The 71,807-nt window shown below is 43.4% G+C and overlaps 5 protein-coding genes across 5 annotated transcripts in view; 2 read left to right on the plus strand and 3 right to left on the minus strand.

Annotated features, from left to right (window-relative positions):
- Positions 1–6,066: 6,066 nt before the first annotated feature.
- LOC124047703 (zinc finger protein 239-like) lies at positions 6,067–6,468 on the minus strand. The gene has a single exon (XM_046368008.1). It carries the CDS (start codon positions 6,466–6,468, stop codon positions 6,067–6,069), a length of 402 nt encoding a protein of 133 aa, XP_046223964.1.
- Positions 6,469–21,162: 14,694 nt separating this feature from the next.
- Positions 21,163–38,988, minus strand: LOC124049120 (short-chain specific acyl-CoA dehydrogenase, mitochondrial-like). Its single transcript, XM_046370476.1, has 10 exons — positions 38,850–38,988; positions 33,835–33,995; positions 25,136–25,285; positions 24,953–25,064; positions 24,487–24,638; positions 24,173–24,343; positions 23,938–24,075; positions 23,077–23,172; positions 22,939–22,995; positions 21,163–22,795 (listed from the first exon to the last, which is right to left on the minus strand). Exons 1-10 carry the CDS (start codon positions 38,875–38,877, stop codon positions 22,643–22,645), a joined length of 1,218 nt encoding a protein of 405 aa, XP_046226432.1. The 5' UTR covers positions 38,878–38,988; the 3' UTR covers positions 21,163–22,642.
- A 1,480-nt stretch (positions 38,989–40,468) lies between these two features.
- On the minus strand, positions 40,469–43,716 carry LOC124047926 (beta-crystallin B1-like). The gene is made up of 6 exons (XM_046368272.1): positions 43,573–43,716; positions 42,762–42,903; positions 42,084–42,202; positions 41,706–41,838; positions 41,326–41,468; positions 40,469–40,866 (listed from the first exon to the last, which is right to left on the minus strand). Exons 2-6 carry the CDS (start codon positions 42,882–42,884, stop codon positions 40,689–40,691), a joined length of 696 nt encoding a protein of 231 aa, XP_046224228.1. The 5' UTR covers positions 42,885–42,903; positions 43,573–43,716; the 3' UTR covers positions 40,469–40,688.
- Positions 43,717–55,929: 12,213 nt separating this feature from the next.
- LOC124047927 (beta-crystallin A4-like) lies at positions 55,930–59,235 on the plus strand. The gene is made up of 6 exons (XM_046368273.1): positions 55,930–56,043; positions 57,248–57,291; positions 57,907–58,025; positions 58,233–58,374; positions 58,488–58,630; positions 59,019–59,235. The coding sequence occupies exons 2-6, from the start codon at positions 57,253–57,255 to the stop codon at positions 59,164–59,166; spliced, it is 591 nt and encodes a 196-aa protein (XP_046224229.1). The 5' UTR covers positions 55,930–56,043; positions 57,248–57,252; the 3' UTR covers positions 59,167–59,235.
- Positions 59,236–71,275: 12,040 nt separating this feature from the next.
- The window catches only part of LOC124049121 (beta-adrenergic receptor kinase 2-like), an 87,296-nt gene continuing 86,764 nt past the window's right edge, over positions 71,276–71,807 (plus strand). The window contains exon 1 of the mRNA XM_046370477.1: positions 71,276–71,807. This exon is cut by the window's right edge and continues 1,385 nt beyond it. The gene's annotated coding sequence lies outside the window, so the exon portion shown is untranslated.

The following is a 71,807-nucleotide window of genomic DNA, read 5'->3' on the forward strand; positions in this document are numbered from 1 at the left end:
TTAAAAATACAAATGATATATACACACACTCGAGGGGGGGGGGGTGTACCAGTACTGAGTCGATGTGCAGGTTTGAGATAATTAAGGTAGATATGTACATACAGGTAGAAATAAAATGACTAGGCAACAGGATAGATAATAAACAGTAGCAGCGATGAGTCAAATGTAGCCATTAAGTCAAACTCAATGTCTGAACACCCGAATGTCTGCAGGTTGTCGCTTCTCCCTTGAACTTGATTAGGAACTCCCCTCACCTGGTTGTCTAGGTGTTAATTGGACACAAATGGAAAGGAAATAATAAAAAACACTAGATCCTCCAGGAATGAGTTTGCCACCCCCTGGTATAGGGGCTAGGGGGTATGAGCTAGGAGGGTAGGGGCTGAGGGTGGATTTGGGATCGGTGTGCCTCTACTGAAGCCTGTCTGTGCCTGCAGTCCTCTTCAGGTCAGAGGTCAGGGTGGTGTCGTTTCCGGTCGCCATCTTGGGAGAACCTCTTCCCACACTCAGAACAAACATATGGTTTATCTCCAGTGTGACTCCTCACATGTATGATCAGAACACTCCGTCAGAAGCAGCGTTTCCCACAGCAGGGACACTCATGAGGTCTCTCTCCTGTGTGAACCATCTGATGTCTCTTCACACTGTTAGAGCGAGAGAAAGTCTTCCCACAGACAGGGCAGGAGTAGCTGGCCCTCGCCCCAGCGTGCCACTGGAGGTGGATCCGGAGTGTGGTGGACTGGACAAAACTCTTCCCACACTCTGAGCAGCTGTATGGTTTTTCTCCTGTGTGAGATCTCTGGTGCACCTTAAATGTGCTTGGCTTGCTGAAAGTCATTCCACAGTCACTGCAAAGGTAAGACCTCTCTTTTACAGTTTTTCGCTGATGTCTTTTCTGGTGGATGTCAAATTGTCTTTTGTCTGAGAACGCCTTTCCACAGTCAGAGCAATAGTGAGGTAGCTCTCCAACATGTACCTGCAGGTGACTATTTAACATTGCCTGTGTAGAGAACTTCTCCTCACACATAGAGCAGTGGTAACGTGTCTTTTCCTTGTGTTTACGCTGGTGTCTTTTTAGATTTTCTGGACGAGTGAAGCTCTTACCACAATCAGAGCAGTGATTAGACTTTTCTTTATGTGTATGCTGGTGTCTTCTCAAGTGATAGGCTCTGGTAAAAACTTTACCACAGTCTGAGCATTGGTGAAGAATCTTTCCAGCATGTTTCTGCTGGTGTCTTTCAAACGCGTGTAACGACTGGAATAGTTTCCCCACAGTCGGTGCAGAGGTGAGGCTTTTCCCCGGCATGCACTTTCATGTGACTTCTTAGTTGTGCTGCTTTAGAGAAACACTCATCACAGTTAGTGCAATGGTATGATTTGTCAGTCATATGGCTTCGCTGGTGTTTTTTCAAATGTTCCAGTCCGGTGAAACTTTTACCACAATTAGAGCATTTGTGAGATTTTTCATTACTATGTGTTTTCTTGTGTCTTTTAAAATTATTGACACAGGTAAAACAATTATCACAGTCTAAGCAGTGGTAGGGCTTGTCTCTGGTTTTAGAACTGTTGTCACAGGCATCATCGTCACCATCATCATAATCATCAACACCACCATAATAATTATCAGAGATTGGGGCAATTTTCTTCCTTTCTCCAACGTTCTCTGACACAGTTTTTTTTTTTACCTTTATTTTACTAGTCCAATGCTCTAACCACTAGGCTACACTGCCACCCCAGTTGCCTGTCTATATGTAAACTGTCCTTGCAGTCAAACATTGTCTCTGTAGAAGTGTTGTTTTCTGTATCCATTAAAAGCTTTTGATGATTTGGCCCACAGTGAAGGATAGCTAAGAGTCCCGATGCTGCTGTGTTGTCCTGGAATCGTGATATAACCGACAACTCTTCACTGCAACCAGTCAATTTTACATTCGGAGCGTGAAAGAAAATAATCGTTATTCAGTAACTCAACAAGAAAAATGATTAACGACAGTACAAAGTAAACTCTAGTCTTCGCAAACGTGCTTGTTAGCTACCGAAGTATGCAGACGTCAACAGTGTGACGTCATCATACGCTTATCACGTGGTTTATGTTATAATAACCTGAGCCGCAGTGGACAGGTCAATGGGCAAAAGAGGTGCCGGGGAGCGCCATTCTCGTTGCATCCTCTAGAAACATACTCAAATGGAACAGTGATGTGCAGCGCTCCTTCATGTTGTCTACAAGGCAGCATGTTGCATCGTCTAGAAACATACTCAAATGGAACAGTGATGTGCAGTGCTCCTTCATGTTGTCTACAAGGCAGCATGTTGCATCTCAAATGGAACAGTGATGTGCTAGAAACATACTCAAATGGAACAGTGATGTGCAGCGCTCCTTCATGTTGTCTATGTAACAGTATAATTTTGAACCGTCCCTCGCCCATACCCGGGCGCGAACCAGGGACCCTCTGCACACATCGACAACAGTCACCCTCGAAGCATCGTTACCCATCGCTCCACAAAAGCCGCGGCCCTTGCAGAGCAAGGGGAACTACTACTTCAAGGTCTCAGAGCAAGTGACGTAACCGATTAAAATGCTATTTAGCGCACACCGCTAACTAAGCTAGCTGTTTCACATCCGTTACATCTACAAGGCAGCATGTTGCATCGTCTAGAAACACTCAAATGGAACAGTGATGTGCAGCGCTCGGTCATGTTGTCTACAAGGCAGCATGTTCCATCATCTAGAAACACTCAAATGGAACAGTGATGTGCAGTGCTCCTTCATGTTGTCTACAAGGCAGCATGTTGCATCGTCTAGAAACATACTCAAATGGAACAGTGGTGTGCAGCGCTCCTTCATGTTGTCTACAAGGCAGCATGTTGCATCGTCTAGAAACATACTCAAATGGAACAGTGATGTGCAGCGCTCCTTCATGTTGTCTGCAAGGCAGCATGTTGCATCGTCTAGAAACATACTCAAATGGAACAGTGATGTGCAGCGCTCCTTCATGTTGTCTGCAAGGCAGCATGTTGCATCGTCTAGAAACATACTCAAATGGAACAGTGATGTGCAGCGCTCCTTCATGTTGTCTGCAAGGCAGCATGTTGCATCATCTAGAAACATACTCAAATGGAACAGTGATGTGCAGCGCTCCTTCATGTTGTCTACAAGGCAGCATGTTGCATCGTCTAGAAACATACTCAAATGGAACAGTGATGTGCAGCGCTCCTTCATGTTGTCTACAAGGCAGCATGTTGCATCGTCTAGAAACATACTCAAATGGAACAGTGATGTGCAGCGCTCCTTCATGTTGTCTGCAAGGCAGCATGTTGCATCGTCTAGAAACATACTCAAATGGAACAGTGATGTGCAGCGCTCCTTCATGTTGTCTGCAAGGCAGCATGTTGCATCGTCTAGAAACATACTCAAATGGAACAGTGATGTGCAGCGCTCCTTCATGTTGTCTGCAAGGCAGCATGTTGCATCGTCTAGAAACATACTCAAATGGAACAGTGATGTGCAGCGCTCCTTCATGTTGTCTGCAAGGCAGCATGTTGCATCGTCTAGAAACATACTCAAATGGAACAGTGATGTGCAGCGCTCCTTCATGTTGTCTACAAGGCAGCATGTTGCATCGTCTAGAAACATACTCAAATGGAACAGTGATGTGCAGCGCTCCTTCATGTTGTCTACAAGGCAGCATGTTGCATCGTCTAGAAACATACTCAAATGGAACAGTGATGTGCAGCGCTCCTTCATGTTGTCTACAAGGCAGCATGTTGCATCGTCTAGAAATATACTCAAATGGAACAGTGATGTGCAGCGCTCCTTCATGTTGTCTACAAGGCAGCATGTTGCATCGTCTAGAAACATACTCAAATGGAACAGTGATGTGCAGCGCTCCTTCATGTTGTCTACAAGGCAGCATGTTTCATCGTCTAGAAACATACTCAAATGGAACAGTGATGTGCAGCGCTCCTTCATGTTGTCTACTAGGCAGCATGTTGCATCGTCTAGAAACATACAACATATTTTTTCCATAAAATATATGTTTGAATTGTCAAACTAGTTTTCATTGGGAAGGCAGATAAGGCGTTTGTATCAAAAGCAATCACCTTTGTATGTGAAAACAGAATCCACCTCTTAACTCCAAGTTCTTAATCTAGCTCAGGCCACGTCACTTTTGTTTTGAGCCAACTGCGCAGTGAGCTTTGAACAGGGCACCACCCCGGTGGCAGCCCGGTTCCAAAAAGTATGCTATCACTTTTCACCAGGTGCAACCTCCGGGGTAATCTGGGCCAGATAGTCGAATCCCTCAGTAGTGTCTGATTTCGGTCCACAATTATGTGTATTCCAGTATGAGGACATTCATACATTGATCGCCGCCCCTTCCCCCCCTCGAGCGTCCCATTGGTTCCTGCATGTGGCTTGTGTTGAAGTGACACTTTTGATATTCTCCATTTCTCCATTTCTCCATTTGTCTATGCGATTGAAATGTGGGTCAAAATGGAATTCGAAGTATTACCCGAGTTTTTCGTTTAGGCTATGACCTCATTGTAGTATAATTAATGATTAATGTGCAACGTTTTATCTTAAAATGTATGTGTAATCTGTTGATGCGTTGGATGCCAGATGTAACAGATATAACAGCCACCTAACCCCTCTATTTGTTTTAATCTGTGAGGAGATGATGTAATGAACAAAACAGACACAGAAACCCCAAACGTAACATTAACAGAACTGCGGGAAGGCAGTGCTCAGTAGGCAGGTGCGGGGGACACTTTCTACCGGTGTCTTAGCTAGCTAGCAAGGTCGTCCTTTTTTTATCCTATAAGGTGTATTGCCGCCGCCTACTAAATTAGCTGTGTAGCCCCCGACTCCCACATGTGTACCGGAGTCCTAATTTAAAAATGGACCAATAGAAGTACAAAGAGGAGTTCCTACAGATACAGGAATGGACACATGCAGGAACGCTCTGAATTGCAGGAGAAGGTGATCACAGCCTTCTCCATAATCTAGCCTACTGAGATAAATTACTGGAGTAGCCTTAACTGTTAATCCTTTGTTATGGGTCTGTTTAATGCACCATGCAAACTGTACAACATGGATAGAAATATTGAATTATGAAGAAAGGTGTGAATGATAAAATAAGAAAATAACATAAAGCACTTTGAGGTCCAAATGAAAAGATTCCACACACAGAGACAGACAGAGAAATTGAATAAGGGCCTCAGAGGGAAATGTTTGTCTCTGGTCTCTGCTGGGAGACTGCAGCTGACTGAATAAACGATACAGATTTCACACATACATAATAATAAACACAAACATACAATATAAATACATACATTGGAGAGACTGTGTGTAATCGTAGCCTCTGCTAACTCAGCACACCCCAACTATCACCTTCTGGTTTACAATGAAATAAACAAGGACTGATGAATGTATTACTGGTTGTTAAACTTGAATCAAAGTGACTGAAAAACACAAACTAATAACACAGTGGTCCACAAACATTTATTACCCTGTGGCCTAAACGTTTGTCAAATGTTATTTGGAAAGCAGCAAATGTCAGTCTAAAAGAAAGGGAGAACTACAGGACTGTTCTCTGAACACAGTACAGCACATCTCAAATAGTAATGTACAATTAAAGGAGGAAATGGAAAAGCAAACAAAACAAACAACCTGACATAAAATGGTTGACATTTGAGCTGTTCTTTGAAACAGATATTTACTAGAGGGCTGGGGCTAGCTAAGGAGTAGGAGCTAGAGGTTAGGAGCTAAATGTAAGAGCTCGGGGTAGAGGGTATAGGGCAGGGATGTCAACTCAATATCTGGTGGGTCGAGTGTCTGCCGATTGTCGCTCCTCCCTTGAACTTGATTAGGAACTCCCCTCACCTGGTTGTCTAGGTGTTAATTGGACACAAATGTAAAGGAAATAATAAAAACCACTAGACCCTCCAGGAATGAGTTTGACACCCCCTGGTATAGGGGCTAGGAGGTAGGAGCTAGGAGGGTAGTGGCTGAGGGTGGATTTGGGACTGGTGTGCCTCTCCTGAAGCCTGCCTGTGCCTGCTGTCCTCTTCAGGTCAGAGGTCAGGGTGGTGTCTTATCTGGTGTCGTTTCCGGTCGCCATCTTGGGAGAACCTCTTCCCACACTCAGAACAAATGTATGGTTTCTCTCCAGTGTGAATCCTCATATGTATGATCAAAGCACTCCGTCGGAAGCAGCGTTTCCCACAGCAGGGACACTCATGAGGTCTCTCTCCTGTGTGAACCATCTGATGTCTCTTCACACTGTTAGAGCGAGAGAAAGTCTTCCCACAGACAGGGCAGGAGTAGCTGGCCCTCGCCCCAGCGTGCCACTGGAGGTGGATCCGGAGTGTGGTGGACTGGACAAAACTCTTCCCACACTCTGAGCAGCTGTATGGTTTTTCTCCTGTGTGAGATCTCTGGTGCACCTTAAATGTGCTTGGCTTGCTGAAAGTCATTCCACAGTCACTGCAAAGGTAAGACCTCTCTTTTACAGTTTTTCGCTGATGTCTTTTCTGGTGGATGTCAAATTGTCTTTTGTCTGAGAACGCCTTTCCACAGTCAGAGCAATGGTGAGGTAGCTCTCCAACATGTACCTGCAGGTGACTATTTAACATTGCCTGTGTAGAGAACTTCTCCTCACACATAGAGCAGTGGTAACGTGTCTTTTCCTTGTGTTTCCGCTGGTGTCTTTTTAGATGTTCCAATCGAGTGAAGCTCTTACCACAATCAGAGCAGTGATTAGACTTCTCTTTATGTGTATGCTGGTGTCTTCTCAAGTGATAGGCTCTGGTAAAAACCTTACCACAGTCTGAGCATTGGTGAAGAATCTTTCCAGCATGTTTCTGCTGGTGTCTTTCAAACGCGTGTAACGACTGGAATAGTTTCCCACAGTCGGTGCAGAGGTGAGGCTTTTCCCCGGCATGCACTTTCATGTGACTTCTTAGTTGTGCTGCTTTAGAGAAACACTCATCACAGTTAGTGCAATGGTATGATTTGTCAGTCATATGGCTTCGCTGGTGTTTTTTCAAATGCTCCGGTCGAGTGAAGCTTTTACCACAATCAGAGCATTGGTGAAATGTTTCTTTGATATGTGTTTGCTTGTGTCTTTTTAAATGATAGACTCGGGTAAACCTCTTACCACAGTCTAAGCAGTGGTAGGGCTTGTCTCTGGTTTTAGAACTGTTGTCACAGGCATCATCATCACCATCTTTATCACTACTGTCACCATCATCATAATGATCATTACCATTATTATCATCATCATTGTTATAATCATAATCGCCATCAACACCATCATCATCACCACCATCATCATCAGACATTGTGGCCATTTCCTTCCCTTTCTCCAACGTTCTCTGACGCAATTGTCTATCTGTATGTAAACTGATGTCCTTGCTGTCAAACATTGTGTCCTTTAGTGCCACCCCCTCTACCTCAGGTGTCACACAGATTATTTTGCGATCTGTCTCTTTAAGAGAGAAAAGTTCAAGACATGACATGTCTTCTTCATCAGAGTCATTTGAATCAGTTTCAGTAACCTGATGCACTTCTCCTTCCCTCTTTCTTGTTTTGGGTGACTTTTTATCACTCTGCTTCGATTTGCACATTTTCTGTATGTGTCCTCTTTTGTTCCATTGTCTACAGTCTTTGTCTTTTAACCAGCAATCGACAGGGTCATGTGACATTTTACCACACCGAAAGCATGCCTGTGATTTCTCTTGACGTCGGGTGTTCAACTTGTTCACTGTGCAGTCCACTGTATTTTTCCTCTGTAACTCTCCTGCATCTTTTGCGGCAGTTTCCATTGATATGGCTATGTCCAGTGCGCGCGCCAATGTCAGATCTATTTCTGATAAGAGCCGTTCCTGTGTGCTCTCGTTGTGTAACCCGAATACCAGCCTGTCTCTGAGCGCATCCGACAATCCCTGTCCGAACTGACAATACTGCGAGAGCTGGCGGAGCTCCGCAATGTACTCCGGTATTGACTCTGTCTTTTGCTGATTCCGTTTGTGAAATCGGAAACGTTCGGCTATGACCAGCGGCTTTGGATTTAGATGGGTCTGTAACGCGTTTACAATCTCTATGAAAGTCTTCTCTTCTGGCTTTGTCGGTGCTGTAAGGGTACATAGCAAGTTATATGTTTTAGCTCCCATTACACCCAGAAGTACCCCCACTTTCCTTTCAGCTTCTACATCGTTAGCAAAGCAATACTGCTCAAGTCTCTCGATATATGTAGCCCAATCCTCTATGGTGCTATCGAAATTGTCCATTTGCAGCAGCAGGTCCATTTTTGGGGTAGAGCTATTAACGTGATATCCTCAATATCAAGCAAATAAAGTATGTTTTAGTCTATTTTTCTCCCCGATGTTGGTGTTCAGTACACGGTAGGAATTGTACTTCAAGCAGAGATAACGTTTACATGACTTCTTTCTTCTTATGAGTTTCCGGTAGACGAAGACGCTGTGTTGCGTATTGCTGCCTTTCACAGGTCGGAGTGTGAATTGCACATTTTGTCACAAAAAAAGGTGAGTTACATAAACTTCATCTTGTACGATCTTTTGGCTCATTCGACAGTGCAGACGATTTTAAAGGCGAGTCGAGACGGACTAATCTACAAATCACCTTGAATCATAAATAACTACTCAATTATATTTGTAGATCAGTCAGTCGTTCACAATGTACCCATGATACATAGTGGTGTTGGTGCTCCTGAACATGGCCTATGACCTAATTGTTCAAATTCAAGCACAGAATGCGCAGTACTTGAAGAAGTATCACTGCTCTAGTAGCAACATACATTAGTGCCTAGGATAAATGCTATATAATGGTATCACATTATTTAATATATAACACATTGTCTATGGAGGTGCCTTTTATTCTGTATCCATTGGACGCTTTTGATTTGGGAGGATTTATCCTTCAGTTAAGTAAAGATACAGTAGGAGAGTCCTAGCCCAAAAATCCACGAAAGGAGCCTAACGTTACTCCTTAAAGTCCAAGGGCCTACATGTTCTGTTCAAAGGCAAAATGGATTGGAAGCCAAAACATGTGACCAGACATCTCAATTGCTGTATGGTTCTGGAAACATAAATCCCCCTACTTTCATTTCACATCAGAATTATTCCATAAATGCAAAATACAGACTTACTTACAGACTTACTGTACACCTGTTGAGGGGAGGATGATGCATACTCATGACTGGAAAGGAGCAAATTGAATAGAATCAAACAATGCGTTTGATGTACTGGATACCATTCCACTGATTCCTCTCCAGCCATTACCACGAGCCTGTCCTCCCCAATTTAAGGTACCACCAACCTCCTGCGCTGTACTCTGGTTTAACCGGTTTTGGCACAATTGCAACCAGCAGTATTTTTCAGTGATAACACTTGTGGTGTCTGTCTTCTGTTTACGCACAGGTGTTAGGAGACACATATAGCCAATTAGCACAGGTAGTCAACTCTGTCTTCCGTCTGTTTTCCGTAAACACTCGCTGTAACATGGAGATATGGCCATGTGGGAACGTGGTGTTTTTAAATTTAACCTTTTGTTTTTACAAAATAATTCCTTGCTGATATGATATAAGGTAATTTATACTTCCAAACCCGTACCGCAATTAATGCGTGTTAATATTCAAACCGAGATTCGTGGCTCTTAACAAAACTCTCCCATACAGAAGCCTTCATCCAATGTTTCTTATCTGTAATGTAATGGAACTGAGAGTCATGATCAAGCTGGGCTAGGAGAATCCCAGCGAGCTAGTTAGCTGTGCCGCTACTGCTGTGTTGCCTTTTAACTGGTGATTAAATCTAAACTTTTCTCAATTAGTCGATCTAAGATTCGGACCGGGAAAGGAAAAGTTGTAGTTAGTTTACAAAAAAAATATTGTTATCAAAAATAGCTACGGGAACAATCTACACTTTAAAAACATGCTAGCTAGCTACGTAGGTAAGATGTAAACAGAGCGACGTCATCAGCTTCTTCTTCTTGTGCATTTTCGGCAGCCTATACGCTTTTGAGCAATATGACCAAAATCAGAGGGCCCGCCTAGTCGACCAATTAGACGAGGGAGTGTGATGCCGGCTCGGAAAGCCTGCCTACCCGACCAAGCAGAATGAATGTTGATCTTTTGTTGCACACATATCCAGATGATGCTGCGTACCAATTTGTGCGAAAACACTGTAGGTGTGATCGAGGCGTTTATGGTCGTGGGAAATGCTGCATTTTCTTAACATCACATCTGAGCAGCATGGTGATGAAGAAGATTTCTGTCCATACTGAGGTCCATCTGGAAGAGGACAGAAGAGGACCTCTAAGAAGGTGTTGTGGGTCAATGTGCAGGCCATCATAAAGATATCACAGACCTCACTTATCATCTTCAAAATGAGCAGTGCATGACGGACCTGTCTTCACATCTGCAAAGCCTATTGCTGGATATGAAGGCTCATGTTCCACAGCATAAATACATTTGCCTTTGGTTTAAATGTTTCACACCGGACATCTAAAAACTGGTAGGACAGAGTGAGTGGAACATTCTACCAATTGAGTACATTTTGAATAGGGCAACTTTTATTTAAACTAATTTTAACATTCTATCATAAAGAGGTAAACTTAATTTTTAAAAATTGTCATATCAAGATGTTAAGTAAATAAATGACCATAGTGAGTGCCCAAGTGCCAAATAACGTAACAGGATTGAAGTTTATCTTAAATCAGCCAATTTAACTGTGTACATTTTACTTGAGGATTACTTGTGGATTTTGGGGGAAAAAAATCTAATCAAAGTGTGCATTTTTGTCGACATGCAATCTTAAAAACAATACAGATATTGGAGTAAATAATCGAGATATATATATAGATAGATCTACATTTTTAAGTCCTCAATTTTCTTCTTCCAACAGGGGTGGGGAGACATTTTTTCCAGTTTCAACGTTAAGTTCCTGCAATTCTACACATTTTTCCATGACTTATGCCATGTTAATGTGATATCTGGTGAGCGTGACAAACAAAATCAGTAGGGCCCTCTGGAGGTCCGGTTGGTAATTCAGATAGCTGGCTAGACTAACTAGACTAACTAGACTAAATGACCAATCTTCATTGTTTTACTGACATGGGATAATTGAGTGACTTTCAATGAGTGACATATAACAAGAGGAACATTTCTGATGCACAAATAAGTTTTGAAACTGCCCCTTTTGTATTCTACTATTCTAACTCAACCGTAATTTGACACGCATACTTAGTAACAAAATGTTTAAAATATCAAACGAACTGCAATATGCTGTCTTCAATCAACTCAGTGTGCAGTTCAATTGAAGTGCATATGAAGTTCGACTAGTTATACTGCAGTAGGACTGTAGCATGCAGTTTATATTGGAATGTATTTGCATTATAACTATGCAACTGTGCAAATTATAACTGCGCTACTGTTTTTTTGTTTTTTGAAAATATTTGCGGTCCGGACCTTGGTGTCCTCATATGTAGGGTTAAGACAAGTAACTATGAGTAAGGGCAAACATCATGATAAAGCCTGCAAGCGGAGTTTGAAAATTGAAAAAGACATCCGATTTGCATTTAGAAATGTTGGTTTTATTATGGATAATAAATAACCAAATCATTGATGGATCACTAGACAAAACAAATGCATATGTATCTCGTCTGCCCCTGCAAGCCGGTTGGCATACGGTCATCACACTCCCTCATCTGATTGGTCGTTGCCTGCAAACTGTAAGCTAGCATACATGTTCAACATTCATCTGATTGGTCAAGTAGGCAGACCTTCTTACTTTGGCTAACTAGTGACCTTTTCGGTGATCAGAAGCCTGTCACGTGGTTTCTGTGCATAATGTAGGCTACTGGGATAAATAACTGTATTTGTAGTTCGTATCCTGCTTTGCTAAATCATATTTTTTGTTTTCCATCTATTGAATGCACCATGAATACTGTACACAATGATGAATGGATAGTAATATAGTTACGAAAAAAAATCTGAATGTGGTTCCTCTGTAGGTTTCTTCCTAGGTTCCTGACTTTCTAGGGAGTTTTTCCAAGCAACGGTGCTTCAACATCTGCATAGAGGGGTTGGTTGTTTAGCAACAAAACAGATGTGTGCGCAACTATGGGGCAAAACAAATGGAGTTTGCTTAGATTGTTGACAACATGTAAGCTATATTTCATCTCCAATGTTGATTGAAAACAAATACATTTGCACAATGAGCACTTGTCTCTCAAATACATAATTACAATTGTTGGTTAGCTAGCTAGCAGATTTTAGCCATAATATGGGAAATAGTAAAAACCACAAGACCCTCCAGGAATTACTTTGCGACCCCCTGGTATAGGGGCTAGGGGGTATGAGCTAGTAGGGTAGGAGCTGAGGGTGGATTTGGGTGCTTGTGTGCTTGTACTGTAGCCTGCCTGTGCCTGCTGTCCTCTTCAGGTCGGAGGTCAGGGTGGTGTCTTATTTGGTGTCGTTTCCGGTCACCGTCTTGGGAGAACCTCTTCCCGCACTCAGAACAAACATATGGTTTCTCTCCAGTGTGACTCCTCATATGTATAATCAGAGCACTCCGTCGGAAGCAGCGTTTCCCACAGCAGTGGCACTCATGAGGTCTGTGTCCTGTGTGAACCATCTGGTGTCTCCTCACACTGTCAGCTCGAGAGAAAGTCTTCCCACAGACAGGGCAGGAGTAGCTGGCTCTCGCCCCAGCGTGCCACTGGAGGTGGATCCGGAGTGTGGTGGACTGGACAAAACTCTTCCCACACTCTGAGCAGCTGTATGGTTTTTCTCCTGTGTGAGATCTCTGGTGCACCTTAAATGTGCTTGGCTTGCTGAAAGTCATTCCACAGTCACTGCAAAGGTAAGACCTCTTTTTTACAGTTTTTCGCTGATGTCTTTTCTGGTGGATGTCAAATTGTCTTTTGTCTGAGAACGCCTTTCCACAGTCAGAGCAATGGTGAGGTAGCTCTCCAACATGTACCTGCAGGTGACTATTTAACATTGCCTGTGTAGAGAACTTCTCCTCACACATAGAGCAGTGGTAACGTGTCTTTTCCTTGTGTTTCCGCTGGTGTCTTTTTAGATTTTCCGGACGAGTGAAGCTCTTACCACAATCAGAGCAGTGATTAGACTTCTCTTTATGTGTATGCTGGTGTCTTCTCAAGTGATAGGCTCTGGTAAAACCTTTACCACAGTCTGAGCATTGGTGAAGAATCTTTCCAGCATGTTTCTGCTGGTGTCTTTCAAACGCATGTAACGACTGGAATAGTTTCCCACAGTCGGTGCAGAGGTGAGGCTTTTCCCCGGCATGCACTTTCATGTGACTTCTTAGTTGTGCTGCTTTAGAGAAACACTCATCACAGTTAGTGCAATGGTATGATTTGTCAGTCATATGGCGTCGCTGGTGTTTTTTCAAATGCTCCGGTCGAGTGAAGCTTTTACCACAATCAGAGCATTGGTGAAATTTTTCTTTGCTATGTGTTTGCTTGTGTCTTTTTAAATGATAGACTCGGGTATAACTCTTACCACAGTCTAAGCAGTGGTAGGGCTTGTCTCTGGTTTTAGAACTGTTGTCACAGGCATCATCATCACCATCTTTATCACTACTGTCACCAGCATCATAATTATCATTACCATTATTATCGTCATAATAATCATCACCATTATCATCGTTATAATCATAATCGTCATCAACACCATCATAATCATCACCACCACCATCATCAGAAATTGTGGCCATTTCCTTCCCTTTCTCCAACGTTCTCTGACGCAATTGTCTATCTGTATGTAAACTGATGTCCTTGCTGTCAAACATTGTGTCCTTTATTGCCACCCCCTCTACCTCAGGTGTCACACAGATTATTTTGCGATCTGTCTCTTTAAGAGAGAAAAGTTCAAGACATGACATGTCTTCTTCATCAGAGTCATTTGAATCAGTTTCAGTAACCTGATGCACTTCTCCTTCCCTCTTTCTTGTTTTGGGTGACTTTTTATCACTCTGCTTCGATTTGCACATTTTCTGTATGTGTCCTCTTTTGTTACATTGTCTACAGTCTTTGTCTTTTAACCAGCAATCGACAGGGTCATGTGACATTTTACCACACCGAAAGCATGCCTGTGATTTCTCTTGACGTCGGGTGTTCAACTTGTTCACTGTGCATTCCACTGTATTTTTCCTCTGTAACTCTCCTGCATCTTTTGCGGCAGTTTCCATTGATATGGCTATGTCCAGTGCGCGCGCCAATGTCAGATCTATTTCTGATAAGAGCCGTTTCTGTGTGCTCTCGTTGTGTAACCCGAATACCAGCCTGTCTCTGAGCGCATCCGACAATCCCTGTCCGAACTGACAATACTGCGAGAGCTGGCGGAGCTCCGCAATGTACTCCGGTATTGACTCTGTCTTTTGCTGATTCCGTTTGTGAAATCGGAAACGTTCGGCTATGACCAGCGGCTTTGGATTTAGATGGGTCTGTAACGCGTTTACAATCTCTATGAAAGTCTTCTCTTCTGGCTTTGTCGGTGCTGTAAGGGTACATAGCAAGTTATATGTTTTAGCTCCCATTACACCCAGAAGTACCCCCACTTTCCTTTCAGCTTCTACATCGTTAGCAAAGCAATACTGCTCAAGTCTCTCGATATATGTAGCCCAATCCTCTATGGTGCTATCGAAATTGTCCATTTGCAGCAGCAGGTCCATTTTGGGGTAGAGCTATCAACGTGATATCCTCAATATCAAGCAAATAAAGTCAACGTTTCACCCAAATTTCGGTGCCCATTGCATGGTAGGAATTATACTTAAAGCAGAGATAACGTTTACATTACTTCTTCTTGGTAGTTTCCGGCAGCAATACGCTGTGTTGCGTATTGCTGCCTTGCACAGGTCGGAGTGCGAATTTCACATTTTGTCACAACTTCATCTGGTACGGTCTTCGACATTGATTTTAAATGCGAGTCAATAATCACCTTGGATCATAAATAACGATTCTAAATAACAAATGTTATTTGTATGTCAGTCAGTCATTCACAATAAAGGTTAAATAGTTTTTTTTTTTTTTAAAGAAGATAAATACCGGTTTTGATGCCCTCGAACACAGCCTTTGAATTCGTTATTCAAACTCAAGCGCAGTGCATTGTTGCGCAGGCGCGGTACTTGAATAAGTATCACTGCTCTAGTTGCAACATACAGTGCCTTGCGAAAGTATTGAACTTTGCGACCTTTGAACTTTGCGACCTTTTGCCACATTTCAGGCTTCAAACATAAAGATATAAAACTGTCTTTTTTTGTGAAGAATCAACAACAAGTGGGACACAATCACGAAGTGGAACGACATTTATTGGATCTTTCAAACTTTAACAAATCAAAAACTGAAAAATTGGGCGTGCAAAATTATCCAGCCCCTTTACTTTCAGTGCAACAAACTCTCTCCAGAAGTTCAGTGAGGATCTCTGAATGATCCAATGTTGACCTAAATGACTAATGATAATAAATACAATCCACCTGTGTGTAATCAAGTCTCCGCATAAATGCACCTGCACTGTGATAGTCTCAGAGGTCCGTTAAAAGCGCAGAGAGCATCATGAAGAACAAGGAACACACCAGGCAGGTCCGAGATACTGTTGTGAAGAAGTTTAAAGCCGGATTTGGATACAAAAAGATTTCCCAAGCTTTCATCTACAAAATGGCTTCCAACACTTTACTCAGCAAACTGGATGCAGTCTATCACAGTGCCATCCGTTTTGTCACGAAAGCACCTTATACCACCCACCACTGCGACTTGTATGCTCTAGTCGGCTGGCCCTCTACATATTCGTCGCCAGACCCACTGGCTCCAGGTCATCTACAAGTCCATGCTAGGTAAAGCCCCGCCTTATCTCAGTTCACTGGTCACGATGGCAACACCCATCCGTAGCACGCTCTCCAGCAGGTGTATCTCACTGATCATCCCTAATGCCAACACCTCATTTGGCCGCCTTTCGTTCCAGTACTCTGCTGCCTGTGACTGGAACGAACTGCAAAAATCGCTGAAGTTGGACACTTATCTCCCTCACCAACTTCAAACATCAGCTATCTAAGCAGCTAACCGATCGCTGCAGCTGTACATGGGCTATTTACCAATAGACTACCCATTTTCACCTACCTCCTTCCCATACTGTTTTTATACTGTATTTTATTTATTTACTTTTCTGCTCTTTTGCACACCAATATCTCTACCTGTACATGACCATCTGATCATTTATCACTCCAGTGTTAATCTGTAAAATTGTATTATTAGCCTACCTCCTCATGCCTTTTGCACACATTGTATATAGACTGCCCATTTTTTTCTACTGTGTTATTGACTTGTTAATTGTTTACTCCATGTGTAACTCTGTTGTCTGTTCACACTGCTATGCTTTATCTTGGCCAGGTCGCAGTTGCAAATGAGAACTTGTTCTCAACTAGCCTACCTGGTTAAATAAAGGTGAAATAAAAATAAAATAAAAAAACATCCCAAGGAGCACTGTGCAAGCGATAATATTGAAATGGAAGGAGTATCAGACCACTGCAAATCTACGAAGACCTGGCTGTCCCTCAAACTTTCAGCTCGTACAAGGAGAAGACTGATCAGAGATGCAGCCAAGAGGCCCATGATCACTCTGGATGAACTGCAGAGATCTACAGCTGAGGTGGGAGACTCTGTCCATAGGACAACAATCAGTCGTATATTGCACAAATCTGGCCTTTATGGAAGAGTGGCAAGAAGAAAGCCATTTCTTAAAGATATCCATAAAAAGTGTCATTTAAAGTTTGCCACAAGCCACCTGGGAGACACACCAAACATGTGGAAGAAGGTGCTCTTGTCAGATGAAACCAAAATTGAACTTTTTGGCAACAATGCAAAACGTTATGTTTGGCGTAAAAGCAACACAGTTCATCACCCTGAACTCATCATCCCCACTGTCAAACATGGTGGTGGCAGCATCATGGTTTGGGCCTGCTTTTCTTCAGCAGGGACAGGGAAGATGGTTAAAATTGATGGGAAGATGGATGGAGCCAAATACAGGACCATTCATGAAGAAAACCTGATGGAGTCTGCAAAAGACCTGAGACTGGGACGGAGATTTGTCTTCCAACAAGACAATGATCCAAAACATAAAGCAAAATCTACAATGGAATGGTTCAAAAATAAACATATCCAGGTGTTAGAATGACCAAGTCAAAGTCCAGACCTGAATCCAATTGACAATCTGTGGAAAGAACTGAAAACTGCTGTTCACAAATGCTCTCCATCCAACCTCACTGAGCTCGAGCTGTTTTGCAAGGAGGAATGGGAAAAAATGTCGGTCTCTCGATGTGCAAAACTGATAGACATACCCCAAGCGACTTACAGCTGTAATCGCAGCAAAAGGTGGCGCTACAAAGTATTAACTTAAGGGGGCTGAATAATTTTGCACGCCCAATTTTTCAGTTTTTGATTTGTTAAAAAAGTCTGAAATATCCAATAAATGTCGTTCCACTTCATGATTGTGTCCCACTTGCTGTTGATTCTTCACAAAAAATACAGTTTTATGTCTTTATGTTTGAAGCCTGAAATGTGGCAAAAGGTCGCAAAGTTCAAGGGGGCCGAATACTTTCGCAAGGCACTGTAGATGATGCAATCTCTATCGCACTCCACACTGCCCTTTCCCACCTGGATGGAAGACCCATGTGAGAATGCTATTCATTGACTACAGCTCAGCGTTCAACACCATAGTACCCTCAAAGCTCATTACTAAGCTAATGAACCTGGTACTAAACACCTCCCTCTGCAACTGGAACCTGGACTTCCTGACGGGCCTCCCCCAGGTGGTGAGGGTAGGTAGCAACACATCTGCCTCGCTGATCCTCAACACTGGAGCTCCCCAGGGGTGCGCAGTTCCCTCCTGTACTCCATGTTCACCCACGACTGCATGGCCAGGCACGACTCCAACACCATCATTAAGTTTGCTGACGACACAACAGTGGTAGGCCTGATCACCAACAACGACGAGACAGCCTATAGGGAGGTCAGAGACCTGGCCGGGTAGTGCCAGAATAACAACCTATCCCTCAACGTAACCAAGACTAAAGAGATTATTGTGAACTACAGGAAAAGGAGCACCGAGCATGTCCCCATTCTCATCGACGGGGCTGTAGTGGATTAGGTTGAGAGCTTCAAGTTCCTTGGTGTCCATATCACCAACAAACTATCATGATCCAAACACACCAAGACAGTCGTGAAGAGGGCACGACAAAGCCATTTCCCCCTCAGGAAACTAAAAAGATTAGGCATGGGTCCTGAGATCCGCAAAAGATTGCATCACTGCCTGGTACGGCAATTGCTCAGCCTCCGACCGCAAGGCACTACAGAGGGTAGTGTGTACGGCCCAGTACATCACTGGGGCAAAGCTGCCTGCCATCCAGGACCTCTACACCAGGCAGGTGTCAGAGGAAGGCCCTGAAAATTGTCAAAGACCCCAGCCACAGACTGTTCTCTCTACTACCGCATGGCAAGTGGTACCGGAGTGCCAAGTCTAGGACAAAAAGGGTTCAACAGTTTTTACCCCCAAGCCATAAGGTTACCTGGACTATTTGTATTATGTCCCCCCCCCATCCCCTCTTCTACTCCCTGTTTATCTTATATGCATAGTCACTTTAACTATACATTCATGTACATACTACCTCAATTGGCATGACCAACCAGTGCTCCCGCACATTGTCTAACCAGGCTTTCTGCATTGTGTCCCACCACCCGCCAACCCCTCTTTTACGCTACTGCTACTCTCTGTTCATCATATGCATAGTCATTTTAACCATACCCACATGTACATACTACCTCAATAAGCCCGACTAACCGGTGTCTGTATATAGCCTTGCTACTGTTATTTTCAAATGTATTTTGTTGTTTTATTTCTTTACTTACCTACACACACACACACACACACACTTCTTTCGCACTATTGGTTAGCGCCTGTAAGTAAGCATTTCACTATAAGGTCTACACCTGTTGTATTCCTCGCATGAGACAAATAAACTTTGATTTGATTTATATCGACAGGATCTGAAAGGCCGCTCAGCAAGGAAGAAGCCACTGCTCCAAAACTGCCATAAAAAAGCCAGACTACGGTTTGCAACTGCACATGGGGAAGAAGACCATACTTTTTGGAGAAATGTCCTCTGGCCTGATGAAAGAAAAATAGAACTGTTTGGCCATAATGACCATCGTTATGTTAGGAGGAAAAAGGGGGAGGCTTGCAAGCTGAAGAACACCATCCCAACCGTGAAGCGCAGGGGTGGCAGCATCATGTTGTGGGGGTGCTCTGCTGCAGGAGGGACTGGTGCACTTCACAAAATAGATTGCTTCATGAGGAAGGAAATTTGTAGATATATTGAAGCAACATCTCAAGACATCAGTCAGGAAGTTAAAGCTTGGTTGCAAATGGGTCTTCCAAATGGACAATGACCCCAAGCATACTTCCAAAGTTGTGGCAAAATGGCTTAAGGACAACAAAGTCAAGGTATTGAGTGGCCATCACAAACCCTGACCTCAATCCCATAGAACATTTGTGGGTGTAACAGTATAATTTTAAACCGTCCCCTCGCCCATACCCAGGCGCGAACCAGGGACCTTCTGCACACAACGACAAGTCACCCTCGAAGCATCGTTACCCATCGCTCCACAAAAGCCGCGGCCCTTGCAGAGCAAGGGGAAAATACTACTTCAAGGTCTCAGAGCAAGTGATGTAACCGATTGAAACGCTATTTAGCGCACACCGCTAACTAAGCTAGCCGTTTCACATCCGTTACATGGGCAGAACTGAAAAATCGTGTGTAAGCAAGGAGGCCTACAAACCTGACTCCATTACACCAGTACTTTCAGGAGGAATGGGCCAAAATTCACCCAACTTATTGTGGCAAGCGTGTGGAAGACTACCTGAAACATTTGACCCAATTTAAACAATTTAAAGGCAATGCTACCAAATACTAATTGAGTGTATGTAAACTTCTGACCCACTGGGAATCTGATGAAATAAATAAAAGTTGAAATAAATCACTCTACTATTATTCTGACATTTCACATTCTTAAAATAAGGTGGTGATCCTAACTGACCTAAGACAGAGAACTATTACTAGGATTAAATGTCAAGAATTGTGAAACACCGAGTTTAAATGTATTTGGTTATGGTGTACGTAAACGTCCGACTTCAACTGTACATGTCTGGGTTGCAATACCCTGGGCCCAGGCTACAACAATACCCCTCATAATGGGATGACCTGGTCCAAGGCCATCTACTCCACCCTGGAGATGTTCTCCTGGAGGAAAACACCTTGAACTCCTCCGATGCCTATCAGAGGCCCATTGTCTCCTTGGTGTGAACCAATGAGAGGAAAGAACAAAAGTGATGTAGATTATTTGAACATAAATAAGTGATTGCTTTTGATAAACACGCTTTCTGCCTGTTATATGTTTCTGGATGATGCACCTAGCGGCCTTTTTGACAACATGTGGCTATGAGTGAAGACATTTACATTTAAGTAGTGAATGAGGGGTTTTCACCTTATGTTGGAACAGCCACTATAGTGCATCTACATATTTTAAGGGGGGGTGAGAAGGATTACTTTATCCTATCCTAGGTATTCCTTAAAGAGGTGGGGTTTCTCCTCCCTCCTGGCGCTGTTTGTTCCACCATTGCCCAGAAACAGTGATGTGACGTGCCATTCCAGGCCAGAGGTGGATGGTTCAACCCAGAGCCTGGCCCCTGGCCAGCGTAATAGAACTCCCTCATTGCTACTAAACCTTACTTTAGATTAGAAGGTGTATGTCCTAGAGATGCTCCTTGAATTAATTTACTTCTGAGTCACTGGACCAATTGACTAAGTTCTGATTCTAATAGTTTTCCTGTTTCCTGATGGGTCCCAAATCAAATTAAGTTGTACTCTGGATGATGATTTTGATACATGATTTAAATACTTAAAATTAAGAACTTGGCATATTAAAAGCAATTGATGAGAAAAAAAGTGATTTTTCTATGAGTAGGCTTAACCTAGGTCTGTGAAACCAGCCCTTTGGGCAAGATTAATACTGAAATGTTGCCATGTCACGAAACAGCCACAGAGCATAACTATTTAACATTAAAAGATTCAAGGGAATAATCATGTGATCTTGTGTTTTAATTTAATTATTTACCATAATATTACAATAAAACATGTACAACAGCAGTTTGAGGCACAAGCTTGATGGGCTTTGTGGCGAATCCTCATAAAAAAAATTATTTGCTACACAACCCATCATTTAGACTTCTGAAACCCAAGAGCTCCTGTATAGCTGCGTCATTCAGTTTCATCTGAACAGATCACACAACCGATATTAAACATTCAATGCAACAGTCCTAATAACTAACAGCCATAGAGACAAACATGTTAAACCACTTCCCAGTTGTTGCAGTTCTATAACAGTCTCAAAATATCATATTGTCAATGTACAGCCTAGAGAGCAGCATCAGAACAGGCACAGCAGGAAGGTTCTGAGGTGTGTGTCCGTGTTTAAAAACCCAAATGCATTTCTCCCACCTGCTTGAAGTAATCATTGATTCTTTTCCAACATGGTGATAACTAACTACTAGTCTCACCCACCAGCCTAGCCTGAGGATGAGGTTAGACCACAGCAGTAGAATCCTTGTTTAAAACTACCCAATTTGGTGAATAAATATTTCCAAGGAAGAGAACAGGGAGGGATGCACGTTACAAGTGTTCAAAGGGCCATTGATTTCCCTCATTGCAGGTGAAGGCAAGACAGTCCAGACACTGCACTGCCCTCGTGTGGCTTAAAATAGCACTGCACCTCACATAGACAGTCACTCACGCTCAGGAGGACACAACCGCATACTGGACATTGTAGATAGAAATGGCATGAACAGAACAAATGATTCCTCACTAAGCATGTCTAAGAGACATGTCAGTTCTACACAATACATTTCTATCTGATCACCACCCAGGACAGCACCTTTCTTTTTGTCTGATTTGGACAGAGCTAGTCATCTTCACCCTGGTTATCCACAATGAGGACATGAGTCCACTAACTTCTATTATGTTACCAGATAACATCAGTTTAAGGCAGATAATGTTTAAAGGCAGAAAGGAAGATGCATATCTTCATGTTGATATCAAATGTAACAAATTGCTTGGATTGTTTAGTAATTGTTGCAGTAATATGAGTCAAGAGGTGGGGTGCAAGTTGTCCTGAACCCTGGCCTGATGGTGTCCCATTGGAGTGGTAGGTAGGTGTCACTCCCCATTGGCCCAGGGAAAGATGTTCTCTCCATAATAGTTGAGGTTAGAATTTGGGCGTTGGGCAATCTGGTCCAAGATCTGTGGTTAAGGGCAACTTCTACCCAGAGCTGTGTGAGCCTGTCTCCATGCCTGGCATTCCTTCCAGTTCAGTAGCTGACCGGCACTGATGAGACTGTGCAACACTACACTGCAGTCCTGAGTGTAGTAGCTGTTATGAGCCAATCTGAAATGGCACCCTATTCCCTATATAGTACAGCACTTTTGGCCATTGGACTCTATCCAGAAGTAGTGCACTATGTAGGGAACATACGGCCACCATTTGGGTTTAAATCACAAGTCTCTATGACACGTACTCCTTCAGCAGCTGGCCGGCTATCACCAGTCTCTGGATCTCACTGGTGCCTTCATAGATCTCAGTGATTCGCGCGTCACGGTAGTGCCTCTCCGCTGGCATGTCTGTCACGTAACCCATTCCCCCAAGAACCTGGATTGACTTTTAGTTCCACAGATAGAGAAAAAGGTAAATATTTTTAAACGTTTAGCATCTGAGAAATGTCAATGAATTCCATATTGATTATTGATTGATTCAGTCACTAGTTGTAGAAATAAGGACATGACAGGTTCTCTGATGCGTACCTGGTGGCCGCAGAAGGTAGCAGCCTCAGACGCTGCTAGTTTGGCCATCGCTGCTTCCTGTGGGGACAGGAAGGACGAAGTACAACGTTATGTAATATGACAGAGAGGATGGTGTGTGTGGTGTGGTGGGATGTGTACCTTGGTGAAGGGTTTCTTGGCATCTTTTAGCATTGCAGCCTTCCAGGTGAGGAGACGAGCACTTTCAACAGCTACAGCCATGTCTGCCAGCTTGAACTGAAGCATAGAGATACACACACTTCAAGTGGAACTGACAGTATTTTAGCATATACACCCCCAGGAAGAACATGACTGGACGGTGCATTTCCAGGCAGTAGCAACAGAGACTTTAGATCATGAGAACACATTCGCCAAAAGCCACCTGAATGGATTTCTGCTAATATGTAAATACCACAGGAGTCCTCTTACATTAGTGAACTTTACAGTCCTTGATCAAACAACCATGAAAAGGTAGGCTCTCTCCTTCAGTTATGCACATCAACAAGATCAACAACTAATGCTAGCCAGAGCAAGATGTTATGACTGAATTGTGATCATTGACCTTGCTAGTTTGATTGTATTGACATTGCCAGCCTTCGTTACATAAATGTGTTTTTGTCCAACATACTGAGTCATTGAAACTGAAACAGTGCATCCCGAACAGAGGCAGCAAACAATGTATTAAGCCCACTGCGATTTACAATCTGATAGCAATATTTTCTGGACTACCAAGAACTATTGGTGAATTATATTAATCATGCATTGAAGTACATCCAACTATTCTACCAACAGTGCCTTAGTGTACGTCATGGAATGTTGAGTCAAATAGAAACTATTTTTTAAACGTCTTATAAAGTTGGTTTTGTAGCATAAACTGAGAATTAGATTTTTTTGACTGATGTGATTGTCTGTTTCATATCTGAAAAGTAGTACAAACGTGGTCAGTTCCACTTTAATATAAGACACCTTAACATTTAAACAAACTTTTACATATACACACACCTGTACAGCCTGCAGCTTGCCAATGGGCGCGCCGAAGGCGGTGCGTTTGTGAGCGTAGTCCGCAGCACAGTCCAGAGCAGCCTGAGCAATACCCAGGGCCTGGGAAGCTATACCTATACGCCCACTGTCCAGGGTTTGCTGTAGGAGGGGGTCAGTACACACAGACAAGCACATCATCACTCACATCGACTATGCACACACACAACCAACACCCCACCCCCACCTATAAACCGACCATGGCTATCTTGAAGCCAGATCCTCGTGGCCCCAGCATGTTGCCCAGGGGTATCCTACAGTCCTCCAGGATGAGGTTGGCCGTGGAGGTTGCTCTGATGCCCAGCTTGTCCTCCTTCTTCCCCAGGGACAGGCCAGGATGGGGCATGGGCACCAGGAATGCACTGATACCCTATGGGGGGGGGGGACAACACACTGAAACGCATGTATAAGTTACATTTATTATAATATCAAAATACTGAGAAACAGAGAGAGTGAGCGAAGAAGGAATATAGGGAGTTTCACCGACTCAACTCCAACAACGGTGTATCTAACCTTGTGTTTGAGTGACTTGTCAGTGGTAGCGAATATAACAGTAGCCGAAGCATCCCAGCTGTTGGTAATCCAGGCTTTAGTCCCGTTCAACACCCACTCCTCTCCCTCCTGTCTGGCTAACGTAGACGCTGCGCCTGCATCACTACCATTACCTACACAGATGGGGGAGAGAAAGAGAGAGAATCAACACCCACTCCTCTCCCTCCTGTCTGGCTAACGTAGACGCTACCCCTGCATCACTACCATTACCTACACAGATGGGGGAGAGAAAGAGAGAGAATCAACACCCACTCCTCTCCCTCCTGTCTGGCTAACGTAGACGCTACCCCTGCATCACTACCATTACCTACACAGATGGGGGAGTGAAAGAGAGAGAATCAACAACCACTCATCTTCCCTAGTTGGAGTGTAGTAGTAAATGGAGGGCCCTGGGGCACAGTGTGTGTTGTGTGCATCTGTGGTGTACCTGGTTCACTCAGAGCGAAGCAGCCAACTTTCTCTCCAGTCGTGAAGGGAGTGATCCACTGTTCCTTCTGCTTCTGTGTTCCAAACTTCAATATTGGCCCTATGTACAAAGACTACACACACATACCCTTTAGTATCAGTGTTAGATACAGCGACAACATAAAACACACACACCCTTACGTACGTTGTTGACCGAGACCACACATCCAGTACTGCCACAGCCCCTACTGATCTCCTCCACGGCCAGAGAGTAGGCCAGGTAGTCCATTCCTGCTCCTCCCAGCGCCTCAGGAACCTCGATAGCCATCACCCCCATAGCACCCAGCTCTCGCACCTGTAGAAAACACACACATGGATGCATTAGAGAAACATGCAGCTTCTCATGTCATTACTGCCCTAGAAGACTAAATAAGCCTTTGCTTACCAGAATGTAGAAAGTAAATATAATATAAATACATAATATATCCTTTGTCAAGATAAACCATCCACCTGACAGGTATATCAAGAAGCCGATTAAACAGCATGATCATTACACAGGTGCACCTTGTGCTGGAGACAATAAAAGGCCACTCTAAAATGTGTTGTTTTGTCACGCAACACAATGCCACAGATATCTTATATTTTGAGGGAACGTGCAATTGACATGCTTAGTGCAGGAATGTCCACCAGAGCTGTTTCCAGAGAATTTGTCAATTTCTCTACCATAAGTTGCCTCAGAAATGGGTGCTCAGGAGTATTTCTGTCTGTAATCAAGCTTATTCTGATTGGCCGGGCATGGCTCCCAAGTGGGTGGGCCTATGCCCTCCCAGGCCCACCTATGTCTGCGCCCCTGCAGAGTCATGTGAATAGGGCCTAATGAATTTATTTCAATTGACTGATTTCCTTATTTAACTAGGCAAGTCAGTTAAGAACAAATTCTTATTTTCAATGACGGCCTACCAAAAGGCTTCTTGCGGGGACGGTGGCTGCGATTAAAAATAGTAATAAATAAAATGGGACAAAACACACATCACAACAAGAGAGACAACACTACATAAAGAGAGACTTAACATAGCAAGGCAGCAACACATACAACACAGCATGGTACAAACATTATTGGGCACAGACAACAGCACAAAGGGCAAGAAGGTCGAGACAACAATACATCACACAAAGCATGATTGAGTCTTTGAATGAAGAGATGGAGATAAAACTGTCCAGTTCGAGTGTTTGTTGCAGCTCGTTCCAGTCGCTAGCTGCAGCGATCTGAAAAGAGGAGCGACCCAGTGTGTGCCTTGGGGACCTTGAACAGAATGTGACTGGCAGAACGGGTGTTGTATGTGGAGGATGAGGGCTGCAGTAGATATCTCAGATAGGGGGGAGTGAGGCCCGAAGAGGGTTTTATAAATAAGCATCAATCTGTGAGTCTTGCGACGGGTATACAGAGATGACCAGTTTACAGAGTATAGAGTGCAGTGATGTGTCCTATAAGGAGCATTGATGGCAGAATGGTAAAGAACATCTAGCCACTCGAGAGCACCCTTACCTGCCGGTCTATGAATTATGTCTCAGTAATCTAGCATGGGTAGGATGGTCATCTGAATCAGGGGCAGTTTGGCAGCTGGGGTGAAAGAGGAGCGATTACGATAGAGGAAACCATGTCTTGATGTAACTTTAGCCTGCAGCTTTGATATGTGCTGAGAGAAGAACAGTGCACCATCTAGCCATACTCCCAAGTACTTGAATGAGGTTACTACCTCAGGATTTAGAGCTTAAGGTAGTCATCACACCTGTCGGAAGAGGGGCATCCTTCTTACCAAACCACAACCTTTGTTTTGGAGGTGTTCAGAACAAGGTTAAGGGCAGAGAAAGCTTTGCTATAGAGCATTCAACACAAAATCCAGAGAGGGGCCAGCTGAGTATAAGACTATCATCTGCATATACAATGGGGCAAAAAAGTATTTAGTCAGCCACCAATTGTGCAAGTTCTCCCACTTAAAAATATGAGAGACCTGTAATTTTCATCATAGGTACACTTCAACTATGACAGACAAAATGAGAAGAAAAAAAATCCAGAAAACCACATTGTAGGATTTTTAGTGAATTTATTTGCAAATTATGGTGGAAAATAAGTATTTGGTCACCTACAAACAAGCAAGATTTCTGGCTCTCACAGACCTGTAACTTCTTTAAGAGGCTCCTCTGTCCTCCACTCGTTACCTGTATTAATTGCACCTGTTTGAACTTGTTATCAATATAAAAGACACCTGCCCACAACCTCAAACAGTCACACTCCAAACTCCACTATGGCCAAGACCAAAGAGCTGTCAAAGGACACCAGAAACAAAATTGTAGACCTGCACCAGGCTGGGAAGACTAAATCTGCAATAGGTAAGCAGCTTGCTTTGAAGAAATCAACTGTGGGAGCAATTATTAGGAAATGGAAGACATACAAGACCACTGATAATCTCCCTCGATCTGGGGCTCCACGCAAGATCTCACCCCGTGGGGTCAAAATTATCACAAGAACGGTGAGCAAAAATCCCAGAACCACACGGGGGGACCTAGTGAATGACCTGAAGAGAGCTGGGACCAAAGTAACAAAGCCTACCATCAGTAACACACTACGCCGCCAGGGACTCAAATCCTGCAGTGCCAGACGTGTCCCCCTGCTTAAGCCAGTACATGTCCAGGCCCGTCTGAAGTTTGCTAGAGAGCATTTGGATGATCCAGAAGAAGATTGGGAGAATGTCATATGGTCAGATGAAACCAAAATATAACTATTTGGTAAACTCAACTCGTCGTGTTTGGAGGACAAAGAATGCAGAGTTGCATCCAAAGAACACCATACCTACTGTGAAGCATGGGGGTGGAAACATCATACTTTGGGGCTGTTTTTCTGCAAAGGGACTGATCCGCGTAAAGGAAAGAATGAATGGGGCCATGTATCATGAGATTGAGTGAAAACCTCCTTCCATCAGCAAGGGCATTGAAGATGAAAAGTGGCTGGGTCTTTCAGCATGACAATGATCCCAAAACACAAGAAGCATTTCAAGGTCCTGGAGTGGCCTAGCCAGTCTCCAGATCTCAACCCCATAGAAAATCTTTGAAGGGAGCTGAAATCCGTGTTGCCGAGCAACAGCCCCAAAACATCACTGCTCCAGGGGAGATCTGCATGGAGGAATGGGCCAAAATACCAGCAACAGTGTGTGAAAACCTTGAAGACTTACAGAAAACGTTTGACCTCGGTCATTGCTAACAAAGGGTATAAAAACGTATTGAGTGAAACTTTTGTTATTGACCAAATACTTATTTTCCACCATAATTTGCAAATAAATTCATTAAAAATCCTACAATGTGATTCTGGATTTTTTTTCTCATTTTGTCTATCATAGTTAAAGTGTACCTATGATGAAAATTACAGGTCTCTCATATTTTGAAGTGGGAGAACTTGCACAATTGGTGGCTGACTAAATACTTTTTTGCCCCACTGTAAATGGATGAGAGCCTCCTACTGCCTGAGCTATGTTGTTGATGTATATTGAAAAGAGCGTGGGACCTAGGACCGAGCCTTGGGGTACTCCCTTGGTGACAGGCAGTGGCTGAGACAGCAGATTTTCTGACTTTATACACTGCACTCTTTGAGAGGTAGTTAGCAAACTAGGCCAAAGACCCCTCAGAGACACTAATACTCCTTAGCCGGCCTACAAGAATGGAATGGTCTTCTGTATCAAAAGTTGTGGTCAAGTCAATGACCAGACAGCCTATAGGGAGGTGGTCAGAGTCCTGGCCGTGTGGTGTCAACCTATCCCTCAACGTAACCAAGACTAAGGAGAGGATCGTGGACTACAGGAAAAGGAGGACCGAGCACGCCCCCAAATCTCATCGACAGAGCTGTAGTGGAGCAGGTTGAGAGCTTTAAGTTCCTCGGTGTCCACATCAACAAAACTAGAATGGTCCAAACACACGAAGACAGTCATGAAGAGGGCACGACAAAGCCTATTCCCTCTCAGGAAACTAAAAAGATTTGGAATGAGTCCTGAGATCCTCAAACGGTTCTTTAGCTGCAACATTGAGAGCATCCTGCCCGACTGGTTGCATCACTGACTGGTACAGCAATTGCTCGGCCTCTGACTGGTTATTTCACTGAGTAGCCATTACAAACACAGGCTGTAAAACAGTGCATTTCATATACCTTTGACTATTGGATGTTCTTATTGGCACTATAGTATTGCCAATGTAACAGTATAGCTTCCGTCCCTCTCCTCACTCCTACCTGGGCTCGAACTAGAAACACAGACAACAGCCACCCTCGAAGCAGCGTTACCAATCACTCCACAAAAGCCGCGGCCCTTGCAGAGCAAGGGGAACAACCACTCCAAGTCTCAGAGCGAGTGACGTTTGAAAGGCACCCCGCTAACTAGCTAGCCATTTCACATCGGTTACACCAGCCTAATCTCGGGAGTTGATAGGCTTGAAGTCATAAACTGTGCAATGCTTGACGCATAACGAAGAGCTGCTGGCAAAACGAATGAATGTGCTGTTTGAATGAATGCTTACGAGCCTGCTGGTGCCTACCACCGCTCAGACTGCTCTATCAAATCATAGTTATACGAGCCTTAGGTCATTAATATGGTCGAATCCGGAAACTATCATCTCGAAAAATACTTCAGTGAAATACGGAACCGCTCCGTAGTTTATCTAACGGGTGGCATGCATAAGACAGACTTGGTGAAGACAACTACGCACTGAAGATGATCCTTGGTAAAGTTTACCAATCCCCCACCTTTGGAAGATCTGTCATGCCAAAAATGGTTATAATCAGAAAACACATCTCAATAATGACCAGCACTTCTGGATTGGAGCTGTGAACCCACACTTTCAATTAATCCATTTTAAGTAATAAGCTTTGAGTGTTATCGTGCAGAAAACCCAGGCTTTTACGAGAGCAGAAATCAGTGAATCAGATATCAGAGCACAAGTCAAAATTGGGGCTAGCAACTGTAGATGGGCAAGGGTGTACATGCACATTTCCAGATAACATCAGCAGTAATACAATCAGGGCACGGCAGAGGGCAGGGAGAGCTCTGCAGTGCTGATTTTATACATCTGAATGTGCATCAGATGGCAACAAGATCATATTGTACAGCAATTTCATTAGGTAACATGAATACAATGCCAGCGAGAGGTTGTTAGAATAGGATGGGAAGCCAAAAGTCTGAAACCAATACAAAGTCAGAGTCCCGAGTGTGGGAACAAACAGTCTGTCCCACAGTTGGGTAAAGAAACATTGTAGTCAACAAAGCACAGGAGTCATGAGGCAAATAGCAAAATGCACAAGAAAAAAAATGACTTTGGGCTAGCAATTGTAAATTCAGAGTCACTTGCCCCAACAGTGCGTGTGTGCTGGAGGCGAGCGAAAGCTCGGGAGATGTGGGTACCTGTACCAGACGGGGAGGGGGTACCTGTACCAGACAGGGGGAAACAGGCCAGGGAAGACTGAACAGATCACCAGGTGGAATCCAAGCAGCAGCACAGCAGGCAACAGGAGTAGGTACGACTCCCACTTGGGAGAAATGTTCATTTCTGGAGGCAGAGTTCTTGTAGAAAATGCCAGTGAATGGTCTTTGAACAGCAGGAGGGAGCTTCAGAGGACACTTCAAAGACTCCTGCCACTTGTTGGGTCCAAAGGCTTCAACACCTTTTATTTCACACCTCAGTGCTAATTGAAGTTGTATCTGGTCTGTCCTGGCAGCCTTAACTCAGCATTCAGTCCCATAAAGTTAAATATATCATTGTAATGTACTTTATATTTAATTTTCTTCTTGGCTTTCAAAATAGCATCAGACCTTATATGAACTGTAATGCAGCAAAATCTTAAATTGTTGCATGGAGCGTTTATATTTTTGTTAAGTGTAGTTGATATCGGTAAAGTTCTAGGAACACAATTTTATTCGATTTTTATCATCTATGCTTCTCTCCCGCAGCAGACGTTTAGGCATTGGGGAGGAAATGCAACAAGCCCCCAAAACAGGAAAGATTTACTGTGCAAAATTACCAAATGACATCGGTTTTACCACTTAAGGAAATCAAAAGCTGTGAAAACGACCCAACATGTTTCTGATAAGATTTCAGTTTGGCTTGGATGCATGCATACTATGTGGTTTAAATACTATCAGTTTTTAGGATTCTGATAAAGATAGCATCTTTACAGACGCTCCCGAACCACACATTCATTATTTTAAAAAGGCCCAGAACAGTCATTCTGATTCCCATGTTAATTAGCCTTTTGAGTGACTAAAATATCACCCATATTTGTTTTTTTTTGGGGGGGGGGGTTAGAAAAATACTTTCTTCCATGGCTAACTACCAGGAAGTTTGAAAAGACAGGCTGAGTGGGCGGGAAGCTTATATCTAGGCTTGCCTTGACTGACAGATGTTTGAAAGGCCTATATCAAGAAGCTCGGATGAAATGAGCAATGTGGCAACAAAATCATCTCAAGCCAATTTGGTGATACACAAAGCAACTCGAACAACATTGAAATTGCATCACTTTTTCTTTTATACATCTCCCATGTCACTTATGATACAGTTCACAGGAGCACTGACGGATGTGTTGACATGACAACTGTGTCAGAGTTTTGAACGACACTTCCCCCCCTTTCTTCAATGCAGGCTGAAGACCTAGCTAGCCAGTAACGAGCTACAACCAGACACAGATGAAAGAAGACACAAGTGTCTCTGCCATAGATAAATAGTGTAAACTTTTAATTATATTTGCTGACACCCTACAGTCAAATTTTGGCATCTGTAGAGTAGCTACCTAGCTATATAAACCATGGCACTCGTCAAATACACCTTATCCAGTGTTGGTTACAAGGCGGTACTACTTATTTAAATTAGGTAAGAGAATATGATCCGACCATAGGTGTATTAAAATGAGTTAGGGTGACATCACCCTATCCCCTTAATAATCCGCCTCAGTAACTTTATGATCAATGTAAAAGCAACTGTCATTTGTCATACTTTGGTCAGCATATTTTTAATCTGGTTTCATCCAAATATCACCCAAACATAATTGACTGTCATGACCTTTAAGATCCTGAAATAAATTATTCATATTTCTCCACTCCTGTTCAAAATGTAGATTTGGTGTATCAGTAATGCAATAAAGTGTTTCAATCTGCAGGAGTTAATAAACAACAAAAATATAAAATGCAACAATTAAGATTTGACTGAGTTTCAGTATATAAGGAAATCAGTCGATCGGAATAAATTCATTAGGCCCTAATCTATGGATTTCGAATGACTGGGAAATGGTCACAGATCCCTTTAAAAAAACGTAGGGGAGTGAATCAGTAAGTATCTGGTGTGATCACCATTTGCCTCATGCAGCACATCTCCTTCGCATCTAGTTGATCAGCCTGTTGATTGTGGTCTGTGGAATGTTGACCCTCTCCTCTTCAATGGATGTTTGAAGTTGCTGGATATTGGCAGGAACTGGAACATGCTTTCGTACATGTTGATCCAGAGCATCCCAAACATGCTCAATGGGTGACATGTCTGGTGAGTATGCAATTGTGTTTGTTGCCCGTAGTTTATGCCTGCCTGCCTGCCTGCCCAAACCATAACCCCACCATGGGGCACTCTGTTCACAACGTTATCAGCAAACCGCTTGCCCACAAATGATGTCTGCCATCTGTCCGGTACAGTTGAAACCAGCTGTCAATCGTGAAGAGCACTCTTCTCCAGCGTCCCAGTGGCCATCGAAGGTGAGCATTTGCCCCCTGAAGTCTGTTACGACGCCAAACTGCAGTCAGGTCAAGACCCTGGATATGATAAACACGCATATGGAGCTTCCCTGCGCAAGTTTCAAAAAGCATTTGGCGAATGGCATGTATTTGGCGCTCGTACAGTCAGGCTCTGAAGTTTAGGCTTACGCACTAATGACATACGAATAATGAAAAACTTCAATTTAGCCTATAGATATGAACTGCACAAGAATTATGCATTTTTAATGCATTTTTCCCATTTTTCAACCTGCCTGCCACCCACACAATATTTCATGACCCTAAACCCACCATTCCGGCGGATATAACCAAGAGTAGCGATGGGCTTTTGACATTTGACTGAGTACTAGCATAACAATTCCTCATTGAACACTGCATGGTGATGAATTGTGGCGATGACCTCTATTTGGTGAGTAGGCATGATTCTGATGAAAATACGCTCAGTTTTAATAAAACAAATATTTGTACATATTTTCAGTGTGGTACCTGTCTATGTTTATGGAGGTTATAGCCTGGGCTAATTGGCACTAGCAGTTCGCAAGGTAGCCAAAGCACAAAATAGACTGGATGCAATTATTCCAAAACTGCAGCTTGTTGTTGGAACACATATTTACCTACTTCAAATCAACCAGTCCATTGTGAATTTGTGATAAAAATGTCTTCATTTGGCAAGGAGTGTAGATTGTGTATCCCTTCAGAGCCATTTATGCCCGCTGTTTGTATAGGCATTTCTGTAGGCCTAACAGGAGAATGTGTGCAAATTCAGCAGGTGTGTGTAGAGGGAGTGGTCAGAACGCAAATGAGTGAAAGAGATATGGAGGGGAAAGGGAATTTAGGGAGAAGAACTGTGTTGCCTTGGATTCTTTTTTGTTGCGCCCCGCAAATGTACAAGTGGAACACTAAGGAAAGCAAATGAACATTTCCTTCAAGACAATGGGGCGGCAATCCACAAAGCACATTCCACCAAATAGTTTCAGTATTTTATTGGATTATTTTTATCCCCTCTGGTCAAAGATCGAGTTTTGACATCCAATCGAGGACTCAATTACTCATACCTAAAACCCCCGGGACTGTAGGTTATGAGTCTACCCAAGCATCACTAGTGTGTGTGTACCTGTTGCGCTGGGAAGAGGTGTTCCTTATCAAGTTTGCCAGCTATAGGACCCAGCTCTCTGTCTGCGTAGTCTCTACAGGTTTGTCTCATCATCTGGTGCATCTCTGGTAGCTCAGCTAGAGAGGACAGAGACCTACAGCCACTGACACACAGGCCCAGGGCTGGAAAGGGGGAGAAAGACACAGAGAGAGAGGCTTTAGTATTGTAAGAGCTCCTCATGTCTAGCATGAATTCACAACACCATAACTCGACTGTTAGACAGTGTTACATGAATACAACTGCCCAGGTCGACCCTGAGTGACAACCAATCATTGTAAATAGACCCAACACACACGCACTAGGGCCCTCACCAGAGTTTCATACCATTCAGGGATCAGTCCCGAAGACCAGGGGCTAAGGGGTTTGCAGGTCAGAGAAAAATGTTTGCCTTTTCTAAAATAATTGTAACGCTAGATCATTTTACATGACTGAAGACAATACAATAATATTTTATATACCACACAAATTACCTAAATGACAAGTTACTGACATTGACATAGAGATCAATAAAATGAATGACCCAAATCAAAAATGACACCAATAGCATTAGGCCAATGAAAAAAGTCCCACAGTTAAAAGTGCATGTCAGAGGAAAAACCAAGCCATGAAGTTGAAATAATTGTCCGTAGAGCTCAGAGACAGGATTGAGTCGAGGCACAGATCTGGGGTAGGGAACCAAAACATGTCTACAGGCATTGAAGGTACCCAAGAACACAGTGGCCTCAATCATTCTAAAAATGGAAGAAGTTTGGAACCACCAAGACTCTTCCTAGAGCTGTCCACCCGGCCAAACTGAGCAATCAGGGGATTAGGGCCTGGGAGGTGGATCAGGGTAAGGGAGGTGGCCAAGAACCCGATGGTCCCTGACGGAGCTCCAGAATTCCTCTGTGGAGATGGGAGAAACTTCCAGAAGGACAACCATCTCTGCAGCATTCCGCCAATCAGGACTTTATGGTAGAGTGGTCAGATGGAAGCCACTCTTCAGTAAAAGGCACGACAGCCCACTTGGAGTTTGCCAAAAGGACTCTCAGACCATGAGAAACAAGATTCTCTGTTCTGATGAAACCAAGACTGGACTTTTTGGCCTGAATGCTAAGCGTCATGTCCGGAGGAAACCTGGCACCATCCCTACGGTGAAGCATGGTGGTGGCAGCATCATGCTGTGGGGATGTTTTTCAGCCACATGGACTGGGAGAAAAGCAGCCAACAAGTGCTCAGCATGTGGGAACTCCTTTGACACTGTTGGAAAAGCATTCCAGGTGAAGCTGGTTGAGAGAATGTCAAGAGAGTGCAAAGCTGTCATCAAGAAAAAGGGTGGCTTTTTGAAGAATCTCAAATATATTTTGCACTTCTTTGGTTAGACTCCATATGTGTTATTTCATAGTTTCGATGTCTTCACTATTATTCTACAATGTAGAAAATGGTAAAAATAAAGAAAAACCCTTGAATGAGTAGGTGTTCAAAATTTACACTACCGGTCAAAAGTTTTAGATCTTGAATGGTGTAGGCTAAGTAGCCTAACTATTGTTTAACAGAATTTTAGCACAGATAGAGTTAAAAGTTGCTGTGTTTATTTAGTTTAAATCAAATAATATTTTAGCATATAGCGCATTCTGTTGAGTTGTGTTTAAGAAAAAAAAAAAAAAGAAATCTACATTTCAGCACAATCATCCTAAATTGTCATAAGAAAAGACGTGGTGTTTTTGGTATAACGGTAGCCTGACATTATCTATGCTATTATAGTAGGTTTGTTATGCACAATATTCATTAATCATTAAGTGATCTTGCAAAAAAGTACCATTCTGAGAAGTGGAGAAGCATCACTCCACTGCGCACTGGCAGCACAACACCCTTGATTATAACGGTTGGATGACTTTGTGAGTGTCACGTAACCATAGCATTATTAACTAAGCGGCGCATTCAGTTGACTACAAAAATAAATACATGTACATCATCACAAAAGATTCAGGGCCCCAAAAGCAAGGTCCTGGTGACGTCCCTGGCACCCACACACACAGTACCATCCACAATACATAACTGTCTAGCTAAATCTCGCCACACTGACAACACCCTGCCTGTGGGGTAAAGGTTGGAGACTGGACATGAAGATTATCAACATGTCACCATCCACAATACATAACTGTTAAGGGGGTTGGTCCTGGTTGGGAGACCAGATGCTGCTGGAAGTGGTGTTGGAGGACCAGTAGGAGGCACTCTTTCCTCTGGTCTAAAAAAACTATCCCAATGACCCAGGGGAGTGATTGGGGACATTGTCCTGTGTAGGGTGCGGTCTATGGGATGTTAAATGGGGTGTCCTGACTCTGTGGTAACTTAAGATCCCATGGCACTTATTGTAAGAGTAGGGTGTTATCCCCAGTGTCCTGGCTAAATTCACAATCTGCCCCTCAAACCATCATAGTCACCTAATTATCCCCAGTTTACAATTGGCTCATTCATCTCCTCTCCCCTGTAACTATTCCCCAGGTCGTTGCTGAAAATGAGAATATGTTCAGTCAACTTACCTAGTAAAATAAAATAAAAGAGAGGCCCTGGATGAAAGTAGGCTGTGACTTGTAAACTAAAAAGATTATTCAGTAGCAAATGACTAGTCATTTAACTTTGCAAATTCCCTCAAGAAGTAAATAATAGCGATAATAATCGCTTATATCAATTTATATTGGTTGGCTGTTAAAAGGATCCACCCATTTAAAAACATTTTTAGCCTAAAATGACATACTCAAATCTAACTGCCTGTAGCTTGGGACCTGAAGCAAGGATATGCATATTCTTGGTACCATTTGAAAGGAAACACTTTGAACTTTGTGGAAATGTGAAAGGAATGTAGGAGAATAGAACACAATATATCTGGTAAAAGCTCCCATCTTTGAAATGCAAGAGAAAGGGCATAATGTATTATTCCAGCCCAGGTGCAAATTAGATTTTGGCCACTAGATGGCAGCAGTGTATGTGCAATGTTTTAGACTGATCCAATGAACCATTGTATTTCTGGTCAAAATGTTTTATCAAGACTGCCCAAATGTGCCTAATTTGTTTATTAAATAACTTTTATGTTCAAAATTGTGCACGCTCTTCAAACAATAGCATGGTATTCTCTCACTGTAATAGCTACTGTAAATTGGACAGTTAGATAAATCCTTGTTAAAGCTTTCTGCCAATATCAGATATGTCCTGGGAAATGTTCTTGCTACTTACTAATGCTAATTGCATTAGCCTACATTAGCGCAACTGTCCCATGGACGGACACCGATCCCGAAGAAGTTCACTATATTGAACAAAAATAAAACGCAATATTTCAACAATGTCTAAGAGTTACAGTTCATATAAAAGGAAATCAGTCAATTAAAATAAATTCATTAGGCCCTAACCTATGGATTTTAGATGACTGGGAATACAGATATACATCTGTTGGTCACAGATACCTTTAAAAAAAGGTAGGGGTGTCACCACCATGTCTTATGCAGCACGACACATCTCCTTTGCATAGAGTTGAATAGTCTGTTGATTGTGGCCTGTGGAATGTTGTTCCACTCCTTTTCAATGGCTGTGCGAAGTTGCTGGATATTGTCGGGAACTGGAACACACTGTCATAAACATCGATCCAGAGCATCCCAAACATGCTGAACAGGTATCATATCTGGTGAGTATGCAGGCCATGGAAGAACTGGGACATTTTCAGATTCCAGGAATTGTGTACAGATCCTTTTGACATGGAGCTGCGCATTATCATGCTGAAACATGAGTTGATGGCAGCGGATGAATGGCACGACAATGGGCCTCAGGATCTCATCACGTTCTCTCTTAATATTTCTGTCGATAAAAAGCTAATGTGTTTGTTGTCCATAGCTCATGCCTGCCCATACCATAAGTCCACCATGGGGCACCTCATTCACAACATTGACATCAGCAAACTGCTCACCCACACAACACCATAAACATGGTCTGTGGTTGTGAAGTGGTTGGATGTCAGCTTATGGTAGAGAAATTAACATTCAGTTCTCTGGCAACAGCTTTGGTGAACATTCCTGCAGTCAGCATGGCAATTGCACACTTCCTCAACACTTGAGACATCTGTGGCATTGGGTTGTGTGACAAAACTACACATTTTAGAGTGGCCTTTTATTGTCCACAGAACAAGGTGCATCTGTGTAATGATCGTGCTGTTAATTCAGTTTCTTGATATGCCACACCAGTCAGGTTGATGGATTATGTTGGCAAAGGAGAAATGCTCACTAACAAGTATGTAAACACATTTGTACACAACATTTAAGAGAAATAAGATTTTGTTCATATGGAAAATGTGTAGAATATTTTATTTCAAGTCATGAAACATGGGACCAACACTTTACATGTGGAGTTTATATTCTTGTTCAGTGTAGGTGAAAGGTCACCTCTGTCCTCTCGTTTTTAACCTTTATCCCAGTGCGAGCGCTTGCCCGAGAAAACACTTGGGTGGACAATGAATACATTGAAATGAGAATAGATTCATTACAATCTGTGTATTACATAGCTAACCACCCAACAAAAGTCAGTGCAAACAATGGTTACTTAACGTTAACTGGTTGCAGTCCTTACTTAACTCCATTCAAGTTCAAATGCCTCGAAAGCTATTACTAGCTCAACTAAAGCCATACTAATTTACTGCCATTGCAAATGCAGCATTCTAGTAATGCATAAAAGCTGTGAATCGTTTTTGGGGGTGGTTAGCTAGCTAAGAAGCCAACTAAACGCTCGATATGCAACTAGCTATCGTTACTTAGCATTGGTCTTTAGCTAGCTAGCTCATTACCAAATACTAGCATAAGCTACTACCCGAGTAATGTAGCTAGCACCCCGGCACATGACTGTCAGTCTATTCATTGTCGAAGGATCAACAAACAAAATAAGTACAATATCCCTTTGTATTCGAGAGACAAATTAGCATTTTTCAATAGTTTATGTATTGATTGTATACTGACCTTTTCCAGCTTTGAAGAGTGCTGCCATGTTGTTTATGCTTGACTTGCTGCTTGAAACCAGACAGCTGGAGTCGCTATCAACCCACGTGACATAGTTCGAGTGACGTCTGCACTTCTTGTTATGGTTATGTAGCCTGCATTTCTTTAAAAAACTTTTTTTTTTATTGCAGATTAACCAGTATACAACCAGACAATGATAACATTTGCTAGGGGTTACAACAAATGACAGATTATACAAAGACCTTAAAAGATACACACATTTTGATTGCTGTCACAGCTTTCGTATTAGAAGAATGTAGAATGGTCTTAATGTACTGCTCGAATTCCTTATCGAAAACACGGAAGAGTGTTTTTTTATTAGTGAATTTACATTTATGAATATTACATTTTTTCCATTAGCACAATTAGATTTATGAGGTAAAATTGTTTTTCTTTATATTTATTATGTTTAAGGTAACCGAGTAGCACCTTCTCCCATAACAAACAAAAGCCATCAAGAATATTAACAATTATAAAACGGTGAATATCTTTCCATAATTTCTTTACATGTAGATAATGCAAAACTGTTTCTGGATGCTCAACACAAAATGTACAGTTTATGCTAATGTATTTTTTGAGTTTCTTCAGGTAATGATTTGCAGGGTAATACTTCAGGATCATTCTGAAAGAGACCTCTGACCTTGTTAACAAGCAGGTATTTGTGTGGTAATAACCAGAGCTTTTTCCAACAGATATTATTGACACATGTATTCCAGTAAGTTGTGACATAAGGAATAGATACAATATCCCTTTGAAATAAAGAACGTATAGATCTGTTGTTCTGAGGGAGCAAGGAGAAACATATTTTCCTATTGGAGAGTCAACTGGATTAAGTTAGGGTAGGTCAAGAAGGTGAGGTAGCCTACATTTCTTATCATAATTATTTAGCTACATGTTTACATCAGTATAGCGGCAGCTTTTTGTTGCAGAACTGGTTGATGTTAAAACAACCGGATGCTCTGTTGTAACCTAAAATTAGCTAATTTCATAATTTTCCTATTTTAATGATGATTTATCATGTCTACATCTTTTTCTTTGGTCATTTTATGGGACCATTGGCCAAAACTCAAAGGTGAACATTTTAATTCCCTCGTATTTGTCAAATTTTGTGTTTTGTCATAAACTGACCATAACTCCTACGTCATAGCTCTAGATAGGAAACACATTTCAAGGTCCCATTGAATAACCTTATACAAGCTTTATCTACATGCATCCTCATGGTTAGGTAATAATAATTTAAACTGTTCAATCTATAGCTTAGAGACAGGGGGACTGTGCTGTCTGTCAGTGGTGAGAGGGGCTGTGTTCAACCTTTAACCCCTCGCTAATCAGATGGTCCTTTCTCAGTCTAACAGGACAGATGGAGAGGTGAGGGACAGAAGGAAGAGAGAGAGAGATGGACACAGTGAAGGAGGGAGAGACCGAGAAAGACAAAACATGGGAGAAAGCAGTCAGACAGACATAAGGAAAGATAGAGAAATAAACAGTGAATAACAAACAGAGAAAGACAGTGAAGCACAAAATGCTGTGGTAAAAATGTTGCCACAGGCTCTGAATAAAAGTAGTCCAGGCAAAAGGAGTTCAAGTTTTTCAAAACATGTTTATTATTTGGCATCATAAAAAGTCATTTAGGATGTTCCAGTTGGTACGATGCTGTCATTCTATCCCTTTAGGATGGAGGGATGAGGGTGGGTGAAGGGAAGGAAAGGAGGGATAGGGTTGGAGAAATAAAAAGCCTGTTGAGCGGGTTGAGTGAGGGAGGGCTGGCTGCAGTTACAGCGTCCGTCCACCAGAGTTCACTCACTTGGTGGCGGAAGTGAGGTTGAAGCAACCACGCTGATGGAACTGCATGTCCCTGACACGACGCATGGACTGGATCTGGGGCTGGAAGGCACAGAACTCGTTGTAGTGTCTGTAGTCACCACACTCAAACAGGTACTGGTAGCCTCTGTATCCGGGGTACTGGTAACCCACCCACCTGGAGAGAGGAGGAGATAGAGAGGATCAGTTTAGTTTAGTTGCCGTATATTTAGATGTATAGTATTTCTAGGCTGTTTTTAGATTAAAATGAAGACATATAATGGAGTTCTACAGTCATAAATGTACCTTTGATATTTTATGACACACAAACATGACACAGTCCTCCCCATGACTGACTGAATACTTCCCTTGTTGTAGACACAAGGCAAGGGACCTGCAGCTCTGCCTTAGGCTCTGGGCCATATGTCACTATACTGCTGCTAATGTATTACTACTCTATTTCTAGCTTCTCCTGCAGATATGAGCTTTATCACTGATATAGCTGATGATTTGTCAGTTTATTTAACCAGGTTCTCAGCAGCAGAGTAGCCCTACTGCTGTGATTCATATAAATATACATGTGGTGTGTGCGTATAAGCATGAGTGCATGTGTGTGTGTGTGTGTGTGTGTACTCACACTCCGCCAGGCACCCTCACGCTGCCCACCCTGTCAGTGAAGCCGTGCGCCCAGAGGGTGGGCACGTCATCCTCCTGGATCTCCATCTTATTGCCCTTGAAGTCAGAGAGCTCAAACAGACAGATCTTGTGCTCCATGCTGTCCTGATGATGGAAGGAGGGAGAGAGGGAAGGAAGGGGAGGAAACAGAGAGAATGTCAGGGTACAGTGTTGGAGGTTAATTCCACTAGCTACTGTATTAGCCCTGGTCACCAGATGTTTTTGCTTTTGCAAACTCCTTTGTCATTGTCATGTTGGGAATGTGTGTGTGAAAATGTGAGAGTGCGTTTGGCATGAGTCTATGTGTGAATGCGAACGTGTGTGTGTGTGTGTGTTCCTCACCATGCGGATGGGTCTGAGGGACATGAGGCAGTCGCTACGGTAAGAGTTGCTCCAGGTATCCCAGCGAGGGTACTCTCCCTTCTCCAAGATGAACATCTCCCCACGGAAGTTAGTCTGCTCAAAGGCAACAAAGCTGGAGAGGGGGGGCCATCAGGGACAGGGGGGGGCACAAGGGGGAGATGGGGGAGAGAGGGATTAGAAGACGGGATGAAATGAGTGTGAAGAACTGTGAAAGAGTACAGGATCAGTGTTTGATCTCATATATTAAAGTGTATATAGTGGAACTTACTGATTGTGTAATCATACCCTATAGGTGTGTGTATGTGTGTGTGTGTGATCTTTCCCTGTAGGTGTGTGTGTGTGTGTGTGTCCACTTACGGGCCGCACTCAACGATGATACTGCGCACTCTCTCCATGCCGCGGTCACACACGTTCATGCACTCATTCTGGATTTCCATCATTCTGCCCTGGAAGTTCTCCTGGTCGAACAGCATGATCTGCAGGGGTCCGAGTTTAGATGACATCATCAACAGGAGAGGTCAAGGGTGAGACACTGTCCTTAATCCAGAAATATTGTATTCTATATTTGCCATTTTACTATAGAATTAGAATGAATATGGTGCCTTTTACTACTGCAGGTATGTAACTACTGTAGGACTCAGAGCCCTTTACAGTTGGGGCTGGTAACTACAGTAACTCAATCTATCAATCAGTTAGAAAGCTCCATTATCACTCTGATTACCTGGACAGGAGCTTCCTTCCACTAAACCCAAAGACCCCTGTACTGCTGTGAAGGCCGTAAGATGTCTGGGGTCATCTTAAGACCCACTGACTGAGTAGCAATGTTTCCAATTACAACAGACCTCCTGTATAATGCTCTATCCATAGTCAATTAACCCTGCTCAAATAAAGGCTAAAGGCAAATGGCTAACTTTAGACTGTTTGCTGCTCCCACACAATGGGTGGACATTACTATTTTTTCTGCAGTTACAATTTGAATCCAGCTCCTGTGCCAAGTGGGCTGTGTCAATATAAAATGGAGATGTGGTGACTCACTTTGAAGTTTCCCATGCCAGGTTCTCCGGTCTTGGTGGCCTTGCTGGTGGCAGCGGGGGCAGGGGCTCCCTTGTCCTTAGCATCAGTGCCCTGACTGGAGGCGGACTTGGCGGTCTGAGACATGGTGAGGGATCAGGAGATTCTGACAGAGAGCCGGAGGGAGATTGAAAGTACGGAGGGAGAAGGGATAGAGGGAGGGACAATGGAGGGAGGGGATGGAGAGATGAGTGTGGGAAGAGAGGGGGCAAGGAGAGGATGGAGGGATTGGAGAGAGGGGACAGGGAGAGGAGAGGTATGTCAGAGGAAAGAGAGGGTGGAGCAACCAGAGACAGTAAAAGGGAGTATTGACGGAAAGAGGGCAAGTGAGGAGGATAGAGATGCAAGTAAAGAGAGGGAAAGAGAATGGAGGGGGAGGTAGAGAGATAGATTGAGAGAAAGAGGGACAAGGAGAAATACATGTAAAAACAGTCAAAACACAATCAGGTAAAGGTGTGGTATCTATGTTCTTACTACAGAATGAATGTGTGTTGATTGTGTGTTACTATTTTAGTTTTGTAAATAACTGAGGCAGGACACAGAGGCCACACACTTCCATAGGATGGATCAGAATCACTAATAAGAAAGTAACCATCCAATGTTGCAATCCAGCCTGGGGTCTGAGTGCCTCATGTAGGCCCTGAGGCCTGGGCCTCTGTTAGTGGCTCTGCCCCGCTCGAGGGTGACACACCCAGGCATTGTAGGCTGAGAGGAGTGGGCCCTTGTGTACTGTTTGCCGCTGTGGATTGTGTGTGTGGGTGGGGTGTGTCCTTACCTGTGTGTACAGCTTGTAGTGCCGTGTGGGGTAGGCTGGCTCGTGCTGGCCCCCTCAGTGCAGAGCCCTAGCTTTTATACCCTGGCAAGGGCCGAAAGCCGGGGCTCGCAGGACAATAAAAACACAAGTGTCATCAGAGTTGATCTGGACCAAAGCACCCCAGGTCATCGCATCACCCAGAACCCCCCCCCCCCCTCCCCGTGCTGCCTGTAAGCACTTTACTGTCAATGGAAAGCCCTGACAATGGCACTTTCCCCTCTGTTAGTGCGCTGGGCCTGTAAACTATAGCAGCATATAGAGAACAGGAATGCATAGACCTGAAGGGCGCAAGGAGTTAATCCTCTAACACAAACACACGCAGCTGCATGCACACACACATGCACACACTCATGTACAGACACACACAGACACATACACACAGACACACACACAGTGTTTCTCTCTTATCTTTCTCTTACTCTAACAGGAAAAACTTTACATGGTATAGCCATGACTGATTTACTCCGTTCCTTCTTCTATGTAGTTCCAAGCACAATGTGTGAAAAGTAGTTTATGAATAAATTTAAGATCACTATTCATATTTTTTATTATAATAATTTATTATAATTATTATCGGAGAAAGGATATGGATATGTAACCAGGTGATAACATCTCACAGCACTGTCTGTCTGTCTCCCACACATGTTTTACATGGATATAATGCTAATATACAGGCAGTATCACACAGCATTTTAAAACACAGAAAATGATGCTAAAGGAAGATAGAGGAGAAATAGTAGAGCCTGTATGACACTGACAAAGCCGTAATCCTTGTCTTTTCTCCTCTCTACTACTCTCTTCTTTCTCCTCTTTCCTTAACCCCCATCTCCCCGTCTCTCTCTACCCCCTCACCACAGGTCTTTATGGAAAGTGTTCATGTTCTACACACATTGTCCAATCAAGTACAGGTCCCTCCATTGTATAGGTCAATGTTAATGATCATGACGTTATGGTTTTAAGAATAAAGATGACTTTTTCAATGTTGTGGATATCGTGATCCTTGAAAGATTGATTGATTGTTTGTTTGTTTGATTGGTTAATTAACTAATTTAGATAGATACAGTTCCTTCAGAAAGTATTCACACCCCTTGAATTTTTCCACATTTTGTTGTGCTATAAAGTGGGATCTAAATTAATTTAATTGTCCGTTTTTTGTCAACAATCTACTCAAAATACTCTAATGTCAAAGTGGAAGAAAAATTCGAACATTTATAAAAAATAATATATGAAAAAATAAAACACTAATATATCTTGATTACAAATAGTTGAAGTCGGAAATTTACATACACTTACTTTGGAGTCATTAAAACTCGATTTCAACCACTCCACAGATTTCTTGTTAGTTTTGGCTAGTCGGTTATGACATCTACTTTGTGCATGACACAGTAATTTTTCCAACATTTACAGACAGATTATTTGACTTATAATTCACTGTATCACAATTCCAGAAGTTAACGTAAACTAAGATGACTGTGCCTTTAAACAGCTTGGGAAATTCCAGAAAATTATGTCATGGCAGCATCATGTTGTGGGGGTGCATTGCTGCACGAGGGACTGCACTTCACAAAATAGATGGCTTCATGAGGATGGAAAATAATGTGGATATATTGAAGCAACATCTCAAGACATCAGTCAGAAAGTTAAAGCTTGGTCGCAAATGGGTCTTCCAAATAGACAACGACCCCAAGCATACTTCCAAAGTTGTGGCAAAATGGCGTAAGGACAAAAAAGTCAAGGTATTGGAGTGGCCATCACAAGATGTCTGCCGGCAGGCACAATGGCTTCGGAAAGTATTCCTTCTTATTGGCAGGGACTAGGGAGTTATTTAGGAAAAAATTAACAGAATAGAAAAGCACAGGAAAATACTAGAGGAAAATTAGTTTACGGTTGCTTTCCAACGGACAAATTCACCTGTCAGCAAGACAATAACCCAAAACACAAGGCCAAATACAGTACCAGTCAAAAGTTTGGACACACCTACTCATTCAAGTGTTTTTCTTTATTTTTGTTATCTTCTACATTATAGAAAGTAGTGAAGACATCAAAGCTATGAAATAATACAAATGGAATCATGTAGTAACCAAAAAAGTGTTAAACAAATCCAAATAGATTTTATATTTGAGATTCTTCAAAGTAGCCACCATTTGCCTTGATGACAGCTTTGCACACTCTTGGCATTCTCTCAACCAGCTTCAGCTGGAATGCTTTTCCAACTGTCTTGAAGGAGTTCCCACATATGCTGAGCACTTGTTGCCTGCTTTTCCTTCACTCTGCAGTCCAACTCATTCCAAACCATCTCAATTGGGTTGAGGTCGGGTGATGTGGAGGCAAGGTCATCTGATGCGGCACTCCATCACTCTCCTTCTTGGTCAAATAACCCTTACAAAGCCTGGAGGTGTGTTTGGTCATTGTCCTGTTAAAAAACAAATGATAGTCCCAGTCAGAGCAAACCAGATGGAATGGCGTATAGCTGCAGAATGCTGTGGTAGCCATGCTGGTTAAGTCTGCCTTGAATTCTAAATAAATCACAGACAGTGTCACCAGCAAAGCACCCCAACACCATCACACCTCCTCCTCCATGCTTCACGGTGGGAACCACACATGCGGAGATCATCCGTTCACCTACTCTGCGTCTCACAAAGACACAGTGGTTGGAACCATAAATCTCAAATTTGGACTCATCAGACCAAAGGACAGATTTCCACCGGTCTAATGTCCATTGCTTGTGTTTCTTGGCCCAAGCAAGTCTCTTATTATTATTGATGTCCTTTAGTAGTGGTTTCTTTGCAACAATTCGACCATGAAGGCCTGATTCACTCAGTCTCCTCTGAACAGTTGATGAGATGTGTCTGTTACTTGAACTCTGTGAAGCATTTATTTGGGCTTCAATTGCTGAGGCTGGTAAACTCTAATTAATTTATCCTCTGCTGCAGAGGTAACTCTGGGTCTTCCTTTCCTGTGGCGGTCCTCATGAGAGCCAGTTTCATCAGTTCTTGACATTTCTGGATTGACTGACCTTCATGTCTTAAAGTAATAATGGACTGTTTCTCTTTGCTTATTTGAGATGTTCTTGCCATAATATGGACTTGGTCTTTTACCAAATAGGGCTATATTCTGTATACCACCCCTACCTTGTCACAACACAAATTATTGGTTCAAACACATTAAGAAGGGAAGAAATTCCACAAATAAACGTTTAACAAGGCACACTTGTTAATTGAAATGCATTCCAGGTGACTACCTCATGAAGCTGGTTGAGAGAATGGCAAAGGGTGTCTACTTTGAAAAATCGTAAATTTGAAATATATTTTGACTTTCTTAAACTATACTACATGAATCCATATGTGTTATTTCATAGTTTTGATATCTTCACTATTATTCTACAATGTACAAATCAAGAAAAACCCTTGAATGAGTAAGTGTGTCCAAACGTTTGACTGGTACTGCATATACTGGAGTTGCTTACCAAGACAACATTGAATGTTCCTGAGTGGGCTAATTACAATTTTGACTTAAATCAGCATGAAAATCTATGGCAATAATTCAAAATGTCTATCTAGCAATGATCAACAACCAATCCTAAAAATAATAATGTGGAAATATTCTACAATCCAGGTGTGCAAAGCTCTTAGAGACTTACCCAGAAAGACTCACAGCTGTAATCACTGACAAAGGGCACTGGAACACATGTTGTAATGTGTATAATTTGTTCATAAAGTGTGTGACTGGTTATTTTAGCCACATACAGTACATTTAGCATTAGCCACATTGCGGTAGCATAGTCATAGCAGTGGTGTAAAGTACTTAAATAAAAAGTACTTTAAAGTACTACTTAAGTTGTTTTATGTGGTATCTGTACTTTACTTTTTATATTTTTGACAACTTTTACTTTTACTTCACTACATTCCTAAATAAAATAATATACTTTTTACTCCATACATTTTTCCTGACACCCCGAAAAGTACTTATTACATTTTAAATACAGGAAATTATCAGATTCCCGCACTTATCAAGAGAACATCTCTGGTCATCCCTACTACCTCTGATCTGGCGGACTCACTAAACACACATGCTTCATTTGTAAATTATGTCTGAGCATTGGAGTGTGTCCTTGGCTACCCGTAAAAAATAAAATAAGAAGAAAATTGTGGGGTTAGCTTAATATAGGCAATCTTAAATGATTCATACTTTTACTTTTGCTACCTAAGTAATTACACTTTTTCTTTACATACCAAAGCAATTACATGTATTATATTTAAAACCAAATGCTTTTAGACTTTTACACAAGTAGTATTTTACTCGGTGACCTTTACTTTTACTTGTCATTTGCTATTAAGGTATCTTTACTTTTACTCAAGTATGACAACTGGGTACTTTTTCCATCACTGGTCATACTGTAGCTCATACTGTAGCCAGATAGCTTTAGAATTAGCTCATAGCAGTACAGTACAGTACCAGAAAAGTGCCTGTCTGTGTTAACAATAGAGTGACTGGCTAGTCAAGCAGTAGTCAACAGAGAGAAGAGCAGAGACAGGACTGCCACTAGCCTACCTCTCTCTAACCGGAGCCTGTGGATGGTTGGTACAGTGCATTCGGAAAATATTCAGACCCTTGATCTTTTCCACATGTTGTTATGTTACAGCCTTATTCTAAAATGGATTAAATACTCTTCCCCCCTCATCAATCTACACACAATACCCCAAAATGACAAAGTGGTTTTTAGAAATGTTGGCAAATTTATTAAAAATACAAAACAGAAATACCTTATTTAGAAAGGCATTCAGACCCCTTGCTACGAGACTCGAAATTGAGCTCAGGTGCATCCTGTTTCCATTGATCATCCTTGAGATGTTTCTACAACTTGATTGGAGTCAGCCTGTGATAAATTCAATTGATTGGACATCATTTGGAAAGGCACACACCGGTCTATATAAGTTCCCACAGTTGACAGTGAATGTCAGAGCAAAAACCAGGCCATGAGGTCGAAGGAATTGTCCGTAGAGCTCTGAGACAGGATTGTGTAGAGGCACAGGTCCGGGGAAGGATACCAAAAAACTGCTGCAGCATTGAAGGTCCGCCAAGAACACAGCGGCTTCCATCATTCTTAAATGGAAGAAATTTGGAACAACCAAGACTCTTCCTTGAGCTGGCTGCCTGGCCAAACGGCGCAATCAGCGGAGAAGGGCCTTGGACAGGGAGATGACCAAGAGCCAGATGGTCAATCTGACAGAGCTCCAGAGTTCCTCTGTGGAGATGGGAGAACCTTCCAGAAGGACAACCATCTCTGCAGCACTCTACCAATCAAGCCTTTATGGTAGAGTGGCCGGAGGGAATCCACTCCTCAGTAAAAGGCAAAAGACAGCCCTCTTGGAGTTTTGCAAAAAAGGCCCCTAAAGGACTCTCAGGCCATGAAAAACAAGATTCTCTGGTCTGATGAAACCAAGATTGAACTCTTTGGCCTGAATGCCAAGTTTCACGTCTGGAGGAAACCTGGTACCATCCCTACGGTGAAGCATGGTGGTGTTAGCATCATGCTGTGGGGGTGTTTTTCAGCAGCAGAGACTGGGAGACTAGTCAGGATCAAGGGCAAAGATGAAAGGAGCAAAGTACAGAGAGATCCTTGATGAAAACCTGCTCCAGAGTGTTCAAGACATCAAACTGGGGTGAAAAAAACACTTTAATTCATTTTATATTAAGGCTGTAACATAACAAAATGTGGAAAAAGTCAACAGGTCTGAATACTTTTTGACTGTGCGTAGGGTTAACGTGACTAGACACCAGGTCTGAATACTTTTTGACTGTGCGTAGGGTTAACGTGACTAGACAACAGGTCTGAATACTTTTTGACTGTGCGTAGGGTTAACGTGACTAGACAACAGGTCTGAATACTTTTTGACTGTGCGTAGGGTTAACGTGACTAGACAACAGGTCTGAATCCTTTTTGACTGTGCGTAGGGTTAACGTGAATAGACAACAGGTCTGAATACTTTTTGACTGTGCGTAGGGTTAACGTGACTAGACAACAGGTCTGAATCCTTTTTGACTGTGCGTAGGGTTAACGTGACTAGACAACAGGTCTGAATCCTTTTTGACTGTGCGTAGGGTTAACGTGACTAGACAACAGGTCTGAATCCTTTTTGACTGTGCGTAGGGTTAACGTGACTAGACAACAGGTCTGAATCCTTTTTGACTGTGCGTAGGGTTAACGTGACTAGACAACAGGTCTGAATACTTTTTGACTGTGCGTAGGGTTAACGTGACTAGACAACAGGTCTGAATCCTTTTTGACTGTGCGTAGGGTTAACGTGACTAGTCAACAGGTCTGAATCCTTTTTGACTGTGCGTAGGGTTAACGTGACTAGACAACAGGTCTGAATCATTTTTGACTGTGCGTAGGGTTAATGTGACTAGTCAACAGGTCTGAATCCTTTTTGACTGTGCGTAGGGTTAATGTGACTAGACAACAGGTCTGAATCCTTTTTGACTGTGCGTAGGGTTAACGTGACTAGACAACAGGTCTGAATCCTTTTTGACTGTGCGTAGGGTTAACGTGACTAGACAACAGGTCTGAATACTTTTTGACTGTGGGTAGGGTTAACGTGACTAGACAACAGGTCTGAATACTTTTTGACTGTGCTTAGGGTTAACGTGACTAGACAACATGTCTGAATACTTTTTGACTGTGCGTAGGGTTAACGTGACTAGACAACAGGTCTGAATCCTTTTTGACTGTGCGTAGGGTTAACGTGACTAGACAACAGGTCTGAATACTTTTTGACTGTGCGTAGGGTTAACGTGACTAGTCAACAGGTCTGAATACTTTTTGACTGTGCGTAGGGTTAATGTGACTAGTCAACAGGTCTGAATCCTTTTTGACTGTGCGTAGGGTTAACGTGACTAGTCAACAGGTCTGAATCCTTTTTGACTGTGCGTAGGGTTAACGTGACTAGACAACAGGTCTGAATCCTTTTTGACTGTGCGTAGGGTTAACGTGACTAGACAACAGGTCTGAATCCTTTTTGACTGTGGGTAGGGTTAACGTGACTAGACAACAGGTCTGAATCCTTTTTGACTGTGCGTAGGGTTAACGTGACTAGACAACAGGTCTGAATCCTTTTTGACTGTGCGTAGGGTTAACGTGACTAGACAACAGGTCTGAATCCTTTTTGACTGTGCGTAGGGTTAACGTGACTAGTCAACAGGTCTGAATCCTTTTTGACTGTGCGTAGGGTTAACGTGACTAGTCAACAGGTCTGAATCCTTTTTGACTGTGCGTAGGGTTAACGTGACTAGTCAACAGGTCTGAATACTTTTTGACTGTGCGTAGGGTTAACGTGACTAGTCAACAGGTCTGAATCCTTTTTGACTGTGCGTAGGGTTAACGTGACTAGTCAACAGGTCTGAATCCTTTTTGACTGTGCGTAGGGTTAACGTGACTAGACACCAGGTCTGAATCCTTTTTGACTGTGCGTAGGGTTAACGTGACTAGTCAACAGGTCTGAATCCTTTTGACTGTGCGTAGGGTTAACGTGACTAGACAACAGGTCTGAATCCTTTTGACTGTGCGTAGGGTTAACGTGACTAGTCAACAGGTCTGAATCCTTTTGACTGTGCGTAGGGTTAACGTGACTAGTCAACAGGTCTGAATCCTTTTTGACTGTGCGTAGGGTTAACGTGACTAGTCAACAGGTCTGAATCCTTTTGACTGTGCGTAGGGTTAACGTGACTAGTCAACAGGTCTGAATACTTTTTGACTGTGCGTAGGGTTAACGTGACTAGTCAACAGGTCTGAATCCTTTTTGACTGTGCGTAGGGTTAACGTGACTAGTCAACAGGTCTGAATCCTTTTTGACTGTGCGTAGGGTTAACGTGACTAGACACCAGGTCTGAATCCTTTTTGACTGTGCGTAGGGTTAACGTGACTAGTCAACAGGTCTGAATCCTTTTTGACTGTGCGTAGGGTTAACGTGACTAGTCAACAGGTCTGAATCCTTTTTGACTGTGCGTAGGGTTAACGTGACTAGACAACAGGTCTGAATACTTTTTGACTGTGCGTAGGGTTAACGTGACTAGACAACAGGTCTGAATACTTTTTGACTGTGCGTAGGGTTAACGTGACTAGTCAACAGGTCTGAATCCTTTTTGACTGTGCGTAGGGTTAACGTGACTAGTCAACAGGTCTGAATCCTTTTTGACTGTGCGTAGGGTTAACGTGACTAGACAACAGGTCTGAATCCTTTTTGACTGTGCCTAGGGTTAACGTGACTAGACAACAGGTCTGAATCCTTTTGACTGTGCGTAGGGTTAACGTGACTAGACAACAGGTCTGAATCCTTTTTGACTGTGCGTAGGGTTAACGTGACTAGTCAACAGGTCTGAATCCTTTTTGACTGTGCGTAGGGTTAACGTGACTAGACACCAGGTCTGAATCCTTTTGACTGTGCGTAGGGTTAACGTGACTAGTCAACAGGTCTGAATCCTTTTTGACTGTGCGTAGGGTTAACGTGACTAGACAACAGGTCTGAATCCTTTTTGACTGTGCGTAGGGTTAACGTGACTAGTCAACAGGTCTGAATCCTTTTTGACTGTGCGTAGGGTTAACGTGACTAGTCAACAGGTCTGAATCCTTTTTGACTGTGCGTAGGGTTAACGTGACTAGTCAACAGGTCTGAATCCTTTTGACTGTGCGTAGGGTTAACGTGACTAGACAACAGGTCTGAATCCTTTTTGACTGTGCGTAGGGTTAACGTGACTAGTCAACAGGTCTGAATACTTTTTGACTGTGCGTAGGGTTAACGTGACTAGTCAACAGGTCTGAATCCTTTTTGACTGTGCGTAGGGTTAACGTGACTAGTCAACAGGTCTGAATCCTTTTTGACTGTGCGTAGGGTTAACGTGACTAGACACCAGGTCTGAATCCTTTTTGACTGTGCGTAGGGTTAACGTGACTAGTCAACAGGTCTGAATCCTTTTTGACTGTGCGTAGGGTTAACGTGACTAGTCAACAGGTCTGAATCCTTTTTGACTGTGCGTAGGGTTAACGTGACTAGACAACAGGTCTGAATACTTTTTGACTGTGCGTAGGGTTAACGTGACTAGACAACAGGTCTGAATACTTTTTGACTGTGCGTAGGGTTAACGTGACTAGTCAACAGGTCTGAATCCTTTTTGACTGTGCGTAGGGTTAACGTGACTAGTCAACAGGTCTGAATCCTTTTTGACTGTGCGTAGGGTTAACGTGACTAGACAACAGGTCTGAATCCTTTTTGACTGTGCCTAGGGTTAACGTGACTAGACAACAGGTCTGAATCCTTTTTGACTGTGCGTAGGGTTAACGTGACTAGACAACAGGTCTGAATCCTTTTTGACTGTGCGTAGGGTTAACGTGACTAGTCAACAGGTCTGAATCCTTTTTGACTGTGCGTAGGGTTAACGTGACTAGACACCAGGTCTGAATCCTTTTTGACTGTGCGTAGGGTTAACGTGACTAGTCAACAGGTCTGAATCCTTTTTGACTGTGCGTAGGGTTAACGTGACTAGACAACAGGTCTGAATCCTTTTTGACTGTGCGTAGGGTTAACGTGACTAGTCAACAGGTCTGAATCCTTTTTGACTGTGCGTAGGGTTAACGTGACTAGTCAACAGGTCTGAATCCTTTTTGACTGTGCGTAGGGTTAACGTGACTAGTCAACAGGTCTGAATCCTTTTTGACTGTGCGTAGGGTTAACGTGACTAGACAACAGGTCTGAATCCTTTTTGACTGTGCGTAGGGTTAACGTGACTAGTCAACAGGTCTGAATCCTTTTTGACTGTGCGTAGGGTTAACGTGACTAGTCAACATGTCTGAATCCTTTTTGACTGTGCGTAGGGTTAACGTGACTAGTCAACAGGTCTGAATCCTTTTTGACTGTGCGTAGGGTTAACGTGACTAGACAACAGGTCTGAATCCTTTTTGACTGTGCGTAGGGTTAACGTGACTAGACAACAGGTCTGAATCCTTTTTGACTGTGCGTAGGGTTAACGTGACTAGACAACAGGTCTGAATCCTTTTTGACTGTGCGTAGGGTTAACGTGACTAGACAACAGGTCTGAATCCTTTTTGACTGTGCGTAGGGTTAACGTGACTAGTCAACAGGTCTGAATACTTTTTGACTGTGTGTAGGGTTAACGTGACTAGTCAACAGGTCTGAATCCTTTTTGACTGTGCGTAGGGTTAACGTGACTAGTCAACAGGATAGATCATAGGCAGCAGCGGGTAGCCATTTGATCAGCTATTCAGCATTCTTGTTTGGCAGTTTTATGGCTTTGGGGTAGAAGCTGTTAAGGGTCCTCTTGGTTCCAGACTTGGTGCACTGATACCGCTAGCAGTGAGGGAGCAGAGAGAACAGTTTATACTTGGGTGGCTGGAGTCCTTGGCAATCTCAGTACTCTGTCAAGTTTCTTGGCTTGGCATTATCCCTCAATCTCCATGTTTCTTTCTTTCTATCTCTCTCTCTCTCTCTCTCTCTCTCTCTCTCTCTCTATTTCTCTCTCTCTCTATCTCTCTCTCTCTCTCTCTCTCTCCCTCCTGCTTTCCCTACTCTCTCACCCCCTTATCTTTCTCTGTCTCTCTTTTTCCTTCTATTGCTTTCTTTCCTTATCTCTCTTTCCTTCTCTCATTCCCCTCTCTCCCCCATTTTTTTCACTTTCCCTCTCTCTCTGCCAAAATAGATCTCTACATTCCAGCAGCAAATGGAGCCTCCTGCTACTGTGTGTTATAGAACATGGAAGCATGTCCTGGTCATACTGACTAACTATGATTAATGGCAGGAATAACTAAGAGACACACCATCAACACTACATGCTGTGGCTCAATGTGGGCTAACAGAATAAAAAAGAAAAACAACAACTTTGTCAACAATCTAAAAGTCTTCCAGGCACAAGTTTAACTGTGTACATTTATTTTGAAGACGCTCGGTTTGAGTCCTGTCAACCTTCTACAATGACATTAAACTGATGTCATAACAATGAAGTCTTATCACACTTTACACACATATAAATTTACACACAATACCCCATGATGCCAAAGCAAAAACAGGTTTTTAGACAGTTTTGCAAATATATACTAAATAAAAAAAACTGAAATATAACATTTACATAAGTATTCAGACACTCTACTCAGTACTTTGTTGAAGTACCTTTGGCAGCGATTACAGCCTTAAGTCTTCTTTGGTATGACGCTACATGCTTGGTACAACTGTATTTGGGGAGTTTCTCCCATTCTTCTCAGCAAATGCTCTCAAGCGCTGTCAGGTTGGATGGAGAGCGTCTCTCCAGAGATGTTCGATCGGGTTCAAGTCCGGGCTCTGGCTGGGCCACTCAAGGACATTGAGAGACTATTCCCAAAGCCAATCCTGTGTTGTCTTGGCTGTGTGCTTAGGGTTGTTGTCCTGTTGGAAGGTGAACCTTCGCCCCAGTCTGACGTCCTGAACGCTCTGGAGCAAGTTTTCATCAAGGATCTCTCTGTACTTTGTTCCGTTCATAATTCAATTCTGACTAGTCTTCCAGTCCCTGCCGCTGGAAAAAACATCACCACGGCATGATTCTGCCACCACCATGTTTCACCATAGGGATGGTGCCAGGATTCCTCCAGATGTGATGCTTGGCATTCAGGCCAAAAAGTTACATCTTAGTTTGTTCAGACCAGAGAATCTAATTTCTCATGTTCTGAGAATCCTTTAGGGTGCCTTTTGGCAAACTCCAAGCAGGCTGTGATGTGCCATTTACTGAGGAGTCAATGGGTCTTTATACTTTCCGAATGCACTGTATATAGATACAGTATTTTGTTATTTGGGGTTTAATAGGAGACAGTGACTGTAGCAGAGCAGGTGAGGTGAACCAGAGTGTGACAGACAGGTGAGCAGACCGAGAAACAGACAGATCTCTCCCTATAGGTGAGTAAAGGACATGACAAGCTTGTCAGAGAGGGGAGGTAGGGAGGGTCATCCATTAGGCTTTGGGGACACAGCTAGCTAGTTTACTTACTCATAAGAAAACGTGAGGTGTGAATGATAGAAATCGAGAAGGTTGATAGGGAGAGATGGTTAGGAAGAGAGAGGGAGAGATGTGAGAAGAGAGATAAATCAACAGTGTAGGCTACTGTACATGGCTTTGAGGGCATCCCCCTCCCCTCCTCCTCGCCCCTTGACATGCTCTCTAAGTGCCCTTCTCTCCTCCCCATATCTGGTCCCTGCCCTGGGTGATACTGTGGTGTCTGCACTTCTGGCCCTCTATAGATTACCCCTGCTTTTGTCGGTTGGACAAAGAGAGGCCCCTCCCCGCTGCTGAGCCGGGGCTTTCAGCGTGGCCCCTTGCCAGGGGAGGCTTTAAAAGGGTGGGGGCGCGTGAGTCCTCTCACTCTCATTCCAGGACAGCCAAGGGCATCAAAGCAAGGTGAGTCCCTCTGTCCCACCCAGCACCAGCCTGATCATCCACCCAGCAAACCAGGCAGGCAAGCAGGCAGGTTGAGCGGGGCAGAGTACCCAGGGTAGGGTAGCAGGCCCCATACTGACTTGGTCTGTCCCCCACCACTTCGCACTGCAGCCTAGCAGGCCCAAAGGCCTAACTCTGGGTGGCGGTAACAGAGACCAGGGGCAGAATAGGATGGACAGAGAAAGAGAGATGGAGAGAGGAGGAAAAAAGGGAAAAATAGACAGAGTAGTATCCTGGATATGCACCATGGCCAGCTGGACTTTCCTCATTCTAATCGGGGATGTGTAAATGGCTGCTGATGATTTCAATCCAGCCTCACACAATGGTCCTGCTGTCCAGGCCAGTTGCTCCACAGCTCATGCTTTTCGGCTCGCTGGGATACTAGCCTCACAGGCGTTTCAGCACCGAACAACACATAGTTAAATCAAGCCTTTTAGCCCTGCATACAAAGCTAAACCAGCCTTTTCACATTCTAGAGCATTGGAGCTGTACAGGCCTTTTGTGTCGTGGTCGTAGAGTATGAATAGTTTACACACATGGATGGAGTCCTGCTGTGCTAACCTTCCATTGGAAACTATTCTGGGGTTTGAAGCACAATGCTTCTCCATTTTCTCCCTCCACCAGCTATTTTATTTGTTTTTGTGTTTTAATTTTCACCCATATATTTTTTTGATGCTCAGTAGTTTTTGATATGGGCAATCTTTGTTTCTAAACGTGTGTGTGTGTGTGTGTGTGTGTGTGTGTGTGTGTGTGTGTGTGTGTGTGTGTGTGTGTGTGTGTGTGTGTGTGTGTGTGTGTGTGTGTGTGTGTGTGTGTGTGTGTGTGTGTGTGTGTGTGTGTGTGTGTGTGTGTGTGTGTGTGTGTGTGTGTGTGTGTGTGTGTGTGTGTGTGTGTGTGTGTGTGTGTGTGTGTGTGTGTGTGTGTGTGTGTGTGTGTGTGTGTGTGTGTGTGTGTGTGTGTGTGTGTGTGTGTGTGTGTGTGTGTGTGTGTGTGTGTGTGTGTGTGTGTGTGTGTGTGTGTGTGTGTGTGTGTGTGTAATATGAGTATGAATGTGTGGGAAAGAAATTCTCATCACGAGTTGTACATTGCACAAATGTAACATTCTGCACTTTGTAGGACTACAATTGTTTATAACAGTCCTACTATCTGTCCTCTCTCATTCCAGACAAGATGACTCACCATTGTACCAAGTTCTCCGGCCACTGGAAGGTATGTGAGACTGATTAACTGAGTGTATGGAGGACAGCACAGCTCAATGCATTATGTAAAGGTCTGTTCTGGCCCTGTTTCTAAACTTCTACAATTCATCCTTTCTTGCAGTAGTCAATGATCTGAAAGCAATGTAGTGTACTTCCATCTATCCAGCTATGTGTCAGAACAGTGATTACCCCAAGGAGGGAAGAGGGGAAGGAAGGATGGATTTGTTAAGTATTTGAGCATAGCCTGCCTGTGTGTTCAGGAAAGCTCTCTAACAGAGGGCTGTGTGAGAAACAGGCTGAGCTCAGTACACACCGTTTATCACAGGAGACAATTCTGTCATAACAGCAGACTTGGGTCTAGACACACTATTTCTGTTCCAGCTGAACAGATTACACCCTGCCCAAATTTAGACAAAACAGACCACATTGCATTACCATAGTATCATATGATTGGTCCATTTATCCGGGTTCATGTAACTGTTATTAGAACCAAATTTACCAATATCCCAGCTTTAAATAGGTAGTTGTAGAGATACTTGTGGCTGCACCCAAACCTCAGCTTTAACCTGTCCAGGTACATAGATAGAGTACGTAAGTCATGTCTCTCTCTCTCTGCTCCTCTCAGATCATTGTCTTCGACGAGGAGTGCTTCCAGGGCCGTCGGCATGAGTTCACCTCAGAGTGCTGCAATGTGATGGAGTTTGGTTTTGAGACCGTGCGCTCCCTCAGGATTGAGAGTGGAGCGTGAGTAAAAAACACACACAAATCCACATACACACGCAGACACACTCACCTAGCACTGTATGGTTTCAGACTTTAGAACTATTGCTCAGAGAAGCCGGGGGAAAATGATGATATCGACGCAATCTCTGACTTCTTCCCTTTCTCCCTCCCATCTTCTCTCCATCTCCCTCTCTCCCTCCCTGACCTTTCTCTCACTCTCTCCTATAGTTGGATTGGCTATGAGCATGCTTCCTACCAGGGCCAGCAGTTTGTGCTGGAGAGAGGAGAGTACCCCCAGTGCGATGCCTTCAGTGGTAGCAATGCCTACCACATAGAGAGGATGACCTCCTTCAGGCCCATTGCCTGCGCTGTGAGTAACACAACCACCACTCTCTCTATCCATATCTCTTTTTACCACTACCTATTCTACACTCTTCCTCTTGACTGACTACCTGACATCCCCCCCTGTCCTCTCCCCTCCAGAACCACAGGGAGTGCCGTATGACCATCTATGAGCGTGAGAACTTCCTGGGTCGTAAGGGCGAGCTGAGTGACGACTACCCCTCCCTTCAGGCCATGGGCTGGTGCAACAACGAGGTCGGCTCCCTCAGGATCCAGTCTGGAGCGTGAGTAGCCAGCCTTAGCCCCCTCTCACCCAGTCCCCTAACACATCTCCCTCTCACCCTGCCTCTCACCCTCTCCCCTTCTCTCAAATCAAATCACATGTTATTTGTCACCTGCTTTGTAAACAACAGGTGTAGACTAACAGTGAAATGCTTACTTACGGCCCTTCCCAACAATGCAGAGAGAAAGAAAATAGAGAAATAATAGAAAAGTAAAACACATAATACTACACTCACTCTCAAGCGCTCACTCCAATCTGCCTCTCTCTCTTACATTCTCTATGAATCTCTCTCATCCTCGCTACAATTTCATTTTTTACTACTTCCCTAGCCTCATAGTATCCCTTTCCGCCAACTGACTCTGAAATCTCTCTGTCTCTCTACCTACCAGTTTCGTGTGCTACCAGTACCCCGGATACCGTGGCTACCAGTACATCATGGAGTGTGACCGTCACTGTGGCGAGTACAAGCACTTCAGGGAGTTCGGCTCCCACTCCCAGACCCCTCAGATCCAGTCCATCCGCCGCATTCAGCAGTAATTTCACCCGTTACCCCAAGCTTATCCCCACTGCTACCCAATGCTGAATAAACTGTCTTTCTAAACCTCACTGACCTACTTGTCCATGCTTCTGCCTCTCTGAATGTATGTAAATTGTAGATTAAATGGTACTATGAGATAAATATAGCTAGAGACAAACAAATAAACAATTCAATAAATAAACAAACAAACAATTAAACAGAGGGATATTTAGACATGTTTGAGTACTTCTGACAATAATACCTTCACTGGCCGGCAGGGGGCGGTACGTCTCCAGTGATGCCTCTAAAAAAGTTAAATATCATAATAAAACGCGGATTGGTTAAATCAAATATAACTGTGCGATGACGCACATTGCTGGATAGAATCACACACATCATATTGACGACACCTGGCCCTGATGGCCTGTCAGTTGAATTCTATAGACAGTTTTGAGAGTTACTAGAAGAACCTATTTTTTATGTTTCAAGATTGCATTGAAAATGAGGAAATGGTCTCCACTATGAAACAGGGCCATATTTCACTGATTCCGAAGCCAGATAAAGACCCTTCTCTCAACGTTGATTACAAATTGATTGCTCTGGTTCATGCCAAAAGATTAAAGAAAGGAATAGATACCATTATAAATTAGACTCAAACAGGATTTATGAAGGGCCGTCACATAAACTCTAACATGAGTTTATTCTTTGACCCTCTAGATTATTCAGATGCAATTGACTCAGATGCGTTTGCCTAATTTTTGGACTTCTGTAAAGCCTTTGACACAATTGAACATTAATTTCTCTTTAGGTCACTTAAACTCTTTGGCTTCTGTGAAAATGTTATCAAATCATGTGCATGTTTTTACAAAGATATAAATAGTTCTGTGTTACAAAACCTTAATAGATCCAAAAGATTCAGTATCAACAGAAGTGTATGACAGGGAAGCCCAATTTCCCCATTTTTATTTATTTTGGTTGTGGAACTTCTCTCTCTAGATATTCTGAATAATGCACATTTGTATGGCTTAACCATTTTTAACAAAGGAATCAAAATGTCCCAACTGGCTGATGATACTACTCTTTTCGTAAGAGACAAAGACCAGGTCTCACATGTCCTTAATGCTGTAACTGCATTTTCTATTGCATCAGGATTAATGCTGAATGTTTCTAAATGTGAAAACATATGTTTATATGACTCTGATAAAGAAATTGAAGATATTCCTGTAAAGGTCTGTGTTAAATATTTAGGAATACATCTGTCAAAAAACCACTTAGTCAGACAAGATATGAATTTCTCTCCTAAAATTAAGAACACAAAAAATATATTTAATAATTGGCTATAAAGGGATCTTTCTATACTTGGGAGAGTACTTCTGTCCAAGGCAGAGGGACTGTCTCATTTTGTGTACCCCTCATTATCTGTATTTGTAAATCCCTCTACTTAGAAAGAGATCCACAAGACCTTTCTTGAATTCATCTGGAAAAATAAGTCTCACAAACTAAAGAAATCTGTCCTCTCTAATAAAAGAGCTGAAGGCGGTCTAGAAGTGTTTCGATTTTGTTGACATAAATAACACTTTCAAGATCAAATGGTCTCTGGCCCCCTCCCAGTTAGGGGGAGTGATGAGCTCTACAGCAGAGTCTCACAACTCAATCGCTGGTTGAAAACTGTTTTTTGCCCCTCCCAAAAGATAGAATTTGTAGATAATTGGCCCTCTTTCTGGGACTCACCCACAAACAGGACCAAGCCTGACCTGCTGAGGAGTGATGGACTCCATCCTAGCTGGAGGGGTGCTCTCATCTTATCTACGAACATAGACAGGGCTCTAACTCCTCTAGCTCCACAATGAAATAGGGTGCAGGCCAGGCAGCAGGCTGTTAGCCAGCCTGCCAGCATAATGGAGTCTGCCACTAGCACAGTCAGTGTAGTCAGCTCAGCTATCCCCATTGAGACCGTGTCTGTGCCTCGACCGAGGTTGGGCAAAACTAAACATGACGGTGTTCGCCTTAGCAATCTCACTAGGATAAAGACCTCCTCCATTCCTATCATTATTGAAAGAGATCATGATACCTCACATCTCAAAATAGGGCTACTTCATGTTAGATCTCTTTCTTCAAAGGCAATTATAGTCAATGAACTAATCACTGATCATAATCTTGATGTGATTGGCCTGACTGAAACATGGCTTAAGCCTGATGAATTGACTGTGTTAAATGAGGCCTCACCTCCTGGCTACACTAGTAACCATATCCCCCGTGCATCCCGCAAAGGTGGAGGTGTTGCTAAAATTTACGATAGCAAATTTCAATTTACAAAATAAAAAATATGTTTTCGTCTTTTGAGCTTCTAGTCATGAAATCTATGCAGCCTACTCAATCACTTTTTATAGCTACTGTTTACAGGCCTCCTGGGCCATATACAGCGTTCCTCATTGAGTTCCCTGAATTCCTATCGGACCTTGTAGTCATAGCAGATAATATTCTAATCTTTGGTGACTTTAATATTCACATGGAAAAGTCCACAGACCCACTCCAAAAGGCTTTCGGAGCCATTATCGACTCTGGGTTTTGTCCAACATGTCTCTGGACCCACTCACTGTCACAGTCATACTCTGGACCTAGTTTTGTCCCATGGAATAAATGTTGTGGATCTGAATGTTTTTCCTCATAATCCTGGACTATCGGACCACCATTTTATTACGTTTGCAATTGCATCAAATAAACTGCTCAAACCCCAACCAAGGAACATCAAAAGTCGTGCTATAAATTCACAGACAACACAAAGATTCCTTGATGTCCTTCCAGATTCCCTCTGTCTACCCAAGGACGCCAGAGGACAAAAATCAGTTAACCACCTAACTGAGGAACTCAATTTAACCTTGTGCAATACCCTAGATGCAGTTGCACCCCTAAAAACTAAAAACATTTCTCACAAGAAACTTTCTCCCGAGCTCTGAAGCAGGCTTCCAGAAAATTGGAACGGAAATGACGCCACACCAAACTGGAAGTCTTCCAACTAGCTTGGAAAGACAGTACCGTGCAGTACTGAAGAGCCCTTACTGCTGCTCGATCATCCTATTTTTCTAACTTAATTGAGGAAAATAAGAACAATCCGAAATTCCTTTTTGATACTGTCGCAAAGCTAACTAAAAAGCAGCATTCCCCAAGAGAGGATGGCTTTCACTTTAGCAGTGATAAATTCATGAACTTCTTTGAGAAAAAGATCATGATTATTAGAAAGCAAATTACGGACTCCTCCTTAAATCTGTGTATTCCTTCAAAGCTCAGTTGTCCTGAGTCTGCACAACTCTGCCAGGACCTAGGATCAAGAGAGACGCTCAAGTGTTTTAGTACTATATCTCTTGACACAATGATGAAAATAATCATGGCCTCTAAACCTTCAAGCTGCATACAGGACCATATTCCAACTAAACTACTGAAAGAGCTGCTTCCTGTGCCTGGCCCTCCTATGTTGAACATAATAAACGGCTCTCTATCCACCGGATGTGTACCAAACTCACTAAAAGTGGCAGTAATAAAGCCTCTCTTGAAAAAGCCAAACCTTGACCCAGAAAATATAAAAAACTATCGGCCTATATCGAATCTTCCATTCCTCTCAAAAATGTTAGAAAAGGCTGTCTTCCTGAAGACAAACAATGTATACAAAATGCTTCAGTCTGGTTTTAGACCCCATCATAGCACTGAGACTGCACTTGTGAAGGTGGTAAATGACCTTTTAATGGCATCAGACCGAGGCTCTGCATCTGTCCTCGTGCTCCTAGACCTTAGTGCTGCTTTTGATACCATCGATCACCACATTCTTTTGGAGAGATTGGAAACCCAAATTGGTCTACACGGACAAGTTCTGGCCTGGTTTAGATCTTATCTGTCGGAAAGATATCAGTTTGTCTCTATGAATGGTTTGTCCTCTGACAAATCAACTGTAAATTTCGGTGTTCCTCAAGGTTTAGTTTTAGGACCACTATTGTTTTCACTATATATTCTACCTCTTGGGGAAGTCATTTGAAAACATAATGTTAACTTTCACTGCTATGATGATGACACACAGTTGTACATTTCAATGAAACATGGTGAAGCCCCAAAATTGCCCTCGCTAGAAGCATGTGTTTCAGACATAAGGAAGTGGATGGCTGCAAACTTTACTTTTAAACTCGGACAAAACAGAGATGCTTGTTCTAGGTCCCAAGAAACAAAGAGATCTTCTGTTGAATCTGACAATTAATCTTAATGGTTGTACAGTCATCTCAAATAAAACTGTGAAGGACCTCGGCGTTACTCTGGACCCTGATCTCTCTTTTGAAGAACATATCAAGACCATTTCAAGGACAGTTTTTTCCATCTACGTAACATTGCAAAAATTAGAAACTTTCTGTCCAAAAATGATGCAGAAAAAGTAATCCATGCTTTTGTCACTTCTAGGTTAGACTACTGCAATGCTCTACTTTCTGGCTACCTGGATAAAGCACTAAATAAACTTCAGTTAGTGCTAAATACGACTGCTAGAATCCTGACTAGAACCTCCCAAAAATATAATGTTACTCCAGTGCTAGCCTCCCTACACTGGCTTCCTGTCAAAGCAAGGGCTGATTTCAAGGTTATACTGCTAACCTACAAAGCATTACATGGGCTTGCTCCTACCTATCTTTCTGATTTGGTCCTGCCATACATACCTACACGTACGCTACGGTCACAAGACGCAGGCCTCCTAATTGGCCCTAGAATTTCTAAACAAACAGCTGGAGGCAGGGCTTTCTCCTATAGAGCTCCATTTTTATGGAATGGTCTGCCTACCCATGTGAGAGATGCAAACTCGGTCTCAACCTTTAAGTCTTTACTGAAGACTCATCTCTTCAGTGGGTCATATGATTGAGTGTAGTCTTGCCCAGGAGTGGGAAGGTGAACGGAAAGGCTCTGGAGCAACGAACCGCCCTTGCTGTCTTGGCCTGGCCGGTTCCCTGGCCGGTTCCCCTCTTTCCACTGGGATTCTCTGCCTCTAACCCTATTACAGGGGCTGAGTCACTGGCTTACTAGGGCTCTCTCATACCGTCCCTGGGAGGGGTGAGTCACTGATGTGATCATCCTGTCTGGGTTGGCGACCCCCCCCCCCCTCTAGTGGTGTGGGGGCTGTGCTTTGGCAAAGTGGGTGGAGTTATATCCTTCCTGTTTGGCCCTGTCCGGGGGTGTCCTTGGATGGGGCCACAGTGTCTCCTGACCCCTCCTGTCTCAGCCTCCAGTATTTATGCTGCAGTAGTTTATGTGTCAGTTTGTTATATCTGGAGTACTTCTCCTGTCCTATTCGGTGTCCTGTGTGAACTTAAGTGTGCTCTCTCTAATTCTCTCTTTCTCTCTCTCTCTCGGAGGACCTGAGCCCTAGGACCATGCCTCAGGACTACCTGACATGATGACTCCTTGCTGTCCCCAGTCCACCTGGCCGTGCTGCTGCTCCAGTTTCAACTGTTCTGCCTTATTATTATTGGACCATGCTGGTCATTTATGAACATTTGAACATCTTGGCCATGTTCTGTTATAATCTCCACCCGGCACAGCCAGAAGAGGACTGGCCACCCCACATAGCCTGGTTCCTCTCTAGGTTTCTTCCTAGGTTTTGGCCTTTCTAGGGAGTTTTTCCTAGCCACCGTGCTTCTACACCTGTATTGCTTGCTGTTTGGGGTTTTAGGCTGGGTTTCTGTACAGCACTTTGAGATATCAGCTGATGTACGATGGGCTATATAAATGAATTTGATTTGAAAAATAAAAATACATTTGATTTGATTTGACCAAAAGCCCTGTCCGCCCCTGCCCAACCACTGCAAGCGTACCGGGCCCCCCTTCAGCAGTAAGGTAATGGGAGCAACTACCTGACCAAAACCCTGGATAAACCTTTGGTAGTAATGGGCAAACCCTAGAAACCGCTGCACCTCCTTTACCATGGTGGGAGTCGGCCAATTACGCATGGTTGATATGGGGTCACTCTCCATCTCCACCCCCGAGGTGGAAATGCGGTACCCTAAGAAGGAGAAGGACTGTTGGAAGAACAGGCATTTCTCAGCCTTGACATACAGGTCATGCTCCAACAGTCGACCAAGCACCCTGCGCACCAGGGACACATGCTCGGCGCGTGCAGCGGAGTATATCAGAATGTCATCAATATACTCCACTACACCCTGCTCGTGCAGGTCCCTGAAAATCTCATCCACAAAGGCTTGGAAGACTGATGGAGCATTCATCAACCAGTACGGCATGACGAAGTACTCATAATGCCCTGAGGTCGTACTGAACGCCGTCTTCCACTCTTCTCCCTCCCGGATACACACCAGGTTGAAAGCGCTCCTGAGACCTAGTTTGGTTTCGATAGTCAATACACGGGCACAGACCTCCCTCCTTCTTCTTCACAAAAAATAAACTCGAGGAGGCGGGTGAAGTGGAGGACCGAATGTTTTTTTTATTTTAATTTTATTTTTATTTCACCTTTATTTAACCAGGTAGGCTAGTTGAGAACAAGTTCTCATTTGCAACTGCGACCTGGCCAAGATAAAGCATAGCAGTGTGAACAGACAACACAGAGTTACACATGGAATAAACAATTAACAAGTCAATAACACAGTAGAAAAAATGGGCAGTCTATATACAATGTGTGCAAAAGGCATGAGGAGGTAGGCGAATAATACAGTTTTGCAGATTAACACTGGAGTGATAAATGATCAGATGGTCATGTACAGGTAGAGATATTGGTGTGCAAAAGAGCAGAAAAATACCCCTGATGCAGGGTTTCGGAGACATATGTTTCCATAGCCGCCGTCTCCGCCTGTGACAGGGGCTACACGTGACTCCTGGGAAGTGCTGCGTCTACCAGGAGATTTATCACACAATCACCCCGTCGATGGGGTGGTAATTGAGTCGCCTTCTTTTTGGAGAAGGCGAGCGCCAAATCTGCATATTCAGGGGGAATGCGCACGGTGGAGACCTGGTCTGGACTTTCCACCGTAGTAGCACCAATGGAAACCCCTAAACACCTCCCCGAGCACTCTCACGACCACCCTGTGAGAGCCCTCCGTTGCCAAGATACAGTGGGGTCAACACAAGCTAACCAGGGTAGGTCTAGCACCACGGGAAACGCAGGAGAGTCATTGAGGAAGAGACAGATTCTCTCCTTGTGACCCCCCAGCTTCACCATACCCAGAGGAGCGGTAGCCTCCCTAATCAACCCTGACCCTAATGGTTGACTGTCTATGGCGTGAACGGGGAAGGGCACAGCCACGGGAACAATGAGGATCCCTAAACTAAGGGCGAACGATATGTCTATAAAATTCCCAGCTGGGCCCTGAATCGACGAGCGCCTTATGCTGGGAATGCGGGGAAAACTCAGGAAAAGTAACATACAAAAACATGTGTGCAACAGAGGGCTCTGGGTGAGAATGGTGCCGGCTCACCTGGGATGACACCAGAGTGTCCTGCCTGCAGCCTCGATCCCCAGAGGAACCAACCCGGCACCGACCAACAGTGTGACGTCTGCGGCCACAGATGGTGCACGAGACGGAACCTTCTCCAGTCTCTCTACACACAGTACCTCCCAGCTCCATGGGCACCGGAGAGGCGGTGCTGGGGGATGGAACCGACAGAACCCGATCTGGACGTCCGCGGCTAGCCAACAGGTTCTCCAGCCAAATGGACAGGTCCACCAGCTGGTCAAAGACAAGGGTGGTGGCCCTGCAGGCCAACTCCTGACGGACGTCCTCGTGCAAACTGCAGCAATAGTGGTCGATCAGGGTCCTATCGTTCCATCTCGCGCCGGCGGCCAGGGTCTGAAAATCCACGGCGAACTCCTGGGCGCTCCTCGTCCCCTGCCTGAGATGGAAGAGATGTTCACCCGCCGCTCTATCCTCTGGTGGGTGGTCGAAGACTGCCCGGAAGCGGCAGATGAAATCCTCGATATGGTCCAGCGCCGCATATCCTTCTCCCCACATTGCGTTGGCCCACTCCAAGGCTTTCCCAGAGAGGCACGAGACGAGGGCGGACACCTTCTCACAGCCTGAAGGAGCAGGGTGGACGGTTGCCAGGTAGAAACCCTGGCAGCGTGCAGCCGTCCCGTCGTACTCCCGGGGACGGGCGAGATGAATCCCACTGGGACCTGGTGAAGGGGTAGCGAGTTGTGGAGACCCCGGTTGTGCTGGTGGAAGCACTGGAGGAACTCCCTGTCTCTCCCAGCGGTCTATGGTTTGGATAACGCGGTCCATGGCGGCGCCGAGATGGTGAAGCATCGCCGTGTGCTCCCGAACGCGCTCCTCCACCCCTATGAATGTAAATTTGTGTCAGAATTTGGGGAAAACCTTGCAGAATACTTATTTGCCATTAAGAACACTACCCATGTTTTTGACATGAAGGATATAATATGTTACTATTGCAATGATAACAAGACCATTGAAATTTTCGTAATTTAAAAAAATTATTGTTGTTAAATTGTCACGTTCGTTGTAACAAGGAGACCAAGGCGCAGCGTGATGATAATAAATTCCTCTTTATTAAAGGAAGAACACGAAGAACACTTAAACAAACTAAACAAAAGTGCTGCTATATCACACGAGTGCTGAAACAGGCAACTATACATAGACACTAACCCACAGATAAACCTAGGAATATGGCTACCTAAATATGGTTCCCAATCAGAGACAACGATAAACAGCTGCCTCTGATTCAGAGCCATTCTAGGCAACCATAGACATATAAACCTCTAGACTAGGTACCCTTGACATACAAAACCCCCTATTCAATCCAAAAAAACAAACACACCACCCTTGTCACACCCTGACCTTACCAAAATAATAAAGAAAACAAAGATAACTAAGGTCAGGGCGTGACACAAATACTTTATACACAAACATAAATTCCAGAATTCTATACCAAAATTACACATATTTTTGATTGAATGTAATTATCTTGTTAAGATATTATCTCTAGTGAATAACAACAAGAATAACATCTTCCTGAATCATTATGTGAATACAATTGCACAATAATTGTTCATTTAAAAAAATTATTTTATAGATATTTTTGTATGTTTTAGCACTTTCTTGTTAATACCTGTGTTTTGTTTTGTTAGACATGTTTGATGTAGCAATGTAAGTTGTTGATATTGTATTATGAACAAATATATAATATTAATCATACATCATACTGACGACATAACACAAACCGTCGTTCCGTGACAGGCCTGTTATGAGAAGAGTCAGGTGGACAGTGGAAGCCCAATTTTGCCATGCTTTCAACAGAATTTGCTTTCCATTTTTAAATGCTGTCCACAAGGAATCACTGTATTATACTCTAAAGCACTACAACATTTGTAAGTAATTAGTATATTATAGCTATATAAATACTATTTAAAAAATCTGAATTACTTTCACATACATTTGAAGTAAGTATTCAGATACATTTTATTTGAAAAAAACAAGAAGTTAAATATTTTAATGTAGGCCTATTTGGAAATACACTTGGAAAGTATTTAACCCGGGTTTTTGAAAATAGCATTTAAAATACAGTAAGTATTTGAAAATACTGTCAAATATAAATTGGTGAGTATTGTTATAGACCCTGTCTTTCAAAGATAATTAGTATAAATCCAAATAACTTCACAGATCTTCATTGTAAAGGGTTTAAACACGGTTTCCCATGCTTGTTCAATGAACCATAAACAATTAATGAACATGCACCTGTGGAATGGTCGTTAAGAGACTAACAACTTACAAATGGTAGGCAATTAAGGTCACAATTATGAAAACATAGGACACTAAAGAGGCCTTTCTACTGACTCTGAGAAACACCAAAATAAAGATGTCCAGGGTCCCTGCTCATCTGCGTGAACATGCCGTAAGCATGCTGCAAGGAGGCATGAGGACTGCAGATGTGGCCAGGGCAATACATTGCAATGTCCATACTGTGAGACGCCTAAGACAGTGCTATAGGGAGACAGGACGGACAGCTGATCGTCCTCGCATTGGCAGACCACGTGTAACAACACCTGCACAGGATCGGTTCGTCTGAACATCACACCTGCGGGACAGGTACAGGATGGCAACAACAAATGCCCGAGTTACACCAGGAACGCACAATCTCTCCATCAGTGCTCAGACTGTCCACGATAGGCTGAGAGAGGCTGGACTGAGGGCTTGTAGACCTGTTGTAAAGGCAAGTCCTCACCAGACATCACCGGCAACAACGTCGCTTATGGGCACAAACCCACCGTCGCTGGACCAGACAGGAAAGGCAAAAAGTGCTCTCACTGATGCGTCGAGGTTTTGTCTCACCAGGGGTGATTGTCTGATTTGCGTTTATCGTCGAAGGAATGAGCGTTACACCGAGGCCTGTACACTGGAGCGGGATCGATTTGGAGGTGGAGGGTCCGTCATGGTCTGGGGCGGTGTGTCACAGCATCATCGGACAGGCATCCTCCTCCCTCATGTGGTACCCTTCATGCAGGCTCATCCTGACATGACCCTCCAGCATGACAATGCCACCAGCCATACTGCTCGTTCTGTGCATGATTTCCTGCAAGACAGGAATGTCAGTGTTCTGCCATGAGCAGCGAAGAGTCCGGATCTCAGTCCCATTGAGCACGTATGGGACCTGTTGGATCTTAGGGTGAGGGCTAAGGCCATTCCCCCCAGAAATGTCTGTGAACTTGCAGGTGCCTTGGTGGAAGAGTGGGGTAACATCTCACAGCAAGAACTGGCAAATATGGTGCATTCCATGAGGAGATGCACTGCTGTACTTAATGCAGCTGGTGGCCACACCAGATACTGCCTGTTACTTTTGATTTTGACCCCCCCTTTGTTCAGGGACACATTATTCCATTTCTGTTAGTTACATGTCTGTGAAACTTGTTTAGTTTATGTCTCAGTTGTTGAATTTTGTCATGTTCATAAAAGTATTTACACATGTTAAGTTTGCTGAAAATAAACGCAGTTGACAGTGAGAGGACGTTTCTTTTTTTGATGAATTTATATATATATTTACAAATAGCCATTCAAATAATAAAATACTCAAACTTGGCTGTGTATTTGAAAATACTCTAATACATAGAAATCTATTACAAATACTGATTCTCAAATACACATGTATCTGAACCCCGGTCTGTACTGGGTACCAGAAAAAAATTAAATATGTGTAGGTCTATATAGCGTCCTATGCTACAAAATCTGAGTAATTGATAGCCTTAATTTAGAACAAATTAGCAAAGGAATGGGTCTCCAACGTAGACTTACAACAACATGGTTTCAAGGTCCACAGATGAGTTCATTGTCTGTTGATTCAGGGATTGGTCCATTGAATTGATCCAGCAAGTTATCACCCAGAAGTGTCTGTTATATATTATTCATGTAATATAAAAAAAGATGCCCATAATGGCAGCCTACCGACCTCCTCTTTGAGCCTATTATGTAATCTTCATTTGCAGTTAACACATTACATTACATTACATTTAAGTCATTTAGCAGACGCTCTTATCCAGAGCGACTTACAAATTGGTGCATTCACCTTATGACATCCAGTGGAACAGTCACTTTACAATAGTGCATCTAAATCTTAAAGGGGGGGGATACTTATCCTATCCTAGGTATTCCTTAAAGAGGTGGGGTTTCAGGTGTCTCCGGAAGGTGGTGATTGACTCCGCTGTCCTGGCGTCGTGAGGGAGTTTGTTCCACCATTGGGGGGCCAGAGCAGCGAACAGTTTTGGGAGCTGTACTTCCTCAGTGGTAGGGAGGCGAGCAGGCCAGAGGTGGATGAACGCAGTGCCCTTGTTTGGGTGTAGGGCCTGATCAGAGCCTGGAGGTACTGAGGTGCCGTTCCCCTCACAGCTCCGTAGGCAAGCACCATGGTCTTGTAGCGGATGCGAGCTTCAACTGGAAGCCAGTGGAGAGAACGGAGGAGAGGGGTGACGTGAGAGAACTTGGGAAGGTTGAACACCAGCTAAAGCTAAACAAAATATTGCTCATTTTATATAATGGTTTTAATTCGATTCAAATCGTAATAGGGCATTTATAATCATCTAGGTCCGCGTCCATGAGTGATCCTGCTCCATTACATGTTTTCCAGGATGCTTAGTCGCAGTTGGAGGAAGTGGGGCTTTTACAATTAGGTAGGGCTTGTTTCTGAGAATACACAACACAGCCAGCGAAATGGAGTAAAGTCAACTGTTCTTATTCGGACTCAAAAGGGATAACAAGAGGAAATCGGTGCCTCTTGGAGGACCGTAAACAAACAGGATATCAAACGTTCTCCCGCGTCGTCAGTCTGTCGAATGCACAGATCTCAGCTGCGGCTTGTGCTGATTGAGGAGCAGAAACGTTTGATGGTTACAACTTTACGGAGGAAGTCACTGACGGGCAGCAAATATTACCAAGTTATATGTACTTAGGTTCTTCGTTTATATTTCATTGCCTGTTCGTCAGCTAGTTGGCAAGCTGTTGATCGCAAAAAAAAATCAACTTATAGTTGAAGACTCGGTCGCGAGAGACCGTGGACGGTTACCAAGCTAAGATTATCTTAACTAGCCCATTTCCTCCAACACCCCCTCCCCCATGATAGCTAGCTAGCAAGCCACTGTCTCCATATCAGAGCCCACACACTGGGGTGAAATAAATGACTATGG

Source organism: Oncorhynchus gorbuscha, linkage group LG11, assembly GCF_021184085.1.
Source record: "Oncorhynchus gorbuscha isolate QuinsamMale2020 ecotype Even-year linkage group LG11, OgorEven_v1.0, whole genome shotgun sequence".
Lineage (NCBI taxonomy): Eukaryota > Metazoa > Chordata > Actinopteri > Salmoniformes > Salmonidae > Oncorhynchus > Oncorhynchus gorbuscha.

Coding starts and splice junctions, on each gene's coding strand:
- LOC124047703 (XM_046368008.1), bottom strand. CDS start 6,468: ATGACTTTCAGCAAGCCAAGCACATTTAAGGTGCACCAGAGATCTCAC.
- LOC124049120 (XM_046370476.1), bottom strand. CDS start 38,877: ATGGCAGCACTCTTCAAAGCTGGAAAAG. Junction 25,286..33,834: donor ACCTCTTCCCAGCGCAACAG/GTACACACACAC, acceptor TGTTTTCTACAG/GTGCGAGAGCTGGGTGCTAT. Junction 23,173..23,937: donor GCAAGCTGCAGGCTGTACAG/GTGTGTGTATAT, acceptor TCTATGCTTCAG/TTCAAGCTGGCAGACATGGC.
- LOC124047926 (XM_046368272.1), bottom strand. CDS start 42,884: ATGTCTCAGACCGCCAAGTCCGCCTCCAGTCAGGGCACTGATGCTAAG. Junction 42,203..42,761: donor CTGGCATGGGAAACTTCAAA/GTGAGTCACCAC, acceptor GGACCCCTGCAG/ATCATGCTGTTCGACCAGGA. Junction 40,867..41,325: donor GTGAGGGTGCCTGGCGGAGT/GTGAGTACACAC, acceptor TCCTCTCTCCAG/GTGGGTGGGTTACCAGTACC.
- LOC124047927 (XM_046368273.1), top strand. CDS start 57,253: ATGACTCACCATTGTACCAAGTTCTCCGGCCACTGGAAG. Junction 57,292..57,906: donor AGTTCTCCGGCCACTGGAAG/GTATGTGAGACT, acceptor TGCTCCTCTCAG/ATCATTGTCTTCGACGAGGA. Junction 58,631..59,018: donor CTCAGGATCCAGTCTGGAGC/GTGAGTAGCCAG, acceptor TCTACCTACCAG/TTTCGTGTGCTACCAGTACC.